Below are 72,089 nucleotides of genomic sequence, written 5' to 3' on the forward strand. Positions count from 1 at the left end.
CACTTCACGCTGTGATTGGCCAGTTGTGCGGAGGTGAGAAAGGAGCCAGGGTTTTAACTTCTCTCTAGCTCTTTTTTTTTTCATTCCTCACACAATTATGTCTGTCTATTTTCACATGAGCATGAAAAATGAAACAGTAGGAATGTCTTCCATGAGAGACTGTCTGAAAACATGTGCCATTATCCCGGTATTTAAACAATATCACGTCTCCCTAAAACCCCACTATGACTGCCAACTTCTCACTCCACCTTCAAGTGTAGCTATTCATTTCTAACACTTCTTAGTAAGTATGACATGTCTTCTTGTTTGTTGTAACTCTGAGGCCAGTCGTAGCGACTAAGTTTTCTTAAGTAATGGTTGAAGAACTACAGGCAGGATTGAGCTAACTTTAAATGTATTTTCTCCAGCTCAGTGTGTGCCGCTGGACATGAGAACCACAGTGTGGATTACGGCTTGCTTCACAAAGTGGCATGGTGAAGTTAATCCGTTGGTCCTCACAAAATAGGTGGAGCTACAAGCTTAGATTCAGTGACTACTCATAGGACTTGCTCCAAAACTATTATTAGCTTGGTTACTGACAGTCAGCAAGCTAACTGGCTCTCTCCTTAATGGGTTCACACACCTTATTCAAGACACATATTTGTATCATTGACTCAGGTCTGCAAGTCACGTCTCTTCTGTACAGCAGTTTATCAGCCAGCAGCTTACTCTGCTCCAGCTCCAACTCCCTCAAAAATCAACACCTTCAAAAATGTTTTCTATTAGTCAACAGCAGAAATTTGCATGTTCAAAGTTCACCAAAGTTGAATTCAATGCAAAATATCTGCATGGATTTACTTGTACTTACTTGTTTAGCTGTTGTATGTTGCAATAATACAGTAATGTCTGGTGTTTGTAGAAGTCAGGGAAGCAAAAACTCTTTCTGTATGTAGGGTGAGATAAGGAGCATATAAGAGTGTGTTGAGTCTTCACAGTGGGCTTGCCTGAGAGATCACTTGTGCTCCACATACTACATGAAGGCAGAAAGGGGCAGGCTCACTGCAACAGAGCAAGTGAGTCTGTCAGTATGAAAATCAATGAAGTGGTTACAGCATTCTGCACTTGACCACCAGCATAAATGTTCATAGAACTAATGACAACATTTTCCTTCAATCCTAAACTGAAGTCTGAATACATAACTAGTAGGAGATGTCTTCCCCTTTGGAGAATTTCGCCACCCACCCACCCATCCATGCTGAAAGGTGCTGTAGCCAGTCAGGCCAGCCGTGTGTGTTGCACCGTCAGAGCGAGGAATACGATCCCCCTCTACCCTCCTGCCCTCACTTCCTCCTCAGTTTCCTACTGGGGCTCATTTATTTACATTAGCGCCAGGCAGAAAGGCATCAGAGGAAGTCTTAAAGTAGAGCCACAATGGCCGATTTAAGCCGCCACCCAAAAGCCAGTTTTTTTTTTCTGTTGGCTAAGAGGATTTGTGTCTGGTCCATGTATCAGACCTCTCTCTCTCTCTCTCTCTCTCTCTCTCTCTCTCTCTCTCTCTCTCTCTCTCTCTCTCTCTCTCTCTCTCTCTCTGGGACAAAGTCACCCCTCACACTCGCGCTGAGTAAAAGTAGCGTCTTGCCACTAGCTGCCTGGCTAATGACATTTATCCGTATGGAAATGGAGGAGGAGGAGAAGGCTTTTGATGCAGATTTGGACACACATATACACCTGAGACGGGCAGACGTAAACCGGCTGGCTACTTTCATGGCATGCATGCTCAATGATTCACACATACCCACACACACACACACAAGTATATGCACACACACACACCCACACACACACACACCTCCCTTGCAGCGTCTTATCCCCTAACTGGCCACCAGTCAAAATAAGCCTTATTCTCGGGGGTTTATATTTTCTCCTGGCCGGGCTTGGCTAGGCACACTTAGTTAAGATGGCAGCCAAACAATCTCTCCTCTCCTCTCATTTCCACCGTTTCTTCCTTTTTAATGCCTGGATGGATATATCCCCTGTTCCACTGGCATGCAAGGAAGCCAAATTTCTGATTAACTCCTGAGACAAAGTTTCATAGCATCTAGGTCAAAAGCTGCTTCAGAGCGAATTGGGGGGAATGTCAGGCTTTGTTTTCAGACAGATAATTTAACATGTGGCTGAGAGTCAGTCACATCGCGTGTCTTTAAGAAATAAAAATATGTCCAGACCACAAGGTTTGGAGGCTGATCTAAAGAGGAGCACCAAGAGATAGCAGGTAGTTGGTCAAAAACCAAAAGTATTGTGAAACATTAGGAATTTGACCTGATAATGGTTTTAGATGAAATCTGTGGAGATCACTGAAGTAATCGGGGGCCATGAATATCAAAACCATAGTTAAGACATATCAGTCTGAACCCAGAAATTACAACGTGATGGTGGTGGGATGTCTCGTGTGTCATGAAATCACCAGAGTTATTAGGATACATAAGTCTGGAACCATAAATGTCTGTAAAAAAAAAAATTGTGTCAATCCAAAAAGATGTTGAGATATTTTGAGATTTTAGCTGTCAATTCAGTCTGGACCGAAGTGATGGACCAAGAGAGGAACTACGTGAAGTATTTTTCCACTATCAGCCTCCAGAAATGCTTTGTCACCAAGTGTGTGGAACTCTACTGGAGGGATGAGCAGCATTCTTCCAGTAGATATTTCCTCATTTGGTGTTTTGATGGTGAATGCTGTCTAACATGACGCGACATATCCCCGTGTGTGTGTGTGTGTGTGTGTTCAGTACGGTTGAGATCTGTTAACTGTGAAGGCCGTATCGTATGATCCACATCATTTTCATTCTCCATCAAACCATTCCGCTACCCTTTGTGCCCTGTATGGACGCATATGCATTTGTTATCTTTCTCTACTCATTTATTCAGCTTCTACCAGTAAGTCACCACATTTCGTAGCATGTTTAGCCTGTATTATTATGAACGGAGTGCTAACGTGGCACGTATTCAAAATGCACGGTTCTAATGGGTGTAATAATGATGTACAGCAAAAATATTTTAGGGTTGTGTGAACCTCAGGCTTTATTTTTCTGCATGAAATGAAAATCATGTGGGGGGAAAAACAAGCATCTGAGACCTGGCTAGCAAAGCTTCGCCTGCAATATTTCCAGGTTTTAGGACAGTTTTACCGCATTTAGACTAATGCACTTCCCATTTCTGAAATTTTTTGAATCCAGCTTGCAACACTTTGAAGCCGGCTGTCATCTTTCCTGCCGTTCTCTTCCACATAGTATTCTTTAAAAATAACATTACAGCTCTTAAAATACTGTCAAAATGTTCAAAAGGCCCTCTCAACTCTGAAATTTACCTTTAGAGGTTGCACATACACACACTCGTGGTGGAGTGGTGATTGAAAGTCTCTCTCGACGCTCTCGAATTTACCTTTACAGGTCACACACACACTCACACTCACACACACTCACACACACGTATGGTTGTGACTGGCTAGAAGTTTAGCTGGAGTTTGAGAGATTTAATGGGAGGTCGCTGGCATTTCAATAAAACACAGAGATGGTTTATGGTTCACCCTGAGCTCAGTCCGGTCACTTAGGTGCCCTATCTTCTCTGGTTATTAATTCTCCATCCCCAGAATGTGTGTGTGTGTGTACGCCTTCTTGTTGTCTCCCCCCTCTTCAGCCATGTTGGTGTCTCCTGTACTTGCTCCTCTTCTTCCTCCCTCCTCATGTCTGTCTGGGATGAAGACATACGAGGACACTCCCCGGAGGGTGCAGTGCGGTTGTGGCAGCGCAATAAAGAATCTGGAGGTCAAACGTACACCCCGATATCCTTCACCCCTCTCCCTAGCACTGCACACACACACACAAACACACACACACATGCAGACAGGTCAAATGTACAACGCTAGAGTTGGTTACATAAACCAGATGGCTGCGGCTGGCATGAAGCAGCTACGACATCTAAGAGCTGTGTGTGTGCGTGTGTGTGCGCGTGTGTGTGTGTGTTGTAGCCTCTCTCATAGCAAAAACCACTAGGGACCTTGTTTGTTGTCTGCACCCCACAAGGGAAACACTGTCAGCTTTACAACCACACCGGATCACACACACACACACACATATATACACACACACACGTTAGAGGATACTGTTATAAAAAAGGTCTGTGTCTCAGTGTGTGATGGTGTGTGGATTGAACTTTTCCACCTTCTCTGTGAGTGTGTGTGTGTGTGTGTGTCTCAGAGAGTAGTATTATAGGACCTGGGGGGCTTTCAAAACCTAGCAGATACAACCCAGAACCTGACACTGACTGGCACCATATCACTGATAGGACTCACACACACACACACACACACACACACACACACACGTACAGTTATACCACTGGTGCAGCCATTCAGAATGAACCCTTCCGTCCTTTTTCTCTGGGTTATTTCTATTATACTGCATCATTCTAAGATCACAGGAATATTTGTATTATCTATGTGATTAATTGTATAATTTCTACAAAAACACAAAAATAAAATTAAAGGGAGACTCCTTTATTTATCAAGCTGTGTCTTATTCTCATATTTTTGTTGGTCGTGGCATTTGGTCATGATAACATTTTACTAACTACATCTGTTAGATTGAAATTTGGGAAACGCAGAGCCGCATTGCCTTCTAGAGCTTTCCAAAAAAAAAAAAAAAAACTAAAATCCAACAGAAATATTCTCAAAGCTCGTCTTTTCAGTCTCAACAAAAATAAACACACAAAGCATTTTGTTGGAAAATCCTTCAAATATGAGTAAATATGATTTTGTGCTTGTGGATTGATGCTCAGAAATACTCTCAAAGCCTGTGTTTTATCACTCTTTGTAAACCTGTAGTAAACACAAGAAATTATACATCTGTAAATGTGTAGAAAAGTTTTGTGGTTGTCGGAAAAAAAAAAACAGAAATATCTCACTTGAATATTAAATATTGCTTGATAAAAAAAGGACACAGATTAGAAGTAGATAACTTTCAAACTGCCAAAAAGTTACCACTGTATGACACATGCATTTAAGTGACAGTTAGGAATTATGAAAAAAAATACACTCTTAACTTAAATGTGTGTGCGTATGTGTGTGTGCATGTGTAACTTTAGTGTCATTCACAGTGTGGGACACAGAAGTTCCAGCATGGGGAGGTTTACACACAGTTCTGCTTTGAATCCACAGTCTGATGCTCACAAAGCACTTCTGTTCCCCCATAGTCTTTGCTGTTCATATCATTTGTGCACATTCTCTATTTTTTTTTTTACTACAATCAAGTTTTATTTCACAGCTTTACAAAGAATGATATACAATCACAAGCTTTGAATAATTTCTCATAATTTCACAGGCTAAAAATCTAATTGACCCCTATTTGATCCCACACAGATCCATTTTCAGGTCAACTTACCTGCTATGTTCATGCAAACACCCAGGTTTCCACATGCTCTAAAGTGTGAGGTTGCTTCTGATTTGGCTTGTGTCCATGACAGAAATTGTAGCAAACATAATCATTTGTGTTTGCAAGTTTCAGAATTTGCCAAAAATAAAATGACAAGGTACACAATGCGCAGTTTTCATTTACTGCCACTGTGTGACTCCAGTTGTGGTTAATTCCTCTACAAATAGATCCAAACTCCTTTACCCGAAGACTGCAGCTGTTCCTGGAGTTGAGAGACACAGTTCAAGAGCTGTGCTGTGCAGTTTGCTACAGATTTCCAGGGACTTTTTAAATGCTTTTTTTTTTAAACTTTTTTTTTTTTTTTTTTAGCTCAAGGCAAATGTCTGAGATTATTTCTGTTTTGGGTTTTTTTTTTTTTTTTGGAAAGCCTTCCCAGATTAGCATCTCTCCTACTGGAGTGTGCATTTCCCTAAAACTCTACAACAAAATGAGTAAAATGTTATCATGACCAAAAATCATACTGGACAAAAAATTGGAAAATAAAATCCGTGTTGACAAATATCTCCTTTAAGACTGAATATGTCATCTAATCATTGTGTGTAACTATAGCATTTTCTTTCTCTTCTTCTTTTTTTCTCTCCCAGTTTATAGAGACATGCAGACAATGAGCTGGGTCCCGGTAGACCTCATTCTTACAGCAGGGGGGACTCCCAAACCTAATATCCACAACACAGAGCCTCCCGCTGTAAAGGTGAGCCTCCATATGAAAACATACACTCTTCAATCATTGCTTTTATAAATATGATACAGGCCAGTCATACGTTAAGCCAGCTGTATATCACATGGAGGGGTCACTGCGTTTTACTGTTGCACTGTAAATCTAGTGCAGCTTTATTTGGGCACTATATTTAGATGAACTGGGGTCAGCTAACATGAGGATGGCATCTGTGATGTCACTGTTTGTGAGGTCAATTTAAACCTACTGTATTTACCGTGTTGTATCTGACCATCATAAAATACTAACTCATTACCATTACAACTGCCTCCTGGCATCATGGTGACCAGTGTGTGTGTGCACGTATGTGTGTGTGTTTGTGTGTACACTAAAGACCTGATGGGTGACGGCATCGTTCAGCATTGCAACATAGCCTCTGGATATGTGTGTGTGCAACCATGAATGTCAAAGATCTTTAAGCCAATCCCCCTCTCCACCCCCCACCCACCATCAGTACACACACACACACACACACACACACACACACACACACACAGACTCATAAACACCAGGAAGGAGGAATGTCAGTGTGTCAAGCTGAGTGACAGCAACAAGCACATCAATCCGTTTTGACAGGTCGAGCTTATATCACTGCACAGGAAGTGGTACGCACACACCCACACACACACACACACACACACACACACACACACACACACACACACATAAACACACAGCAATAAATATATAAAACTTTTCTGTTAATTTTCACTACTACAGTACTGCCCAGTACTATACTATGGTACTACTTGGAATAGTAGTTGTATGGCATCACTATTACTTATAGTGAATTTTGATCATTCTTGTTATCATGAGCATTTGACTACATGTCTGTCATTAAAAATTCATGAATATTACACCATTGATTGCATGCTTGTAATAATATTACATTTGATTCATATTAGTAGACCGCTGGTAGATAAGAGCTGATTACACTGTGGTTAGGTCATTTTTATCTTCCTGCTGAATAGTCTTTTTTTGCAGACTACTCAACATTTTTCCTGACACAAGGTCAGACTGTAGCAGAAGTCTTAATGGGTCCACTCAGTTCCTAGTATTCGAGACCCATGTATCACCATGGGTTTCACATCCATGAGTCTGTTGCAGGTCCTGGGCAACAGAGCAAGCAAGAGATAAAAAGGTGTTGTGAAACTGAAGAAATGATGAGAGAGAAGTGTTCATGTGTTGCTGTGAAAGCATCACTTTCTGAAAGGTTGTTCTAGGAAAAATGTAAGGGTTTTGGTAGGTTTTCCACAAGTCTGTTTCAGTGAAGAGATCTTCTTCTAGTGGCCACTAGAGCAAAAATAAAAAGGGAGCAATTTAAAGGTGCAACACGTTGCATTTCACCATCAATAAATCAGCACTACATTCATTTTGAGTCATTATTACAACTGTTCTAACAAGCAGTTCACGTTGCTTTTGACACCATCTGCCATCGCTTGTGATTTGGAGGGGATTCTGCAGCAATGCTGGAAAACTTAAAGAGGACGCTGTATTCTCGCATGCAAATGGAGCTAAAAATGGCAGATTGTGGAGAAGTGTAAGACTGAAAATAACATAGAGATAAAGAGTGGGAGGAAACAACATGTGGTCTAATCATGACTTAAAGTGACATCTAAGAGTGCATCTTGCTGTTCAAGCCACAGGATTCCATCAATAGCAGTATTTCTAGGAATAGTGCTTCATTCACAACAGTAACTACCGTGTTTCCACCTTTTTTTTCGTCCAATCCAGTTTCACTTTCTGTTGTGGCGCCAATTATACATAAACATCTGTATAAAACCAAACTGCTGCCTTCCCATTCCACATCCCTACAGGATGAAGATGAGGAGCTTTTCATAATTGGAAGGATAGCTCTGAACAAGCGCGGCGTTCAATTTATCTTTTTCCCACTGCTATAGGTTCCTCTGCTCGCTCACCTCGCCTTCTCCTCATCCCTGTCATTTAGGGAACACTAATGTGTTAAATGCGAACAACAAAGACAGGATGTCTTGCCATTTTCTGCTTCCCCACTGTTTCCCACATCGCTGTAGCGGCTAAATTAGACCGAGCCAAACGGAGAAATTAGAGCGCTGAGGCCAGATGTGATATTTGTTTTTCACACTGCGGCGTTAGGTAGATGTTGAAAAGAAAATTAAAAAAAGAAATCTAACGAAAATCAAAACTGCTCCCTCATTGGATTTGGGACTCATTTTGATTCACTGACGGTGGCCAGCTAATCATTTGATCCTGTTAGAAGAAGTGAAGTGTTTGTGTGTTTGTGTGTGATTCTGCCAGGAGAGTTAACAGCCGCTGTAAATAGGCCGGGGCTCAGTGTCTTGATTTGTGCACAGTCGCTGCTGTGTGTGTGTGTGTGTGTGTGTGTGTGTGTGTGTGTGTGTCCTCTCACTAGCCATTTTTTCCCTATAAAAGCAATTTGCCCCATGCTCGGGCTAGGCAATGAGCAGATGCTACCATTGTAAATGATGATGCGAGGGGCCATAATAAAGAGTTGATAAACACAGAATTACTGCTGGGCCGTGAGCACGCAGAGAGGGATGGGGAGGGGGGAGTAAGAAGGAGGAGTGAGTGAGAGGAAAGGAGGGGTGAAAAGAGAAAGATAGATACAAACACACTCACACTGAGAAGGAATAAACATGTGAAAAGTCAGACATAAGCTACAATGGTGGTGACACGGGACCTGGTGATACGTTTAACCAGTTTTATGGTTGACACATACAGTATAAACTGGAACTGAATAGAAATGGGTAAGATCTTTTCAGTGTCTGCCATTCTCATACACTTTACTGGTCATCAGAACATTGTGTCAAGCAGTATAATCAGTCAGCTCAGTGGATGAAGAAACCAAATGTAGCCTTTCAGACATGATGGAAATGTACCATTTTTTTCTGATTTTTGGATGTGCATGGACATGTGCAACGTGTGTGCTAATGTGTAACAATTGCTATTAAAAAAATCACCATGACCAAACCCATGGGGTAAAAATTGGCTGTTGTGTCCCTACCAATCCCCTACCTTATGCACTGATTATGTATGTTCTCTTTCTCCTTCATGTGCCCATTAAAGAACTACTCCACTGATTTTACACATAAGGACCAGCGTACTTGTCATGACGATGCTACTCAGCTAGTGGAAACCAGTGTAATGTCTTCTGTGGCTCTGGAGGAGCCAAAGAAGAATAGATCTCTGATGATCATCAGGGTTATGTTGGGCTTGAGAAACAGAAAGATGTAGGTGTGGGTGTGGGGCAGGGAGAGTCTAAGAAAGACTGGGACATTGGTTGCATTAGTAGGATCCACAATCCGCACTGAAAGTTAGGATATCTTGGCCTTTTAGAATCTGCATCTTGAGAGTCACCTAACTTTATGGGAGTGCAATACTAAATTGATGGTGTACCCCTTGGAGTCCAGTGCACACAGTAGACTTAATGGAAGCTTCATTACAAAATATGCCCAGAGACACAGTGAGCAACCAGTGTTCCTATACTGGAATAATGCTGCCTGGCCCCAAGTTTACCATGAAAGCTTTGGAAACCAATGACAGCCTGTGGCAAAATTCTGACAGTGTCAAAAATTTAGGACCAAATTCTCACAGTGCAACTACTGCAGTGAGCCATGTCGATGAAACAGTCAAGCCATCAGCTGTGACCACTGTGCTGGTAATCCAGCCTTTGCCAGCCTGATATATACAGTAGATTTGCAACATACATATGAGCTCATACTGGCCATTTATTATAAATGTCAGTGGTCTACCTCCAACATGATGGAAGTAAAACCGTTTGTATGATTACATTATAATGCATAATACTTACTTCTACAGTGAATTTCACATAAAGATGGATTATTGAAACGTTTTGTTAGTGTCGTACTTGTACAATTTATACATACCATGAAAAGACACAACAGGAAGAGCATACTCTTGAGTTTTAAAATGGTCGAATACCACATAGTTGCACATATTAGTCACAGTATATTGGCTATCAGCAGCTTTAATTCAAATGTATTGGATCTAATACACATTATTGGCCTTGATAATCCAACTCTTCTTCCTATCACATGTCTGTCCCAGTCTTTCCTGTTTTTTTTCTTTTTTTCCTGTGGCTAGAGGACTGTTTTGATGCCACTGTGCACCAAGTGCCTTATAAATGCTGTGACCCCTGACTCATAGGGGACCTATAAGTGTGTGTGTGAGAGCGAAGCTATGTCCCCGGGATGTTAGTCAAAGGGCTGCGATGTGAGCCCTTTGAAGAGCCTGTTCACCATGTAGTGTATTTTTCTTCTCCCATCGCCAAAACATCTCCCATTCCACCCGCCGTTTGATGTTTGTTGGACATTTTGCTCAACAAAAAAACAACAGCACACACGCACGCTTTCAACAAACACACACACTGAAAGTGCGAGCGCTTTTGCGGACACACACATGCATTCTTGAAAACCTCCTTAGAGAGGAGTAAGAAAAAGACTGAGAGAAGAGAGAAGAGAGGGAAGGCGAGGGGAGGAAGAGAGAATGAAAGATGAGGACAGAGAGCAAATGCGATGAAGATTAGGAGGGAGAGAGAAAGACGGATAGCTAGAGAGAGAAAGAGAGAGAGAGAGAGAGAGAATCTCCTCCCTTCGGCAGCAGTGCTGGTGTCTCTTTCATGTCTTCCATGCTTGGATCTGAGGCTGTGTCTCCCAGCTGGGCCTGGTGTGCATGTGTGCAGCTAAGTGCTGGCTAATTTCCCCTCGGATCTCCCAGCCGTAGCCTCTGATTTCCCCCAACCACCCCACCAACACCACTACCTCCATTCCCTCTGTCTTTGTGAAGGGGGGCTTGGCAGAGGGGAGTTGGGGCAGTGATGGCCAGTGAGGAACAGAGTCTACACAATAGTACTCTACAATGAGATAAAGACTGTGTTATGTTACCAGAAAGCCAAAAAGAGAACCACACCACCAACCCCCTGCTGGACCTGCTGCAGTTACGTTTAATATTTGTGGCAATTACACGATTCTTATGTAAGGAGTTATTGATCAGGAATCAATATGACAGGAACTCAAAAGTGTGTGATAAAAACATCAGATTTAAAAATTCTAAACTAAACCTTAAATGTATTTTTCAAATCACAGCAACTAAATTTGATATTTTTCTCAGAATGCGTGACAAGGCACTGTGTCCTTCACACACAGCAGGTGGCGCCAAAGTGCAACTGCATGTGTGGATTTTTAAGTTGAGGAACTCATTGCGGGTGGAACTTTGTTGTGGCGCTTTTCTATTGCTCAGTTCAAAGATTTGTCAATCCCTTCCAGTCAGCTTCTTCTGAGAGTGCACATAAGAAGAGAGCCACAGTAATTGCTTTTTCATTTGTGACCCTAAATATCTTTTGCATTTTAAATCAACAAACTTTCAACCATAGGAACTCTCTTCCAATATAACTTTCAACAGAATCCCCCATTGTACAGATGGTGAACTGTTTCTGACTAACAACTTGTTGATGGTTTGCACTGAAACTATCGCAAACGCCAGGAAGAACATTAACTGTTTCATGCTACTACTAATAAAGGTAACTGATTCTGGTATTATTACAATTTATTGTATTATTATTATTTATGCCTGAGAGATGCACATGAACTAGCTTAAACATAAATGTGGTGTAAAATAACCTATAGCACTTACAAGTGTTGAAAGATTTAATGAAAAAGGTGTAGTGTGGTGGCGTTAGACGCAACCCCAAATGGTGAAGTCTGCAGTTCTGACTTTGCACACACTTTATATAGATTTGACTACGTGTAACCACTGGTAGGGACAAACCCTCAGAATGACTACTCGACTCTGCAGTTCCCCTCAGCTCTACACAGCTTTTTGACAGTCTTTTAGAGTCAGCTCACTGTTTTGCTTTCATCACCCGCAGCTATCGTTTTGGTTCAGTCAAGTGAACATAATGGAGCAGCTAAAGAGCCAGATATTTCTCTTAGGAATTGGTTTGAACCAAAACAGAGCTAAAGGAAGAGCGAGTATTGGACTCAAATGTATCAGGTGGACACAAACACCACTCCATGAATACTAATGATGCTAATGTTGCTCTGTGTCTACTGGATTTGTAAATAGGCAACTGTTTGCCAAGCCAAGAACTTTATGGTTAGGTTTACATTCCACTGCCCCCAAGTGCCAAAAAACAAGACAAGGTTCAAACCTAGTATATGGCTGGACTGTGTATGGTCAATGTGCGAAATTGTGGCCAATTTGTTACAAGGATATCAGTGATTGTGTCTATAATGAGAATTCTTGGATATTAAATGTTCATCTGCAATTTTCTGCAGTGGTCCCAGTAGAATTTGTTGTTAAAGTGTACTGAAGTAGCATATCACATGGTTAAGCTACAGTTGGGTAAAAAAAAAAAAGGGTGCAAATGCAGCTGCAAGTTGCAATACTTTCCTCTCATATCTTGGGATGTGTAGGAATATTACTACTTTTAATTAAAATAACCTCATCTGGGCACCACCTCCTTAAGGATTATGTCCAGAGTAAACATTAAACCCTGATTTCGGTTCTCAGTTTGATAAATTATAACCATAAGCTCTTTTCAAAGCAGTGACCTCTATTTTTCTTTGTTCAAAGAAATCACAACGACAACTTCTTAGGATAAATGAAGATATTTATTAATAGCTTAACATCTTGAGGATACATGATAAAGCACAAGATCATTTAAAAAAGAATAACAATGCCTTTAAATGTTAATGAAAATAAAATAAAGAAAATTGTTGAGAAATAGTGTCTCGAGGTGTGTGACTCAAGGCTAACATATTTCAACAGGAAATGCTAAAGGGATTGTCTCTAAAGAAATGATTTGACATCAACCCTTAATCAAAAAGCCATGTTAGGCCTTATGGGTGGTGAAGATTCGTCGTAGTTGATGTCATCTCAGCAGGTCCGCCGTTGTTTGGGTTGAGCGGTAGTTAGCAGGGGTGTAGAGTCACCAGTGATGTTTGGTAGTTGCACAGCCCGGATTGAATCTTGGGCTGTGGGCTGTGCCTCTTTGTGGAGGCAGTGGTGTTGCCACTGGTGAAGAGGAGTCAAGCCTTTTTTCAGGCTGCTGTGAAAGAGTCTCTGTTGGCTTAACTCCTGGTTGGCTGACTGCAAGCATGCCGAGATCCAGTTTTAAGTGCTGCTTTCTTCTTCAGAGCGATGTTTCAGTTTGAGATTAGGGTTCAGGCTTTGGCTGGCTTTTTCTAATCTTAATTTTATGCCGAATAAAGTTTCCTGACTATACTCAAATCTTTATTCGGCAGTGATGTAAACTTCAAAAATGAAATACTATACATGGAAACCCAGGACTTAATGTTACAAATAAAATAAAAACAACTGAACTTGTTTCAATAAAAGGTATATAGTCAAAAAACTAAGAAAAGAGGCATCTTAATAGAAGAATTATGTGTTGGCTCATGAGTTTCTGGAGACCAGCTCAACTGAGCTCAGTCAAAACTTCGATGGAGTTTTGGGTGTGTTTTGGATGTTTTTGTGCCAAATTACTGATGAATATTCAATTTCTTTGTTCTGGGGAACTCCTAAGGTGTGGCAGACTTTGACTTGAGATAGTAAATTATGTATGGATTGTCTGGATATTTCATGTCACATTGTAAATGTCTATTGTAAAACCATTCAGAAAAACAGTTCAGCATTGTACATTAATATCACAATAATTCAATCCTCCCTACCAACATACCAAACATTAACATTCATATTAAAGCTTCTCATGATGTTTAGACATTCAACCATCATTCAACCTCTCAAACCATCTACACTGAAATAAAAGTTTAATACTATGGTGAATGAAATAAAGTTGAAGCAACAATTACGTGACTAGATAAACTTTCAGAAACATTATTTCAAATATAAATTCAACATGACTATTACTTAATAATATAAAAACATTCAAATATGACTATTGTTTCCTAAGAAGAGAAAACATTCAACCTGAAATTCTTCACACATTATATTTTACATATAATTTCTATTACTTCAGTAACTTCATTCTTTCAATACAACTGCTTACCTAATTTAACTATTAAAATGTGATTGTCTATAATTATAAGGTTAATAAAAGCCAGCAAGTTAAAAAAAAGTTAAACACTTAGGTGATTTTAAAAATACCATTGCATAGTTACGATATAAACATTCATTAACTTTTAACAGGAGAAAATTCTATTTGAAGTTCTAATCTTATCACTAGAGGGCAGTATTGTCACATGTAGTAAAAATGTAATAAAATCAAAATTAATATTTCCTCAACAGATTGCCACGCAGCTACCAAAGTTCTACCATTCTTCATGTATTTCTATAACAAACAACTTTACATGGTTTACATAATGATTAGATATTTGATTCACACAAATTCAGATTTGGCTCAGATTTGTAATGAGGCTCAATGAACATCCGACAGGAATGTGAGAGTTTTATGACCCCAACGGTCATTTATGCTTTTAGTTCAGGCCATAATTTAGTTATTGGTCAGAAATGGTCTCTCAGGAGGTCTGTTCAATCTCCATTTTGTCACAGTGTTTGAATTTGGTCAGTGTCATGTTGTCAGACCCCCCACTTGACAAAGAGGTTAGTTCAGGGGTACTTAGCCATGTCTCTGTGCACCTCCTCAATTTGAAATTAAAGACAGGTTATTTATCCCATGAAATTAAGGACAATGCCCCAATGTGTCCTACAGATGTTTGATTTGAAAGAGAACTTCTTTTAATTATAATTATAACTATTCTAATTATCTGTTAACTCCCCCTGCTCTTTCGTCTGTTCATCTGTGATGTCTGTAAACACATGGTCTCATCCATACCAGTGGCGGCTGGTGACTCAGAAAATTGGGGAGAATAGGAGGAAAACCAACACATAGCATCATGTTATTTTACACTCGTTGGCTACTTATCACTATTTTCATGTTCAAGTTACGTTTTGTTCTTATGTTCAAATGCAGGGCTGTGCAGAGACCTTTAGAGGGGCAGGTGCTCAAAGTTAAAAAGGGGCACATGGAACAAGATTTAAGAAAACCATACACCAATATAATTTATAGCATAACCTGTTGATTTATAGCAACCCATATTCAAACAGAATGTAACATGAAATCTTACAACAAACTGTGTCAAACTGGGGGGCAATTCTACATGCCATTCACTGAATGGCATATAAAACAATTCGCTTTCAGAAACAAAAATCCCTGAGTGGTGACATTTAGCATTTATTGTTTCTAAACAAAGAACCACTCATTAAAACCCTTGAATAGTTCAGAATGAGTCATTTTACCAACAAAGTTAAACAAAGCTTACTTCAAGATTAATGTTCTCATTAAAAACAGACAACATATCACATGATTTACATGTGTTTCTTATATATTTCCTTAGTATACAGAAATAAAGTACCATGAAGCTTATAATCTGATACAGGTATAGATCAGTGCTGAATACTAATCACGCTAAAAGCATTCACAGATCTAAAAGTGTAGGTTCACATCAAAAAGTATTAATGCATGTATCAAATACATGAGTTACACACTCTTATCTATGTGCATGACATACAAAAAAACCAACATTTTAACACTGTTGTTCTTCTAGTAACTTTTAGTATTTAAAAAGTCTTAAAAAGTTTATTACTCAATACATGGCTCAGCTTAAAAACGAACAAGAATGAAGAAATACTCACAACAAGCAGCCCGACCTCCTGCACACTCATTCACAAATCACACAACATCAACAGGTGACTGAGCATCCACTCAATAAAAAACGGGATAAATTCCAAATGAATCAGATTCTTTCCATGTGAATCCAGACAGCTCACTGTAACTCTTCAACAGCCTCAGAGAGGCTGTCAGTCAGTGAGTCAGTCGGTGAGTCAGTGACAGACAGACATTCAGGGTTATAGGGCTGGTCCGTGGCTGGTCCAGCCAAAAAAAATAAAGGCCGCTTTTTATTATAGGTGGCTAACTTCTGCTGAAATGCTAGCTAGCTGAAATATAGTAACATTACATGGGACCTTTTGGGAATTTTGGGTCTGGAATCCTTTTGGCTTGTCATGTTCTAAGGGCCCCAGCGTTTCAAAAGCTTTTACAGTTCCTAACAAGGAAACTGCACAGAATGACAGAATATGTCATTTTCCAGTCCTGTAAACCAGAGTTGCTCCACCTTTATTTCTAACCCATGGTGCCTCTGGTAGGTTTCCAAATTGTCTTGACCAAAGAAATTTAGAGGATCAAAGAGAGACACATTTAATGTGTTGAAATTGATATTAAGACTATGATAACTATAATATATAAGAGTACATTTTTTGCTACCTCACATAACTCCAGGTTGACAATTTGAGCTGTAACCTGTGTGGACACTCTGGAGTCAGGAGGGCTGAAAAGCCAGTCAGTGCTTATTCTTATGTGTGTGTGTCATTTATAGATACATGTGTTGTTCAAATGTATCATATATATATATTTTCATAATAAAAATTCCCCCTCTCACCCCCCCCCCAAGCTCGGGTCCTCTACCAGAGGCCTGGGAGTTTGAGGGTTCTGCGCAGTATCTTAGCTGTTCCGAGGACTGTTGTACCTGGAATCTGTTTGTATTGTATATATATATATATATATATATACATATATATATGCATATATATACATATGCAGGTCTTGTAGTTTGCAGTGTAATTTATATAGATGCTCATATTTTATATTTTATTCTCCATTATTACACAGCTTTGTTGAATACTCGATTCTCATTGGTCGGGGGTTCATTTCACAATAATGACCCGCTTGCTGTACATTATCCCTTACTTGGCATATTATTATACACATGAGTAGACTCTCAACTAGATGTTACAGATTGCTTTATTCATTCCTTGCACATCAAACAGAAATGACACACAGTCATGTTGTGGGAAGATGACAAGGAGAGAGAGGAAAGACAAAGAGTGGGAGGGTGGAAGAAATAATAAAAGAGAGACAACAAATCTGAATGATGCTTCTAGCTAAGGCTGAGTTTAGAAGCAGAACACATTCCAATGCAAATAACAAAATGGCCGCCTTTCATCAATGCTTTCTTCATTTTGAAAGGAAAAAGGAGAAGAAAGTGATGAGACATACCGTATGTCTAAATCTGCGCTTGCAGCGAGCCTTTTGATATGGCAGGAAATGTCCTGGGGTTGGATGATAGACAATGTGTGCGATACGCTATGCATTCTCAAATCTGACTCTTCTGCCTGTTTGTTTTATTTTTATCTCAGTTTTTAGTCACAATACAACTTAAGGACATTTTTCCACACAAACAAAATGATGTGTAAAATGCATCATTTCTGCACACGTCCTTTTATGCAAAATATGGAAAGCATGTTGAATGGTGAAATTAAGCACAAAAATCAGATTGACTGCAGCTACTGTATACTAAGACACTACTGATGAGCATAGGCAGACAATTAATGCATGTATGCAAAACTGCTGCCACGAGTTCTGAATATAGAAATTGAATAGATTTGATGAATGCATTCATCCAGTGTAAATTTTCTCAGACAGTACATCCTGTGTATACAGTAAATAGCATTCTGTAGAGCTGCTAGTGTGGAAACAATGCACAAGACCTGAACTTTATCTGATCCAAGCCCTTGTGTGTGTGATTGTTTTTAGAATTAGTGTGTATCAATGAACTGCTGAACATTTGAAACTTGGCTGTCAACTGCCAAACAGCCGATCATTCACATACTGTGTAATCAGAAAATCAAACCCAGAAATTAAACATTGACCAAACTCAGTTATTAAAAAGATGATGATCATTGGTGAGTTATGTGCACTTAAAAAGGCAGCAGTTTGTCAGGAAGTGGTTCCAACAGCACATACAGACATCAAATCAAAGCAAATGCTATTATTATTACTATTATCATTATTATCATCACTAGTAGTCTTAACAGAAAGGGCCTACAATACATCAGATTTTGTGAATTCTATTCATTGATATTATTAAAATAAAATCTAAATGTTTCCAAGTCTAAATGAACCTTCCCAACTCCAATTCAATGTGGTCTACAATGGAAAAAGTCAAACATTATCAGGATGTAATATTGATGGGTTTCTGGGTGAAAAAATGTCAGGTATTTCAGCTTTAGTTTTTTGTAAGCTGGTGTTTGTACCTGAGGTTTTGGTAGTGATGCTGGAATGAGTTTTGAAGTGGAGGGACATCCAGCTTTGGACAATCCTGACATAGTCATGATTGGACCAATGCTATTTCAGCCATAAGTGCAATGTAGCCTATCTCACCTTGTAAATGGTCATATAGTTTAGTAATTAATGTTACACAACAGTGTTTGCATTGCAGTGTGTCTCAAGAATAAAACATGAGACGCTACTTGAAAAGAAATTTGGAAAAGAGTCTATGATGAGCCCTGGTAACCCAACATGTCATTCATAAAAAGGTAGAATATTGAGTTATAACTGACCAATTTGATGTGTGTAGAGGTGTGTGTGGTTATTCTGCAAAACCTGGTGTCATTTTCAGCCAATTTAATGAAGCTAAAGACGGTGAACAGCATGTGCGTAATGACACTGCGCTCTGGTCTAGCACTTCTCAGTGGCTATGGATTTATCAACATATCAGTCCTGCTGCCTTCAGATACTGCAGAGATTTAATGAACTAAAGGAGAAGCTTTTCATATAGTATAAAGCAGCTGTTGACAACAGATACTGTAAGAATCACACACTCATTTATAAATCAATACAGATGCTTTAACCACATTAAACGTTATTTTCTGTGCTGATTTTGGTTGGATAGTGTTTAATTAAAATAACATTTATATTTCATGCATTAATCCGTTATTGTTTTGCAGCAAATATTTAGCTTGCTCTTGTTGATAAAATCACCAAGTGGCAGCGGAGTGACTTTGCTCCAGAAACAGACGCAGATCTGAGACGTCTAAGACCCAATTTCCATAAAAACACAACTTGTTTTGTGCTGCCTATTTGCATGTCTCCTCCTGGCAGTTCACCGTGCAAAGGCAAAAGCAAAGGTCAAGCTCAGGAAAATACCAAACTGTCCGTGTGCTGCTTGTGCCGATTGTTGCACTATCACAAAAAATAGGGTCCAGTGTTGTATTTAGTGGTCAAATTATTTAAACTAGTCTGAACTGGCAGCCATAATTGGTTACTCACAGTCCTTTGTGTTCTGATTATGATTGGATTTAAAGGTCCAACATCGCAGAGTAGGCTTAGAGATTATGGCTGTGACCATATTACCTGGCTTAGTTACCACTTTATTATCATAAAACCTGAAAGTGGGGGGACAAAAAGTCTCCTTGTCCTCCCTATTCAAGTGCCAGTGGGTTGGCTAGCTTTGTGGATGGCTCCGTTCATAGCCACAAATAGTGTTTGGGTCTTTTTTTTTTTGTTAAAAGGAGGGGAACACATAGAGGACCTTAAGCTGCCAATATGCTTCATCACAGATGCTCTTCGGATGTCCGACAATCTGACGTTCACACTCACTTCACACAGTGATTGGCTAGCTGTGCAGAGGTGAGCAATTAAGCAGGGTATACTTCACTGACATATTTTGTCAATTTTGATGTGTACGAAAGAATACAACACTATGGAGGCCTTCCAGCAGACGCAGTATGAAAGTGTGCACCTGTATTTACATGATTATCACGTCTTTGTCCCCTCTCTGACAGCCATCTTTTCATCCTTTGAGTGTGGCCTTGAAGAACAGCTATAAACACATTTGCTTTTCGACGTGGTTTGACAAGGCGTTGTACTAACTAGTTCTTCTCTACCATAACTCAACCCTCAGTCCACACGCAGGGTCCATTAGCAGACTGGCCAGCTGTCGGTGAATATGTGTTTTGTCTGCCTCTCCAGTTGCAGCCAATCACCAAGTCCTGTTTAATGCAATTAAGGAAAACGTCAATACTGCGCTGTGATTGGTTGAGAAGAACAGCAAGAGAGCACAGAAAAAGCATTCAACCTATAGAGACAGTAATTTGCACATGCTGGTCATTAGTACATTCACAGACCTATAGACACACACAGTTTCACACACACAACCACTGCGCACACACACAAGGATGGGCGAGCTGCCATCTGAAGGCTGCTTGTATTAGCCATACAGTTCAGCTGATGTCATTTAAAGCAGTGATAACACATTCAAAATAGTCCCACCAGCTACTCTCTGTATTATGGAGTGATGCACAAGTGTGTGTGTGTGTATGTGTGTATTGTAGATTTATTAAAATGACTTCTAAGCACGGCCCATCTCTGTGAGGGTCCCATGAAGAGGTCCTGCAGTGAGCCTTTTAATGAAGGATCAGAGCAGGCCCTTCTAAGATGCCAAACAAACACACAGACATGCGTGTGCATGCACACTTACACACACAGGCATGTGCCATGAACCACCCCCTCCCCAATAATCCCTCTCACTTCTAATGGTAGCCATTTGCCATTCATTAAGATCAAAATGCTGTTTTCTACCAGGACAAATTGCAAAGCTATTCCATTCACAGCTTGAGAAAGGCCTGAGACTCTGCTGGGTTTCTTTGGGCTGTTTGAGCGCCCAAGCAGGGCTAGCTAATGTGGCTAACAGGCTCTGAATTGTGTGGTGTAGTAAAGTGGTGGGGAGAAGGGGAGCCGGAGGGAGGCAAGCAGGAGCATTTTTTAATGTTTCCTGCGTGTTATTTTATTACAGGAATTCAAGTTTTTTCTTTCTTTTTGTGGCTTATGTTTTAAAATTTTTAATACTTTTAAAATATTGTGAAGACAGTTAATAACATGCCATGGAGAAGACTTTAAAAGTGCAATGGAAATTACAAAAAGTGCTTGACTAAAGAAATCAACTCTATTCTCATGTCTTATCCCATTATTTTGTAGAAATTACTGTAATGTAATGTGCACAGAGAGGGACACTTTAGTGGTTAGACAGTAAAGTGTGAGATGATACTCTGGCTCGTGACACTTTTTTAAAAATAACTCACACATTTTAAAGTGCACAGTGGCTCTGAAATGAGGTGCAAACGCCTAGGCATATCTACTCTTGAATGTCTGAACAAGTCTTAGGAAAAGTCTTCTCATACGCAGTTCACCATGTCTGGAGAAGAAAAAAAAATGTATAATGATAACTTTGATGACAAGAAAATCTGTTCTGGTCAGTATACAAATCAGAGGTCAGAAAAAGCTCAGATAGCTTGTCTTAAATCCGTTTACTGCAAAAGTTCCTGTACACAATTTGTTGGCAATATGATATAGTATGATATTATGGCGAACTGCACTACAATATACTTATCTGAGAGTAGTGCAGTGAGCGCTAAAGGGCGGCGCATGATGTGTATCAAAACACCTGTTCCCACTCGTAATTACAATAACTGCAACACACATATGCAACACAGCAACAGTGTAAAAAAACATGAACATTATAAGCTTCATGAAATGGGATATATAATTTATTATTGGCTATGGTATCTGATTGATTGGTATACAAAGTCATTCAGTGAACATAATAAAAGCTAAAATCCTTTTCATCATTTACTCTGATCACATGTATATAGGAATTCAGGAATTTATTAAGAAATATAAATGATAAAATATAATTTATTTTACCAAAATATGGAAAGAAGAGGTTTTCAGTCAGGGGCTTCTTCAGTGTCTGCAGCAGCCTTCATGTTCTCTTGCACTGTCATTTTACCATTGTTCCTGTGTGTGTGTGTGATTGTATCCATTTAAGTGTGATCATACATCTGTAACGGTGTATGTATCCATGTGCACCCTGTGCCAGTGTGTATCCAAGGTTTGTGTGTGTGTGTGTGTGTGTGTGTAATGCAGGTGGGTGAGGGGGTGGTAATTAACAATGACATCTCCCGAGCCAGGTCTAATCAGTGCTCTCTTCTCCTCATATGCTATATTTATCTCTCCTCTCCATCCTTCTATCATAGTTATTATCACTTCATCTCTGTCTTTATTTACCTCCTCTACCCTACTCTCTCCCTTGCCATCCCTTATTTCTTTTTTTTCTCATTTTTTTCTCTGGAAAGATATGATTAGGAAGAGATAATAGATCAACAAAGGCTACAGATGTTTCCACTTACAGTAGCTTGCATAGGAATATACTTATTCTATTATTCCTCAGAGAGGGGATGATATATGAGATTGATGGTTTAATTGAGTTGTGGAAAGCTTTGTTAATTGGAAAAATTATGTTATAACAGTCAGTGACAGGGTATATATTTATATATATCTTATATGTGTGAGTGCTCCAGGTTAATTAGCATTTTGCCCTTATTTTGCAATGGTGTGAATATTGCATCCTGCCTCATGTCACAGATAGACATGTATGTACAGCTAAAGGTGGCTTTTTTTAATTGCAGAGTTCAGTAAGCGGCAGCTTCACACAGTTTTCAGACAAAGAGACTCACTAATCAGGTGCTGAGATACTTCAAGCATTAGTTTGATGTGTATGAAAATATGTGCACAATCCCTGTCAATTGTAATGGGAGTGTCTCACACCATTCAAGGTGTTTATAGGCCATAGACTGTAAAAAAAAAAAAATATGGATGTAGTCACCGTGACGTCACCCATTGGTTTGTGAACTACTGATTTGAAGCCTTGAGTTTAGCAATTTGACCATCGCCATCTTGGATTTGACCATCGCCATCTCTGTTTTTGGGAGGCTAGAAGTAATGATATAACTATATATCATATAACTTGGTTAGCAAGGTGCATTTACAGTCTATGGTTAACTGTGCTAATGCTATTTTTCGCTAGCAAAAAACAGGCTTAAAACCATTCAAACAAAATGTACTTACCAGAAAAACTGAACATCTTACTTTTTAATACAACCAAACACTGGACGAGACTTTTGTAGGCGATCAAAATGTTACAATTAACTTTCATGAACTTGAAACATGCTGTGAAATAGCAGTAGCTACACCTATAGTCTGTGAATCTGGGGTGACACCATGGTTATGTTTCGTAATCAACATTGTTGCCGTGGTAGCAACTTGTCAATCATGACGTAGCCACACCCTAAAGCATACCCTGCTTTATCGTCTATTTCACTCTAAATGGAACCATAATTTACAAAATGACTTCCATACAAACGGACTTGCAACTAGTGGAGTTACCCCCTGCTGGCCCTTAAAAAGAATGGAAGTTTAAGGCACTTCCACATTGGCTTCACTTTTCAGACTGGGAACTACTCGCTTGGTATAGGCACGCAATATTGACAGGGCCAGATTTAAGACTTTTCAAAACCTTACTGATGCAACCTGTACTAAAACTGACATTTTATAGCTGTTGCTTCTTTGCACCTGTTGTTTGGCACTAACTACCTACAACCACCAAACACAAAGTGTTCAACGACAAACTGCTCACTGATTTTGATTTTGCTGTGATATATCTCACCCTTAGTTGATGGATTGGCACAAATTTGGTATAGACATTCATGGTTCCAAGACAATGTATTCTAATGACTTTTCTGCTAGCGCTATCATGATGTTGTCCCCGGAGGATGAATTGTGGTAACTTTGATCTCTGGACTTTTCATCTTTCACCATCATCAGGTCAAAATTTCATTTTGCCCAATACTTTGATTAATGATCAAATACCTGAAAAAATCATGACATTCCCATCATTCTCAGCTATACTTTGTGTTTAGTTCCAACTAGCAAGTCTTTGCATGCTAACACGCTAAACCAACAAGGTAAACATTTTACCTGGTCAACGGTAACAAGCTAGCATTATCATTTTGAGCATATTAGCATGCCAATGATGGTGAGCATTAACTCAAGTACAGCCTCACAGAGCAGCTCACATGGCTGAAGACTCTTAGTCCTGTTTGAAGCTACGTCACCATTTTCTACCATGTATGAGAGGCTTCTGTAGTCATAATTACAGTAGTTTACTTAAGTTTAAGCTGGAGACTTCAGTTTAAACTGGAAAAGCACAGCCAGAGCTTCATCTGGTTCTTAATAAACATCTGTCTAAACACTGATATGCAGACCTAACAATGTAATAAAATATAAGCTACCTTTGGGAAGCTTATAATGATCAGGTGACTATCTCTGAGACTCAGAGAAATGTTGATTCACTCCTTTTCCAGGTGGATGTTTATGGCATGTTTGTGGTTTGCCTTAGGGTGTTTATTTGCACACCATGTGTAGATGATGAGGAGGCAACAGGAAGCCTTACTTGATGCTTTACGAGACGTAATGTTTTTACACTGATGATTGCTGAATTACATCACAGACATGTTGCATGATTTAACAGGATACACTTTAACAATTTTCCTTGACGATTATTCTTATTCTAGAGTAACACTTTGCAAGAACAGATAATCAGGGCTCAAGTCAGACCCATTTTTTCATGTACACATTAAAGATTTTGAAAAAAAAAACATTATGACATTAGAAATCTATGGGGCCTCACAACAGGAAGATCCCAGGCTGAATCTCATACATTCTCCCAGATTCTGCCTGAGTTTCATGCAGGTTTGGTCAAGTGGAAACTCTAAGGTGTGAATGTGTTTGCCTGTGTATGTGTTAACCCTGTGATGAACTGGCGACCCCCCTCACCCAATACATGCTGGGATAGCCTCACGCCTTTCCTCCTCCCTGCACAGGATAAATGGTTTGAACAGATGAATAAACGTAGAATTTAAAATGTATATTGGTTCCCTGAAAAACAAAAACTTTTTCTGTCAATTTTTAAAACCAATCCATCGTTTTCACAGCTATATTTTACAAATCTATTAAGCCCTTAATGTATTTTTTTTTCCAAAATTATCATACTTATATGAATGATATGGAAGGTGAAAACACAAAGAAAAAAATGCATGATACTGCTATTACTCATAAGAAAATTAATATGGCATTCAAACTGCAGGGAACTGGACTTCAGACATTGATAATGGTTGAGTAAATTATTAAATTATAGTTACTGTGTAGTGTTAACTGATAACATGAATAAACAGGAGGTCATGACTTTGTTTTTAATTATATTGGGCATACTTGTGAAACCACAATAAGATGATAATAACAGCATTTGAATTGAACTGAAGCTCTGTATCCCAAAAATGTTTCCCACTGGCAGATGTCTTTCTGATTGTAGATGTGTGTGTGTGACCTCTAGTTCTGCTTATTGGCCAGCAGAAGGCAGGGTTGTAGCATACTTTGTATCTAATACCCCCCACACACACCCCTTTACACACACACACACACACACACAAACACACATACACACAGCCCTCCAACCCGCAATGCTCCAAAGTGTACGTGTGTAAGAGGAAAGGGGTGGGAGGGCAAAATGAAAGAGTGTGTGCATATGCACACGTGTGTGTGCATTTGTGTGCGTGTCTGGCAGTGATGGGGGAACATGATAACCTTGTCTTCGTGCAGGTCTAGGGGGTTGAGCAGAGTGGAGCATGAAGTTTCGGTCCTGCCAAATCCTGCTTTTTAACTGGCCTCTGAAACACACACACACACACACACACACACACACACACACACACACACACACACACACACACACACAAAAGGCCCCAGACACTGAGAAGCATGCAGCCAGGTCCAAATGTGCATATGGGCATTGGGCCAATGTGTGTTTCTGTGTGTGTGCTTTGGTGGAAAGCCAAGAAGGGATAGGTATAGAGGTTACAGAGGTAAACAAAGAGAAAGAAAATCTTTAAGAGAGGAAGAGTGCAGGAGGTTGCTTATAGGGTCAGTTTTTACATTTTCACAAAAATCGCAAAAAGGAGGTCAATCGAGGCTAAGCTAAAACGAAGATAGAGAGAAAAAGAGGTAAAGGTGGAGTGTGTGCAAGACAGAGACAAGAGTGATGAGGAAGGAGAGAAGAAAATATATGAGACTGTAAAAGAAAAATAAGAGAAAGAAATAAGTCAAGAAGATGAGATCGGTGTGTGTGTGTGAACCTAAGAAAGAGAGTGTGTGTGACATTAAGGAGGAGGAGAGGAGAGGGAGACGGTAAGTGAGCAGTGAGAAAGAGAGAGCAAGATCACACAAGATGAAGAGGGGGAGAAGAATGTGAGACAGTGTAAAAAGACAGGGAAGAAGAGAGGTAAAGTGAGAGGAAGAATATGTGTGTGTGAGATTGTGTAAATGAAAGAGAGAGAGAGAGAGAGAGAGGGGAGGTGCAAGTACAGGAAAGCCTTCCCCAGCGCCCACCTGTCTAGCTGTAAAGGGAGCCAAATGTTGAAAGGCCTGGAAGTTTCATCTCTGGCTTCCAGCAGTCAGGAGAGTCCGAGCGATGGGATCCTGAACTCCAAATAACTTCTGCTTACCATAGATTACATTTCCACTTCCTACTCACTCCCACAGGCTCAGGTCAGCTAATATTCAGGACTTCTTGTATTGTCTGTATAGATGAGTTTGCCATTGCCACACAATTGACAATGCATAGGCAGCCACAGAGCAGAAAACACACTGCGCTGGTACTTTGTCATATCTTAACTCTTCAAAAGAGACTCCATCGATTTAACACTGCACTGCTATAACGTTGTTGGACTCATGTTGGATGATTTATTTTTTTTAAAAAAGGATAAAAATTGAGGCAGAGAAACCAACGATATCTTCTTTTTTTATTTGCATGCATTTTTCTTCCTTGTCAAAACCTGGCACCTACATTGCCCATGATGCAACTCGAACACAGACAGTTCGGTCGGAGATGGGGTTGTATGCTAGTAGCGGCTAATGTAGCCCGGAGCTGCTAGCCTCCAGCAGAGATGAGGAGCTGGCTACAGAGGCCTGGTATCTTACTTCTTTCTAACTCCAAACTCCCAGATTTTTGTTTATACTATTTTTTTCACATATGCGGTAGAATTTCCCGAAACCTGGAGTGAAGAGGTCAATGTTTTTTTAGGTTAACACCCAAAAGATACATCCAACAAGTGCTACCCTTGAATGATCATCCAGTGTGTACCTCCCTCCAGACATGTTTAAGACACAAAAATACTAACGCTTTGAATAATAATTTGTGTCCGATACAAATGATTCCCTCTCCCTCATTGGAAAATCCAGAATCTATGCCTTAAACTCAGATTTAAGGTGAACATAGAGGAACTTTCCATTTTCAGCTGATGAACTGGCCATTCAATTTCTCCTTTTGTCCCCAAGACGACCCCTTGAACTTCTTTCCAATCGTTTCCTTTTTGTAATAAGTGAAGTGTTGGGATTCTTCTAAAGCCACCTACATTTTTGTTCCAACACTAGTAAATCAATATGTTGTTTGTCTGTCCAAGATTTTCATATTGTGGAATGCAATTATCTTTTCAGCCTTGTAGAGGAAACAGAAACGTGTTCAAGACATTTAAAAAACGAATTCAGCTGCACCTTTTTGGGTGAAATTGTATCAGAACTGTCTACATTCTCCGACTGCTGAGTGTCAGTCAGCTCCCTTTTGTGGTGATCCACAAGTGGTTGACTAGTGATGACTTGTACTGTATATTAAACTATTTTAAAACTGTGTCTTGTTTCTGTTCTAATAAGCATAATTCATGCAGCACTGATATATTATTGTTTCTTTTCTGAGTTTGCTGATCTTGGATACATTCCACTACTGAACTACTGAACTCAGTCCTGGTCGCTGATTGTGTAATTTACAGCTGTTTGACTAAATCAGACACTACATACAGAACATGCAGATTGTGAAATGCAGTAAAAGAGACAGTGCATATTTGTACATCAGACAACATTGTTCTGATTTCAATTAAGCCTGATAATATGATGCAAAACAATGCACTGTCATCATCTTTTCATTACATTACTGTATCTCCACACCACAGGTTAGAATGATAAATGAAATGAAATTTGCTCTGCACAAAGATGTTCACCCCAAAGTTTTCCCACTAGACTTAATTTCATTTTCTTTTCAAGTCTCATTTTGATTTTGTGCTGATTTAATCTTTAGTCTTTTTTGTATAATAAAGCAATTATTCATTTTCTATTTTTTCATAATTCATACATTTATAGTGACTCTAATACAAAGTATTTCTATTGTGGATCCTCTCAACACTTTACTTATGCCTCATTCCTTCATGCATTTACATCCAGATTCTTACTGTATTTTTTGTTGCTTGACTTGCAGCTGTATTCAAACATGTAGTACATCTATGTACTAACATGCTTCAGAGAGTGGTGTAGATGGGAGATCAGATGTAACTTCTCCAGCAGCTGTGGGCTTCTGCAAATATTTCCTGAGTGCATCTGAACAGTTATAGTTATATATATATCAGCCTATAACAAGCAAACATGTAGCTGCAGAGTATGACAAACAACTGCTGCAGCCTGTTGCACCAGCTGTGTGTAAGTTCAAACTTAGTCATAACATAAATTATTACTAAGTTGTGATTTATGCAATAATAAAAATAAAAGCAGTTGCACCAAGGAGATAAGATACAACATAACTCTAAGTAACAACTAAATAATGACACACATGTCCCTAGCATAGGTGTAAATCATAAAATATCGCAAAATTATACTCACTAATGATGAAACAGCAGTTTTTCTACCACACAGCATCATTTTTTCATTAATTGCTGCCATTTTACAACACAGTAATCCAGAATAGACCTAATTTATTGATATGATATTTCAGTATCCATCCAGCTTACTGCGATGTGCTACGATGCCAAGTGGCTCATGCTAGCCAGAAAGCTAACGTGCACGGTAACCATGACAATGGAACTCTATCTTTGATCGTTGACTGGCCACTTGCCTTAGTTATGACTTTACATCCAAACTCGTAGTTAGGTTATGCCCCAAGTAATCGTGGTTCAACCAATCTTTGTAGCTTATTTAGTTACAAACTAACTGGTAGTTACTAAGCCTCTAGTGTTGACTTTACACCCTAACTTACACATAGCTGGTGCAACCCTGTGCAGAAATCTATGTTTTTATGAATATAGCGTTAGCCATTATCACTGATATTGGTCAGCAAAATTTCAGCACAATGCTTTACGTTGTAGGAAGGAGCAGTTATCCAGATAGCTAGCTATGGTTTGCCATTCAGATTCATATCCTTCAATCTGTATCTGAGTCTAGCAGCTATTGCAGCATCATTATCTAGCATTAGCTTTATTGCTACTTAGCTAGCTAGCTACTACAAATGAAACATCTACACACAAAATGACATTTTAATGTTATCACAAAACAGCATGTCTCCATATTGGTCTTTCTTTTGCTCTTCCTCTATTCTCCATTTTCTTCCTTGCTCACCTAAAGGCTTGGACTTTGTCATTATGAAATAAAATGTGAAAATAGATATCTGCCTCTTGACATCAGTCCATCAGTCAGTTTAGCAACCTATGGCACTTCTTCTTATTCATGTGTTACCTCAACACAGAAAATGAGGATGGGTGCCCATTTGCAAATTTTTATTTTTTTATGTTTTATTTTTAATTTTTCCTTTGAGGGTGACCAGTGCCCACCAGAAAGTGGCACTCTGGGTGACCGCCTATATGGACTATGCCCTTAGCAGGCCCTGCTTTATACCATATCCAGCCAGTGCACTTTCACAAACTCTCTGGAGTACAGTGATGAAATCTAGAAAAAACAGTTGTTGTAGTTTGAAGATAACTTCACTTGACTGAAGGTAATTCTATATTTTTAGCAGGGAGTGCTGTACCTCACCTCATCTTGAACTAAGAAACATCACGCATCATCATCCGTGCTGAACTTTGCAAGACCGCCTTCAAATTATTTTTATTACAAGTGCTGTCCCCCCCCTCCGTAACTTCCCCCCTGCTCTAAACCCACTGCCATTTGATCATGACATGCATAAGAGACTGTCCCACTGCAAATGATCAGACACTCTTATCAGTAATTGAGTATTCAAAGCATAAAAAAACGGAGTCATAAAAACTAGATATGATATTTATTTGATATGGAAATGTTTATACATATGCATCGCAGCCTATTAATTATTCATATTGTCTTGTTTTTTTCTGCTTGTCTGTGATATACATTATGTATTCTCTTCTTCCGACAGACAGATCTTTGAAATGGGAAGAAGAAAGAGGTAAAAAGAAAAAAGGAAGGATCAGTTGGTGTCTCTCACTTTGACTACAAAAGAGTGAAAGAGGAAAAACTTCATTATATGGGCGTGTGACAGAAAATGTGAAACACGATGACAGAGACAGAGAGAGAATGAGGACCTTTCCCCCTCCTACCTCTGTTTCATGTCTGTGTCGCTGCAAAACAAAGAAGCCATCTCTGTGGACCATACTATCCATAACTCACACACACACACATACACACACACACACACTGACCCCATATCTCATAAACAATGCCACCAACCATCAACTGTCATTTTTATTCAGTGTCTTACGTGCTCCATAATCACCAGCACAGACAGTGTGCTGCCATCGTGCTGCTGCACAGCCATAAGCACAGAAACAGCAAGTTAATGCTGGTGTCATTGTTCTCTCTATATTTTACACACATTATTAAAACTGACACTTTATTAATTAAACATTTGTGAATAAATAATCATAAAAATGATCCCCTTCTAAATAAATAAAGGTACATGTTTTCAGATACAGTCACAAGTATTATTTCATGTTCATAAGATAATGTATGACTTTTTAACGACCAATGAATGCACCCATATACTCTTTATCAATGATGATGACAAGGGTGGCAAAACATCAAGAACAAAGTGACAAGTTATATAATCATATTAATACTACTACTACTCATCATTTTAAAAAGCTGTATGTTGTAGAGGTTCTCAAATAAGGTATTTTACTGCATTAATAGTACTTTACTTTTGATACTTAAAGTACAATAACAAAGGTCAGAAAACATTTAAATGCAGGAGCTTAATGGAGTCTTTATATATTATGATATTGCTACTTTCAATATCTGAATACATCTTCCACCGTTGGCATGGTGTGAAACTCATAATTAAAGAAAACTCAGGCAAAAACCCAAGCAAAATCTACAGAGATGAAATATATCAGTGCTTTTTATTAACTATTACTTTTGTTCATTTTTAATATATAATCCTAATTGATGTACAATTAAATGTATCAGTATTCATTTATACATTTATAACAGAACAGGACCAGTGTTCTCTCTTGGATAATTTGGTGACAAATAATTTATAACATTTACTAACACAATAAAAGCAACAACCATCATTGTGGATCCATTTTATCCCACAGTATGAATCTCTGTTCAGAGACAATACAAAGCCAATTTAGATTTTGCTTTATTCTTGCTAGATTTGTCAGTTTTTACCTAGAAATATGTTTATATGTTTGACAACTTACCACAGATCCTTTCCTTTGTTTCCCCCTAAATGTCTCCTCTCTTGCTCCTGTGTCTGTACATTAATGACACAGAGTCAGACAACTTGTGATAACTTTTTAGACAAGGCCTATAAAATCGATGGTCTTGGGTTTTGGGGCTAAGGTTATAGGTATAAATGGTGTTATATAGTGTCATGCTCAACAGACCCTAGCCTTTATAAAAGATTATGTAGTTTTTATTGCTTGAATAGAGAGCAAAGATCAAATAAAGATCGCATATAAACCTGGAAGCATTCAGGATCCTTCGTTTTGGAGACGAGAGCAGCTCACAATTCATTCATTCATTCATCATCATTTTGTGCTCAGAAATCTAATATATAGGGGGTTTGGAAAATTTTGAATTGATGCATATCTGAATACAAATGTAGTCAGTGAAAAGTGAAGCACGCCAGGATCTCAGTGAGGACTAGTTCTGTCAGATGTGAGAGCTGCATCATCACTGCTCGTACTGTAGCTGCTTTGCATATTTTAGCCACTGAATATATCTTTTTATTTTGCATCTGTCAATGAGGATCAATAACACTCAGTCAGTTTTCTCTCATGCCTGTGTTCTCCTTGTTTCTGCTGTAATGTAAATTGTCAGTTAAGGTAGTGTGTTCTCCCAGCTGTTTTCTGCATAAACGCACCGTGCACTATCTCTCGCTGTGGTTTACTAGTTGAGGTCAGTGCGGGGTTATGTGTGTGGGGGTTGTTTTGACTGGCCACTGTCTTTTGTGTTTTTTTTTTTTCCTACAGTTTTGATGGTAGGCTGCCATGCTGGTGTTATCAGGTCCCATTGGGAAATGTTTTCAACATCAGTCACTGTGCATGTTGTGTGTTTCTGGATGTGTATTTGTGTGTTTTTGTTTCTGTATGTGGGAATGCGTGTGTGTGTGTATGTGTGTACCAACAGCACAGTAATCTGTAGGCGGGTCATCATTCTTAATGCAGCCTGTGTCATCAGTTCCCGTGACAACAGGGGGAATGATGCGGCCGATACATATGAAACAGGGTGCCATGCATAAACATGGAGGCTGCAGGAGGAGGAGGAGGGTGAGGGCAGCGTGGGGGCGAGGTTATATGGGGGATGTTTGTGTGTGTGTGTGTGCATGTGTGTGTGTGTATGTGTGTGTGTGTATGTGTGCTACCGTACCTGGACCTCTCTGTATTCCTGTTTATTATTCATGAGCCCCCCCACAGCATGTTGTCACTAGCCCCTCCCCCTGACATGTGAGTGTGTGTGTGTGTGCGTGTGTGATGGATGATGACAACGTCAACGGATGGGAGTTCGGGATTAAGATCAAATACAGCTCAACGTCACACACTGTCAGGTTCACTGGACACATTCGGCCACACGCGGCCTCACGCACACACACACACGCACACGCATGCTCTTACATATATACAAGTTTCTCATATTTTGTAAAGGTACAATATGTGATCTGTCTCCTTACTTCCAAAAATACAAATAAAAGTAATTAAAAAATGTAAATAGTAAATTAAATTTAAAAAAATGTAAAAGTAGTGATACACAATGAAAAAATATTCTATTATGTCTATTACTGTAAAAGTCCATTTAAAATGTCACCTGAGTAAAACTACAGCAAAATGCTGAATAATCAAAAGTAAAGGTTTCATTATGCAAAATGGCTTTTAAAAGTTTTAAGCAGCATTGTAATGTTGCAGCTGGTCTGGTTGGTACTGCTAATTACTACTTTGTATATTCTTTGTCATTTAATTCATAACAATTCATCATATTTTAAGATGGTAATATGTAAAGTTTTAATTTGCACTTGCTGTCAGACAAATGTAGTGAAGAAAAGAGAACAATGTTTCCTCTGAGATGTAGCAGATAAAGTTACACAAAATGTAAATACTCATTTAAAGTACTGTGCAAGCATCTCAAAACTGAACTTAAGTACAGTGCCTGAATAAATGAAGCTACATTCCACAAAAAAATGAAAACTTTTCAATGGTGATGTGACAATCAGCCAGTGATATTTATGGCCATGAATATACAGATTGGACTTTTAGGAGTAGTCTTGAGTTGCATGTATCAATTCACTAGCCCATCCTCCCAAAAAAGACGACAGTATAGGTTGTAAATTCAGTAGCCAAAAACAACATATAGTTATGACTGAGTGACAGATGCCATCTAGTAATTATGACCCAAAGAAGTGACGCAGTTCAGATGACGTCTATATGAGGTGACAAATTTCCATATTCAGAGTTGGACTGGAAAAGTGGACTGCAGAAGACCATTGTTCACTTCCCATTTCCAACCACTAGTTTTAAAAAAAAAAAAAAAAAAACATAATTACGATTATCATGGTGTTTATTGACGACATGACGACAAACGTTGCCTAACTTTAAGGAAGAGCAACGTTAACCCACACAACATCTCAAGTGATCATTTCAACTCGAACTGTAATCTTTCCCTAATCCTAACCAGCCAAGTGGGTTTTGTGCCTAAACCTAACCTAACCACAACTTTACACCATAAAACATCGTTATTTTTTAACAGTGATTTGGGAAAGCTAGCGATAGAGGCGGCATAATAGAAAACACTCTTATGGGTCGTTCTGGTACGATCAACCTATTTGGTGGTTTAATTATGAGGATGTATTGCAATTTACACATCACTTGTCACATAAAGATGACTTTTTGTACAGGAACCAAATCCCTTCATTATATAAAAAATAAGTATCATTTATGAACAAATGTGTAATTTCATAGGAAAGAAAGTCCTCACTGAATTCTATCTAAACTGTGTCCTCTTTACTGCCCACCTATTATCATTTTCATGAGCTTTATGTTAGTGAACTTTTTTGCCCTGCTTTTCTCCTCTCAGGCTATTCAGGCTGCCCTAAACCTCTGAGGGACCATGTGCAGCCTGAAAGAGGATGTGTCACTACTCAGAGCTGAAATGGCCATTGTAACTCCTTCAAAATAAAATAATCTAATCAATACAGATTTACATGTTAAACATTTTACTCAGAAACTTACCACCTCAAAAGGATCCTTTTTTTTCTTTTGTCATGGCTTTGCTTTTCCTGTTAGACTACTGTAAAAGAAAGCATGACAAGAAATTTCACTATAATGCATTAATTACCAGACTGATATAGCTCCAATTTTTCAGGTTTTTGTTTTTTCATTGCATGTTTGGTCAGTATTTACAGGTAGGTTGTAGAAGGGGGAGACTGAGTCTTTATTTGTTCAGAGACCGGACACACACACACACACACACACACACACACACTCACTAAGGAGAGGCAGTGAAGGCAGCTATGGCCTCCTCTCTCCACACACAGCATTCCAAAGGGAGATGTTTTCAATTCACTCATTATAGAGGGGTCGCACAGGGTCAAGTTCAATGCCAGGGAAAAAGAGCGGCTACACTGAGGGGAGCGCCACCCACTCACCCACACACACACACATACATGCACATACACATACACACTCCCATGCAGCGAGCACAGCACGAGTAGAATTACCGCCAGCAGAGCTCGGGATTTTGGGTAAATACACCAAAATTAGCCTCATTGTGTTGTTTGCATTTCAGCAGAAGAGGAAAAAAAAGGACAAGAAAGAGAGATGGTGGAAATAAAAGGATCAAAGCAAATGGATGGATGGAGAGATGGCAGAGGTCGGGTGGGCCGTTGGTTTGGTAAACTAGCTGGGCAGTAAACATTTGGGGGGTGGGGGGTGGGGGTAAAGTGTAATGATGTCATTAGTATGCATCACAGCCTCTGTGTCTTACATTCTCTCTTTCCATTTGTCACTCTATCTCTTCTTGTCTGTTTTTTCTCTGCCTTTTTCTCTCCCTCTGAGAGTTGTAGACTTTATCCAGAGAGAGAGACTCTGCTGGGAGTGGGAAGTGTGTAGGGAGGGGACGTAAATCTGTTTTCACAGTCATGTTATGGGGACTCGCCTCCCCTACGGAGACCAAAAGCAAGTCCCCTTAACTTAAATCATTCATTTTTGGGTGAAGACTTGATTTAAAGTTAAGGTTAGTTTAGGTTTATGCTAAGGTTAGGGTTAGGGTTAGAGGGTTAGGGGAGGGCATGTGGTGGTTATGGGCAAGGTTAGGACAAGTCTCCAGGAAATGAATGTAAGTCAATGTAATGTCCTCTGAAGTGATGGAAACCTGACTGTGTGTGTGTGTGTGTGTGTGTGTGTGTGTGTGTGTGTGTGTGTGTGTGTGTTAGGGGCTCAGCAATAGTGCAGGATCGGGAGAAAATGCACATCAGCAAATGGAACATGACTGTTGTGTCTGATGTCAGTGACATGGGGAAGGTAATCCAACCGGTTGTTTCAAAACTGAGAGAGAGCAAAAAGGAGGAAGAGTAGAAGCACCTCCTCTCTGAGAAGTATTATTGTAAGGACTGAGAGAAAGACAGAAGAGGAAGAACAGAATGATTTCGACAATGATAGATCAATTTTGCTGTTGTGTTGATTTAGTTAAGTTATATAGGTTAAAGGTATGACGGGTCTCTTCTCAGAGACTGTCATGACAAAATATCTCTGCTCTTATTCTTTTTTATTGTCCAATTAATCAAATTGATTCCCTGGCTTTGTCAACTCCATCCAGCAGTAAATCTTGAAGGGCTAAAGTCTCCAGGTAAAACATGTTCTTTTTCCTTCCTCTCACCTGTACTATACACATTCAAACTGGACTTTGAGAGTGGAAATTTCCAATAATAAGTCATATGTCCCTCCTCCTTCAAAGAGAATAAGAAAAAAGGTGGCAAACTGTGTGTAAACGTAAAGACTACTGCAGCTAAATCAGTCTGGTATTTCAAAGTTCTTTGACAGCAGAGAGGCCAAGAGACCACAAGAGGACATTTCAGTCGTGTGGGTACAATATGATCTATGAATCAATAATCCACAGGCGTACAGTATGATACAATATGATTCTCTGCAGATCCTCTCTATGTCCTCTGGTCACAGAAGACCTTTAAGGGTCCATCCATTTTTAATTATCCTCAAGACTGAAAATCAGGTGACACCTCCACAAGAAATATTTGAAACATAGTCACAGTTGCACACATACTGTACTCGTGACAGCTGCACATTGATAGGATTCAATTTGTGTCATAATAATTGAACAAAATCTCCCAACAATTAAACCAAAAAAAACAAAAAAAATGGATAAAAATAAATTGAAACCCCAAAATTGACCTCATACAAATGTGCTACATTTGATTACAATATTCTCATTTTTCTTTCACTTCTCTCTTCAGTTTTGCTGCTGAATTTTTCTGTTCTGGTTCTGACACAAAGCTCTCATGTGGGCAGGTGTTTCAGGACTGCATCCCCATCGGCCTCTTACTTTTGGAGGGACTGGTCAATGGTCCGAAGTGCAACAAGTTTCCCCCCACATACTCAGTTTCTCACAACTGGTAATCCTCTTTTCTTAGGTTATTATAAGTACTTATAAACAACCATATACTGTGGATAAATTGGCCACTGTATATATATATATGCATTTAAAGAATGTGATACTATAATGTCATGTTTGTTGTTAAAGCAAGTTAAAGCTACTGTACTATTAAGCCAGCATTCCTGAAAGACTAATTAACATCTAGTTAACGTTATTGTTAGCTTAGAATGTCAGCGCTGCTGCTGTATCTGTTTCTTTAGCTTCACCAGGACAACGTGACGTCACGTGACCGGACACGGGATGATTAAGGCCAAAACAAACATAACGTTATTATGTCACATTCTTTAAATTCATATATATTCTGCAGCCAATGTAGCAGTATGGTTATTCAAGAAACAGAGCAAGTTGGTGGGGAGAAAAAATTTAAGTCGTACCATTTGTTGCACTTCTGGACCATTGACCTGTCCCTCCAAAAATAAGTGGACGAAAGGGACGTGAACTGAAACAGAAAAATTCACCAGCGAAACTGAAAAAATTGATCACAAAAGAGAAATCCTGATCAGTGAGGAGAGTGAGAACATTGTAATCAAATGTAGAAGTTTGGCCTTTAAGGTAATTTTTTCTGATTTGATTCTTTGGAGATTTTAGTTCAGTTATTAGGACAAAAATTGAATCCCATACACTTTGAGATGATAAAGTTGAATCAAAAAACACTCACCCTGGTTTGAGCTCTTATTCTGCCGTCGGCTGAATTTTACAATTTCATTGTCTTTGGGGCGGCTGGAATGTTGTCTTGTTTCTTCTCTCCGTCCAGTAATAACAGGTTAGCTGCCTCAAATGGTCAGTTTTAGCAGCCAGCTGGTGGTCAGCAGAACGGCCAGCCAGCAGCCCAGCAGCAGCAGTCACTCTGCTGCTCTCTGACAAACCATTGTTGGTTTTGAAACCTCATTATGGTGACAAAGTTAACCGCAGATTTGTGGGAAGTTCTTGGATGACTACTTGCATGTATAGAAAAACGGCTTTCTGTTTTCTTGACAGCTGTGATGAATCTCCTAACCACAGTTGCTTTCAAGTAGCAGCTATTGAGAATCTTTGTTGTGGCATTTTTGTGGAATTCAACATGCAAGCAGGTTTCTATTAAACGAGATTCACAAATAAAGGTGAAACACAGTGCTTAAGCTCTCAAAAGTGCCCTAACAATAAAGATTTATGCACGAGTCCACTGCTGCACAGTGAGTCAAACTGTGCTTTACTCAGCCTCTGTCTGCTTTTCCAGATAGTTAACGGTCCATTTCCCTGCACACTGCTGCACCATCTTCATCAGAGACAGAAAAAGACAGAAAAAAAGGAGTAATTAAAATGTCTTAACTTGTAGCTTAATTACGAGCCAGCCAATGAATCTCTTTGTCAATGCAACTCTCTTTCCCTGTTCCCACTTTTGCATAAAACAAAAAAAAAACCTCTGTTAAAAAATGTAATTTGCTCTTTGTTAAGAATACATTCTGCCTTTTTTTTTTCTTGTCGAAGTTGAAACGTTAACGTGCCCCCCCCCCCTCTTTTTTTTTTACTTTCGACCACCCTCCCTTCCCCTCCCTGAAATTCCCCAACACTGTAGCCATGGAAATGGGACTTTGGGGATGAAAGGAAACCATAATTTTGTGGCGGGATTAATTTGGAGACATGAGCGATGCCAAATGAAATCCCTGTCAAAACCTCTGCTGATTCTTTTCATCGCCTGCAGATCCCTGAGAAATCTGTTCCCCGTGGCGTTTATGATTTGACAGTCCAGTAGTTTTGGACTTAGTTCCCCCCTGATACCTCTGACATGTTGACATTAAGTGGTTTCCAAGACAGGCAGCACCCATATTTCAATCACCATTAAGCAGAGGATATTTGGTGTTAGTTTGGATGAAAAGAAGCGCCAGTGACAAACAACGGCAGGCAAACAACTGTAATTACATTAGAGGGTGAGCCGCAGCCATTTCCTGACAGTGGAGGAAGGTAAATATAGTCCACATCTGACCCTTAGATCTATCAGAAAAAGTGGGACTGATTGTATACTGGTGTCCTTGTCGAGTGTCCTTTTTTTCAAATCAGTCCTGTCAAGTGGAAGAACTTACTTACTTTTTCACTTCTTTTTACCTTGACATGAACTGAAGGCAGAGCACCCCACTACAAGAGAAGAAGGGAATATTGTAATCACACAAAACATCACCTATACACAATGGGTGCATGCAGTATACAGGAACTTCACTCTCAACTTGGAATTTTTTTCAGTTCAATTCATTTTTTAAGTCATTTTTTTAGGGTATCTGCCAATTTTTTGTTTGTTCCTTTGTTCTATGTAAAAATAAATGCATATATACACTACTGTAAGACACACGCAAGTAATTAAAATCATTTTTACAACACAAACTGAGCTGTTTAAATATTTATGCTGCAGTGAGGTCTCATGACAGTAAAACTTATACAGCTGCAACAGAAATTATATTTAAAATGTAAAGATTTGAAGGGGGCACGCTAAAAAAAAGTTTCTGATAAATGTCACATGACTATTTTTAACATGGTTTGATCTCTGGAGGTTACCTCCATGCTGCAGTAGGTTTTTAAAGTCCCAGCCTGTCTTGTTTGAGGATCATGGATAAGACCTGCTGTGACCATCAGTGACTCACTGATGAAGTAACACAGAATGTGAATAGTAAACAATTGTTTACTGTCAATAATGGATAAATTATGATGTTAAAAATTCATTTATTGATTGTATTTGTTTTCAAAAATGTCGACAGTGGTTACCTATTTTTAATGTAAGTGCATGAAATATTGATATAAATATTAAGTAAGCTTTTAGGATCACTGCTTATTGCCACAATTGTGAAAGGTTTTTAGCACAAATGCTTGTTGAATGAGAGGATTTGCTGGTACTACTCTTTATTTCTGTTTTGCAAATTGTGTATCTTTGGGTTTGAAACTCTTAGTTGGACGAGACAAAACAGTTGGAGACATTTCCATGGGTACTGGAAAATTATGATGAGCATTTTCCCCCTTTTATTTTGACATTAACCATGGCATAAACAGGCCTAGTTGAAGAAAAAAAAAAAAAAATCAGAGATTTCAAGAATGATGTCTTAATGTTGCCAGAATAATGAGAAAAAAGTCACAATATTATGAGAATACAGTTATAGCATTTATTGAAATATCACTATTTTTTTCTTTCAACAAATCAAAAAATAATTGAGATATTAAGGAGGATATATTAAAGATATTTATGAAACCAAAAGATACCAGTAACTGATCTTAAAAAACATGATAGCATATTGATATCAACAAAATGTTTTTTTTTTTAATGATTGGTTGACACCATGACAAAGTACCTTATGTTGTTATCTTCATATCCACCCACTTTCTGGCTTCTCTCTCTTCTACCAGAAATGTGCAACTCTGCTAAATATGTTGCAAGAAAATGAAATAAATGCAGTTTTTCCAGCTGAGCAATTTTCACTCCACCTCCCTCCCCAAGCCCTCGACGCCCACAAATCACACATTGCATGTCCACCTTCTTGTTTGTGTATGAGAGGGAATTAGCTTGACTCTCCCCTGCTCGCTCCATTCAAATTCACCCTGCATTTGTGCGCACACACACACACACACCGACACACACATGCACCCACACGGAGGAAACCCAAACACAGCAGCCCACATCAACTGGGACTTTATGAATCTCATATCTTCCGGATATACCTGCGTACTATACATGGCTCACTGCCTATCCACCTGAAATCCAACCAAACAAAGAATTAAATTCCCTCAGTAGAACTCTCTCTTACCGGAGGCTTTGCAACCACCAGCTGAGCTCTATTTAAGCAAACTTCCAATGTAGGAGCCCACATTCAATTTGAGACCTGGAGAAAACGGATCTAACAGCTAGGCGTGGAAGCCATCACTGTTAGAACTTTATGTGGTGGTTTTAGTGGGGCGGCTGTGTGTGGATTCTGTTCTGAATATTTCTTCTTTTTTTTTTATCCCTTGGGTCTCTGCTGTCTTGTCCAGCTGTGTTTTGCTGCCAGAAGAGAGTTCTTCAGTGAGGTGAAAGTTTCTTCTGTGCAGGGGAGAAAGTTGCATGCTGAAAAACTTCCACGCAGAGTCAGAGAGCTTCCACTGTTGGAGAAACTAGGACTCGAGAATGAAGGATGGGTGGTGTGGGAGAAGGAGAGGAGGATAAGGTCAGTCGACTTACTCGCCAACTCCTGCATTGGCTGGAAAGTTGCAGGCTTCCAACAAGATCAGAGCAGCATTTCTCTGAAATGCTGCGGCCTTCACTGTTCCCTAAACTGACATCCAGCCCTCCTTTACACACCCTCCTCCTAAACACAGATTAAAGATTTGCCTGTCAAGGCTGCGCCGCCGCCGCCACCAGACAAGCCAACAACTTTCTTCTGATTTAACTTTCATACCTCTTTACAAAACTGCTGTGATACATTATGGATGATCCTGAAGGTCAGGACAAGATCACAAACAAGAAAGCCATTGCCCACAATCTTGTGTCATTCCCCCCCTGAAAAAAAGAAAAAATAACCTAACACCGCATACTGATGACGGATGGTCCATGTTTTCAATTGCAAGACCCGAGTTTCCAACTGGACTTTTTTTGTTCTGCGAGTGCAACCTGTCCATTGGTATAGAGTTGGTAGGGTGAAGGGGGTTGTCCCTTTGAAATGATAAGCAGAGTCTTCCTACACTGAGGGACTGTCATTGAAGTCTTTGTTTGCCCATCGGTGGCTTGGAGGCGTCTGTGAACTTGAGGGTCGGCACAGAATAGAAATGACCATGTAACCTACTTCGAGGTCACCTAATGAAGGAAAATGTATTCATATATTTTCCTGGTTGTATTAGTTTGCGCAATATGCTTCCTTTTGAAGCCCAAGGTTGCAGGTTCATTTTTGAAGTGGTTTTCAATCATCCCTTGGCATTGAAGTTTCTTTTGTGCTTGGAAACTGGGCTTCACAGGACTACAGGTCCTGTTAATTCTGAGTATCTACATACGGTCTACAGCCCATGAGGTTCTTTTTTTGCTCTGTATATCACAGAAGAGTCAGTTTTGAGGAATTTAAACACCCAGACACACAGAAGACCAGTCAGATAAATACCTCACGAACTCCAACAAGTGAATATGTAGGACAGGATGTATCTGAGCAAGTATCCGTCTCTCTTTCTGTCCGACAGTCCATCCCTCGGGCTGCTGTGGTTCGTCCAGACCTGCTGCGACACAGTTGCCTCAAGCAATTTTTCCCCTCCATCATCACCTGTATTAAACACTCTCACACACCCCATCCCCGCTGACATACCACCCCCCGCTACCTCGCCACATCCCGGACCCATTTCCCCACATTTTTGAGGCTCTTCCTAGCTGGACCCCCCGGTCGGATTCACAGCGGGGACCCCTCCAGCCCATCAGAGAAGTAATTCACACTCTACCTCATTTGAGTTATTTACTCTATTACCACCCTGGCTGGCCCATTCCCCATAGCTACCCACTGAGACCTGGAGCTCAGGATGGGTACCCGGGCTTCCAGCAGGACTGGCAATGCCCTCCAACAGCCTCCCCCATCCCCACCCCTCCCGCATTATAGCGGGCGCTGCCACCTCAATCTGCAGCTGGCACAGTATGGGGGGGTGTGGGGGGGTTAGGGACGAGATGAGTGTGGAGATTGCTCAGCTAGCTTGGAGTAGAGAGGTGTGGATGGTACATGGGTGTGTGTGCACGTGCGTTCACGTATGTGTGTGCGTGTCAGGCACGTCCTCTCCCCATTGGTAGTCTTCCGTCAGTCATTATCACACCTAAAGCCTGTGCTTCTCTCAGATGACTTGATAGATTTACATGACTCTGTCTGGGGACCTGTGAAAAAGACAGGATCCAATGGAGAGATGAGAGAGAAGACCGCACCATCATCCTCTCCAAAATAAGAAGAGGGACGGCACAGTCACACCTTAATAAAAAATGTCCTTTTTTGGGGGGTGGATGGCGCTCCTCATACTTCACACAATAGGCACAAGTCTCCATCTCTCCTATTGTAGAATTGAAATAGCCCTTCTCATCAAAGATCCCCTCGAGCTCATCTGCCAGGGTAAGAAATGAGTGATTTCGCCCATCTTCTTCATCTCATTTCAATCTCAAGTCATGTCACTTTCTCTCACATATTACCATTCAGTATTATTCCGGCTTTTATGAATTTACCTGGCTCTAATACATTGTCTTCAGCGGCTCATTTGTGATGCTATTATAGTTCTGTTGCAGATAGCAGGGGGAGCTTGGAGCTGTTGTTTGCCGGGTTAGTCAGCTTTTCACATATCTGGGACAAGAAGTAATTTGAAGCATATGAGTTTAGACACGTTTCAACCTTTGTCCAACTAAAAGCATGTATGACACCCTCTTTGTATCAAGATAACTTTCAGATATGCAGAGACCCGGTGGTAATATCAAACTCAGCATACTTTCCACAAATTCAATAAAATCAACAGCAGTAGATAGAAACAGACCACATTATATCTATCATGTCACTCAGATTATAATCTTATAGCTCTTAACTGACCGGCTGCAGCTCCGTAACACAGAGACAGAAGAATGTAGTGATGTGTAAAGTCAGATCGCTGGCTTGGCCTTGGTGAAACTGACTGTTTCCCCATTTTTTACATTATTTACACATCTGGAGAACAAGTCTCAATTCTGAAACACTGAAAAAAAAACAGATTGCTGGTGGAATCCTCATCAAAGTTTGAGCAGTCTGACTTCCAGACCAGAGACTTAAGTGAGACAGGATGGGCCTGTTGGAAGAGCAGTGGTGAGGGTCGAAAAGTAACCATGACTAGAGCTATGTAGTATAACTTAGTAACTAGTTACTTATATCACCCAAATAGTAACTATCCTCTGTACTAGCTTACTCATATAGTAGGTAATGCTCTCAGGTTACCTTCCACCAAACAGGATAAACAGAAACATGACACAATTCCTTCATTTTAGTCGACAAAACAATCTTACAACAATCTGACAGCGTGCATTTAGTAGCTGTTCTGGAGATGTCGAATCTATCACACACTCAGCAGATGGAGTTTGTACTGTTGTCATTCAGTTTCCATTTTTCTAAAGACTTTTAAGAAGTTTTCATCCATGTCGGTGTAGAAGTTGGGATTGAACACCCATCCTTGGAAACAGTAGCTGACAAGAACTCACCACGATGTGCAGTCGGTAGCTGTGAACATTATTTAAATTGGTTAAGTAATTCCAGATTTATTTATTTATTTATTCATGTATTTCTGAAGAGATGGTAACAGCTAGCCTGGCTCTGTCTGAAGATATGAAAATCTGCCTACCAGCACCACCTAAAGCTCGAGCACACTGTGTTATGTGCGAGACTGTTTTGTTGTCAATATCAAACTTTTCCTCAACATCTTCAGTTTTCAAAATATGCTGATTTCTCCAGATACTGACCTTCCTGGTCTAAATTAAACATATATATACCTGTACATAAGAAGAATGAAAGATTATATAACTAGTATCAACACCATAAAGTGCTGTCACGTTTCAGAACACTGTACTACGGGTCAGTAGTGATTATAAAAGACCCAGTCTAATGGATCTAATGGTTTGTCAGTCTTTGTCAGTCAGCCATATTCATGTTTCTCCATTTGAGATCAAGTGGGGGAAAAAACAATCTTTTGTTATGGTACATGTGTGTGTGTGTGTGTGTGTGTGTGTGTGTGTGTGTGTGTGTGTGTGTGTACATGTATGTGCTGGGGTGTGTCAGAACAGCTTCAGAGTGTTACAATTGGTGTTTGCCCTCTCGACTCTTCAACTCTCCTTGGTCACAGAAGCAGGTGTTGATGCTGCCTCTATTGAAAGTGTCGCTCACACCATTTAAAAAGTGAGGACACACTCGGCTGTTTTGCATATGTTGGGGTTTCGGGGTCTCAGTGCACTGGAGTCCGTCTGTGTGGGATTCGATCATTGACACATCAAATTGCCTTCCCTGCAGTTTCTCTTGCTCTTTTTTTTTTTCTTTCCTCGTGCCTCTTTTGCATATTTCCATCTTCAAATTGATCATTAACTTCATCTATTTTATATTCATCTATGTTTTGTTTTTACTGTGATTCTGTCTTATGCCACTTCTTTGCTCTCTTCTGTATTTTTCTCCTTTTTTCCTCTGAACAATATTTTCCATGCATCATTTTCTGCCTCCTCTGTGATAGCTGTGACGAGATGAACTTGTGAAAAAAACTGTAAATGCAGCTTCAAGAAGAAACTGAGATGATATGATATATTTCTACAGCTGCTACCTGCATCATTTCAATAAATCAGGGCCTTAATATTTCTTAAGCTTTAGTTCAAAATGAGCTTTTAAAGCTGTTTCAAAGTGATTTATTTATGTTGTAATAATATATTTTAAAAATGAAAAAGCACTTTTCAGGTATTTTGTTAGTCACCTCTGATAAATTCCTGTCTTCTAAATGCTCACTGAGGTTGGAAATGAATATCTTCTGTTTTTTGACCTTTTTAGTGTTTAACTTATAGTCACTGATGGATCACCACATGAGTTGTGTTCATGTTAATCACTCAGACATTCAGATTAAATGAATTTAGAAAAAATATACCAAAAATAACTTCTCAAACCAATTTTTATACCTTTCAATGACAGTTAAAAGTGATGAGTTATTTGTTTAAAAGAACAACAATAAATGGTTATTTTCCTGATTGATCCATTTGTCAATTATTTCTCAACTAACCAATTTATCTTCCAAAACCCAAATTTATTATTATTATTTATCATAGAGCAGAAAGACACAAATATTCATATTTAAACAGCTGGAACCAAAGATTAATCAATTATCAAAATTTTTGCTGATTAAATTTATGTCAATGAACTAATTGATTAATTGATGAATGGTTTCAGCTCTAGAAGATGCTGAACTAACTATATGTGTGTTAGTGTGTCCCCCCCTCACCCCTCACTCCTCCAGAGGTCTAACCCACCCTTTCATACCTGGCGCCCCGCTCCGTCTCCCTCCCCGTCACTATCCCTCCACCAAAACTCATATGGGACCACCTCTCATCCTTCTCTTCATTATCCATTCTTTCCACTCCTCTTTTTTTTTTCTTTCTTGCAGCTCCTCATCTTCTCTCCCTCCCCCTGCACTCGTCTGTCGGTCTGTCTGGCACCTCGAGCGCCGCTAAGCCTTCAACCAGTGTCAAAACGTACGGAGCTGGAACAGTGGCTCTGCTGTGTTTAGGTGGTGGCATTCACACACACTCACACACTCATACAGAAGCAAATACAGCCGTTCGCTCTGAACACACACTTGTTTATACACACATGTACGCTCACACACAAATACACACATGCAAACACAAGTTCAGGCTTGTACAAGGATGATCTGTCACACACACATACACACACACACACACACACACACACTGTACTGTATGTGGATAATAAACAGCAGAGCAGCAGAACATCAGTCACATGTGTTTGCATTATGGCATGGAGACAGATATGACACAAACCAACCCCTTACCAACAACACATTACACACACACACACACACACACACCGTGATACTGTGAGTTATTGAGTCAGACAAGTCAAAGCCTTCCAAAGTTGGTGTGTGTGTGTGTGTGTGAGCATGTGTGTGTGTGTGTGTGTGTAATAATCCATTGGTTCTGTTCTGTGCTGATTCCGGGCGCTAAGCCCTGCCACAATTATTCAAATCCAGGCTTTTAGTTGCAGCACACCTCTCTCCATGGGCCTATGAGCCGGTAATCTTGCCTTTGGCCCTGCATTTCAAATGGCCTTAACTCCCATAAGGAATGCATATGAAGAGGAGCCACTAGTGGCTTAATCCGCCCTGTTTAAGTTGCTGAAACGTACACCTGTCACGCCGTCTCGCACCGGAGCTTGTGGCTACTGATAGCTGGGCTGTAAATCCAAAGGCATGTAGCTTTTTAGCCCTTTTTTAAAAAAAAAAATATTATCGTGCCGTTTGGTGGGGAGGTGTGGGGTGTAGAGGTAGAGAAGACCCCCTCCTGTCCTTACACCATGTCATTTTTTTTCTTCTTTATTTCCTGGCTCTTTTTAATTTTTAAATATTTTTTTTTTTTTATCTCTGAGTCTGACTCATTTTATTTCCATCCCTCTCTTCCATTTATCTGTTTGTACCTTTCTCTCTCTTTGATACTGGTGCTATTCTCTTCCTACTACTCTGTATTTTTATGTTTTTATATATTTTTTAATATGTATTCTGTAAGTTCTTGCAGACTGTTCAGTCAACATATCTGTTACATTAAAATAACACCAATTCCAAAATCTTGCATGTTTTATTTTATTAAATGATCCATAGTTTCATAAATTATACATTACATATTTTAAATAAAAAATTAATAAATAAAAAAGTCAATATATTGAACCAACCAACAGAAAGTATTGTAAATATCCTTAAGATTTCACCTCTGGTTTATTTAGTGACACCTGTGGCACACTAAGACCCACAGAGCTCCAGTCAACATGTTCGGCCATGAGGAAGATTAGATGTCTCCTTTCTATCGCTGTAGCGAGCTGGAACTTGTACCAAGGCAAATATGTTTCCTCTTCAAAATGCCAAGGATCAGCTGTTCCTCTCTACCAAATGATGTAATTACATGACATACTATATGTGCATGCAACCTGTGCACATGCATTGTTTTCTGTGAATCAAACGCCATTCAAATGAAGTGTAGGAATGTTGGACTCCACTAATGACAATGCAAACTTCTTTATAGAGTGGTAAATATCTATTGAGTGTAAATACATTTAATGGCTAAAAGCTGACGAAAATCTTAAGTATCATAACTTTAAAGGTCAATTATTACTTTCATAGTTTTGGTCATATTTCCTATTGGTAAGAGCAAACAGTAAAGTTGTTATCCAAACTGTACAGCCATCACACTTTACAGACAGACTTCCTGGTTCAGTTTTGACCCAGTGTGTTGGTGGTTGTGCACACACAGTTTTCCAGTGCAACGAGGAATTATTACCAACATTTGGGGTGCTTTGGATAATCTGAGTATAGTTAATAGCTTTGCATAGACTTGACCATATCACATACATACTATATATGTTACTGATTCTATTTATGTCGGTGATTGAATTAATGACAGATTGATCTGAAACACTGACTAATGCATATATATATATGACACCTTTGTACTACAATCACTACAAACACATAGCAACAGTGTAGTCAATGTCATCTCTTGCTTCCACAGTCAGCGCCTGACATACACATGTACACAGATCCTAAAACCTTACATAGTGCATTACATTAGCCCTGGACTATTTATTTACTGATTTAACAGAGTGATGACAAAAGGAGTTAAAGAGTCCTCTGTACAGTCTAAATCTTTTATTTGATTGCAAAAGCTGATATTCTCCCAAATGTCAGAAATAACAGAAAACATGATGATATATGAGGAGATATTCTGCTGTAATATTTGTGGGTCATATATGTGTTTTTTATAGGTTGATTAAATAATTCTAACTCTTAAGTCAATTTACTAGTTATTTCCATTGCTTTCCACTGCATCTCATGGTCTTCATCAGAGGATGGAGTTGTTATATAGAGTCAGACATTTTTTTCTTTGATGTGCTAATGTTCATGTAGCCTACAACTGTACAATTGTCTTTGTACTCAAAGTATGTATGCAGGTTGAATCTTGGGGGTTGATGGTTTAAACATACCTGTCACCTCACAGCCTATCAGCTTATTGGTGTACATATATACTGTAGGCATGTGGCATGTTAATCCTTTTTTTTTTTATTACCTCAAGAAGACCCAACATGGGATTGCAACTTGTTCTATTTAAATGCATTTGTGGTTTAGAGTCAGTGTGCAGGCTGTGAGTGTTTCATCAGTGAGTTCAGTGTTATCATAACAGATACAGATGAAGGAAAAAACTATGCAAGTAAGACAAAAGAATTTTCTCTCAATAGAAAGATACCAGACATGGTTTGAGGAAACGAAAAGCATCATCTCCACCAGAAGGCCCCAGCTACCTATTACAGCCAAAAAGGAGCAGAATACTCACTGCTTTGTCTACACACACACACACACACACACACACACCCCAGCTCACACAGTGTCTGTGGTAGGGACAGCGATCAGCTCAGGACAGCTGCACAGCAGCCTCAGGTAAGACAGCCTCTTACACAAGGGACCAGCGTGTACTCGACATCTGTCGACACAAACACACACAGACACAAACACGGACACACATACACAGACTTTGAACTTTTTCTTTTTTTTCTTGGCTAACAACAAGCTTTTGTTTGAGCCGGCCACAATATGCTTCGAGTAGACAACTTTGCAACTTGGTACAAATCTCCCAAACTCTCACAAGCGCTGATCAGAGCATGTTGTACCCCCCCCCACACACACACGCACATGCACACATACGCACACACACACACATAGTCAGCCTCCCAGCGCTCTTCAGCTGGCATGTGTTAGGCCCAGCGGCTGCTCGCTGCCAGGCGGTCTGGGCCTGGACTTTTACCCAGAAGAGGGGCACTGCCAGTAGGCTGATGCTCTACCCGTGGCCCAGGCCTGAAATAAGGCCTTCAGAGGTTTAGTCCCTCCAGTATGTGTGTGTATGTGTGTGTGTGTTTAATATCACTGTATGTATTGGCAGTGATGTGTTGGCCATCTGGTAATCTGGCCCTTCTAGGACCACACATAGCATTAGTAGTCTTACAGCTGCCACAGCTATTTACAGGCCCACACACTTGCAGGGACACAGGCACACACATACAGTACAACCACAGCAGCTACCCATAGAGATATACACCCATACACACACCCAAACACACACACGCAGCGGCTGAGGAACACACCCGTACACTCAGAAAAATGCATACACAGGCAGAGGCAAACTAAACACACAGGCAGAGGTTTGTAAAATGACTTTTACAAGCATAGTGACGGACACACACACCTTAAAATATGCACACAGAGGTACAAACACACACACGCACTTGCACACAGATGCAGGCATGCTGAGACTCTGACACTCTGCTGCCCCACATTCTGTTCGCTTTGTCCATATTCTTATGTAATTTATAAAAATGCGATGTGCTGTTTGTGCTGCTATGTGATCCATGGCCACCTAATGTTCTCCGCCACCTGCTCGGTGTTTGGAGTCGAGGTCTTAATGCGACGGCGTGGGCGACACTGGACAGACCGAGTGCAGAACAGCCAGTGACTCATCGGGCTTCAAAAAAGCCAATCCAGAGAAATAATTGAAAATAAGAGGCCTTTATGTAAGGTGAATGCGGCTAATGAGCAGTCGGCATGTGTATCTGCAAACCATCTTTTGTTCCACTTCATGGCTTTCTGCTACTGTATTTTTCCTCTTCTTTGTTACTTAAAAGTAATGCTTTGTAGTTTGTTTTTGGGGTGTTGGCAGCAAATGCAGCATTTTGTGTTCTGTAAGATTTGGTTTGGCACTAGACAACAGGGTGGAAGGTTGTATAACTACTGCGACTTTTGACTGACTCCTTTCATTTTGAGTTCTTAGCGTTGCATTGTTTTCCCAAGCTGCGCTTGTTCTTTACCAGGCTATTTGCAGTCATGGATACTCACAGATGGTAACTTGTGATCTTTTAGACTTAAACAGTGTGCACTTCCCTGGATGGAGGGCATCTCACCCAAAAGGGGAATACCATTCAATAAGAATTCCTGTTCTATTTCTGTAGTCTTGGACGTCCACTCAGTATTTTTGAACTTAAAAAAAAACAAAAAAAAAACAACTCTCCACCAAAGAACTTTAATAACAAAGACTCAGATTTGTCAAGTCATCGGGGATGCATTCCTGACTCATGTGAAAAAAGTCATTTAACAGAGTCATATTAATTCTTATTTTGTTCTTCTTTTTCCATGTGTTTTAACTTCAGTTTGAGTTGGTTTTAAAAGTCCAAGAAAATAGAAATAGTGAGTCCGCACCACTCCACAATCAACATAACAATTTGTGATTTTAGACTTAAAGCTGCATGAAGTGCTTTTGGCCACTAGGGGGCTAAAAGACTACAATACAAACTTACTGATATACCATCCACTTATAAAGTTATTATGACTAAAAATTGCATTTATGCATCCAGCAGACACAGAACAACAAGGTCATCTCAATGGAGTTGAGTATTTGGCCACAGGAAGATTACTTAATATTTACTTTTAGCCATGTTTTTGTATGGAAGTGAATTGTATTCATCAAAGAAAAAAATGAAATGGAGATGTTATCTCATAATTATTACACAATATTTCATAATGATTTTGAAGATCTGAGAAGATCTCATAATTACAAGAACATTTTATCATAATTATGAGAAAACAAGTCGTAATTTGTCTTGACAGTTCATTCTAGACACTGGAAATACAAGTTGACAAAATAATCTCCACTGAAAGTCAATTTACTTGCTTGTTATGGATTTTTTTTTAACATATCACACAGTCATACAGTCTGGAACTGTAAACTGAGACTTAAAATTATTCTGAGCACTTCTAGGACTTGTTCATGTTGGTTTAAAAGTTGAGCTTTCATTCTTGAACATACGAGTAAATGACCTTGATTGGTGGTTTTTTGTCAACTCCTGTTCCAAAGTCTAAAATAAACCATCAATCCACTGGTAGAGTCTCTTTTGACTGGTGTCTTTTGCCTGAATATCGATGGGTCCACAGATGTTGTCCGCAGACAGGAACGCATTAGTAGATCAATTTCACATGCACTTATTCCAGTACTAGCTTACAAAAACAACTATGGTCAGAGATCATTTTTTTCCACACATACACTAAAATTTGGATTGAGATCCCATATTACATTAGATCAATAACCTCTATTACACACTTCAAACAGGCATATAAACACTATCTGATGGAAAGACACACATACAACCACTGATCCAACTCACATACACCATCTTACTCACTCCACTTAAAGGTGCAGTGTGTAGAATTTAGTGGCATCTAGCAGAACACACTTGGCAGAAATGGAATATAATATTCATAAGTATGTTTTAATCAGTGTATAATAACCTGAAAATAAGAATCGTTGTGTTTTCGTTACCTTAGAATGAGCCCTTTATATCTACATAGAGAGCGGGTCCTCTTCCATGAAGGCTGCCATGTTGCACCGCCGTGTATCTACAGAAGCCTAGAACGGACAAACCAAATGCTGGTTCTAGAGAGGGCCTTTCGCATTTTTCGCAAGTTTCATGGCCACCGTAGGTTCTCTCACACACTTGGAAGGGCAGTGAGGGGTATTCAGTTTGTTGCAATCTGCAACCTGACTGCTAGATGCCACTAAATCCTACACACTGATCCTTTAAGTCCTCACCTCTGTAGTGTCTGTGTAGCTGTTTATGTTTTTTTGTTGTTTTGTTTCTGTTTTTATATTGTAATGTGTTTCTGTCTTTTATGTGCTGCAGAACACAAACCTGCTGTAAACCAGTTTTAACTGAGTCAGGCCAGTTTAAATGTAACATTTTAACACCTTTAATGTTACTTTTAATCTTTCCCTGTATAATAATAATAAATGAAATGAAATGAAAATGTATGGAATCTGGAAGGTAACATTTAGATGTCCTTGGTTATTGTTATCTGCAGAATGTATTGACCATGTGTGGTTTCCCACATCTTTCTGATGCAATCACTTTCTTGACAGCCTCAAACTACCACCTCCTCCCTCCTCTACCTATAGTACAATCCAGCTGTGAAGGTTGGGAGAATGGCCCGAGGACACTGGCCGCTTTCTCCTGGCGTTTCACCTTTGACACTGTCGATCCCTTCATCACTGCACCACCCCAAAGCCTTGAAGTGACAAATCAGTTGATATTTTGAAAAATAGAGGGATCCTGTCTCTGTACTGTCTCTGTCTGTATGCAGTACAGACAGAGACAGTACAGAGACAGTGGTGGTGTAATTTAATTTTCTTGTTTGTATGCGCAACATCTGCATTTTGTGACTGTCCTGCCATTATTAAATCAGGTGAGGATTTACAGAACAGCATTGGAGACACGTTCTTCCTATTTAATCTGTTACATTACATTGAGCAAGGCCACAGATGTCTCTTATTACATACATACAGTGCATTGTGCACACACAATTTCACACAGAAAAAAAATACAGTCAAACCACATGAATGAAGGTGGCATAGCTTCTAGCTGCATGTACAGCTGGAGGTCCTTTTTCTAGTCGTGTTCAGTTACAGTCATCTGCCTGTACAATAATACCCCCATAAAATTAACATTATGATTGAGCTATCACATAATGACTGCACATCCAAGTGACTGGATATTCTCTCTTCCCAGGGAAGAATGTCCATTTGATTAGAGGAGGAATACGGGCTGATCGAGGGGATAATGGCCCGACCAAGGGAATCAGCGCACAAAATGAAACGTCTCACGCTTCTCTGACACACACTGGAAGTAAATGGTGTAAAGCCAAGGGCATATCGATTTTCAGCTATATCATATCCCTACTTTTCTGTATTTTCCTTGCTCCATAGCTGTGAAATGTCTTCCAGTTCCATATACACTGGACACTGGAAACATGCCAGATAGGGAAGTGCTCAGAGAGAGAGAGAAGAAACACTAGTGGCCTTGTCAAAATTCATGAGTCTCAAAAGTTGCTTGGGAAATGGTAGCAGGGTGGCCTTGTGGTTAAAAAGACCATAACTGGAATGTCCCAGTTTCCATCCTACAGTAATCTAATGAAATTAAAGCAGTTTAAGTTAAAGAACAAACACAGCAAGCGAGCCCTAGAGGCTGCTATATTAATAGCAATAATAATTTAATAATTAAAACAAATAAAACACCATACTGCCAGTTTTGGTCACACTAGACAGTGGCACAGAGAAATTCAACTTGGTGACTGATCACATGCAGTGCTGGCTGGCAAACTACTGTGGCTAACATGCTAGCTAGCCAACATGCTAGCACTAGTCAGTCATAATAGCTCACCTAGCTACCTAGCTTACTAGCTGTCAGTAACTGGACAATAATTTGTTTGCTATTGGTAAATGACACATTCACATGTCAAAGTTCATCAAAGTTGAACTTGACACAAAATATTTTTATGGATTTACTTTGTTTGCATCAGTAAATATGCTGATAGCAGCAGTTCAGTTGAAATTAACTGATTTCACTGCAAAATGTAGTCATTCTAAATGTTGGTGTTACCAGGCCTTAAAAGATGCACTGTCAAGCTTTCTTGTAAGCATACAAAATTTATGTTTACATTCAATTTACTCACCAAGTCTGTGTGTATCTTTGACATCTAGCAAAATATCAAATCCATTTCCTTCCTCAAAAACATCTGCAAAGGCTGATTTTTCTTAAATCCTGCATTGTTAACCTCCATGTTTAGTAGCTTGCACTCTTCCCTGCCTTTGTTGGCACATTGATGCATGTCTTGGCGCACATCACCAGCTGTAATTGGGGGAAAAGTGTGAAACCATTGGCAGGAATGTGTATTACGGCACCTGTGTACATGAGTGCAAACCAACAGACAAACAAAATGCGGACCCACTCATAGAAAAAACTGCTCCATAGCACTACTAACACCAGGGTCAGAGACTCCACAGGGTACCTTTTAATGGGGCAACAAAAAGTTTGTCTTGAACATTCTGCTGGAGGAAAGGTTAAAGGATCAAAAGATGAAAAAATGTACTTCGGTCTATGAATGTACTCAACAGATTTCATGCAATCTGCCTCTTTTTTATTTTTATTTTTTGATTTGAGGGACTTGTGACCGTACTATTACTAAAAGCCTGGCTATGGCCCTGGCTAAAGGGGAGTTCATGTGCCCAACATAAAAAAATGTTCATCCTCTTGAGAGTATGATTGTCTTGAGAAATGTCATGGCAATCTTTTTTTTTTTTTTTTTTTGTACCATGGCAAACCTTTTTTCCACCCGTTATGGAAGTTTTTAACTGACTCAGCAAGAGGAAACGAATCTGTCCATCCACATAGCTATTGAAGTTTATCATCTATCACGGTATAGATTTTAGATCATATCATCCAGCTCGATTAGAATACATGTTCTGACCAAACACAACAGATCAGAGTATCCCTTCAAAGTAATGACTATGGTCAAATTCATAAAATTAGCAAAGACTATGGTTACATGTGTGCTTTTGTTTGAAAAATTACCACCACCTCCTGCTTTTCCCAATTCGAGAACCAGTAGGATTTGTGCATTTTACTCCTCCCCCACAGCCATCACTACACACACACACAGTGCCACACTTCTATGTCCATACTATTATCCATTTTTCACGTCCAATTGCTCTGTTATGGTAATCGTCGAAGGCTCGCCATGGGCTGATTACTCACAGCTGACTTCAGAAGCTTCTCCCTCCTCTCTCCTGCCGTTCTCCTGCTGGCTCTTAATGCACTATTAACCCATTCCTGCTTATTAATTCCTTCCTAGTCATTGCGAGGCGTCCACTCCATGATATCTGTCATCATTCCATGCCTATTAGCTCCTCGGCCAACAGTTATTCCTAGCACGCCACCACTCTTCCTCGTCCTCTCCCCCTCCCTCCCTCTCCTAACAGTCTGTTTAAGGAAGTGTAATTGCTGTGAGGGGGGCCTCAGTAAGTAGGAATTTAAGATACTGCCACTTTGAGGCCAAGCTGCAATTGTATTCCCGTCGCTCTCGTGTGATTACAGTGTCCGTGATCCTTCATGCTACTCATGCTTTCTGTATTGTGGTTGGCTACAATAATGGTTGTTACAATTAGGTCACAACTGTGATGATTTCTGCAGGGCTGTTGTCTTCGTTCAGTTATTTAATGGACAGTGCTTTGTGGTGTTTTTTTCTCAGTATGGTGTGCTTGCTGTCTGTGTTGTGGTAAGGCCTGTGTTCAACTGCCTTATCCAAATATGACTAAAACGGTGTGATTATATCAAAAGGATTGTTTTCTGAAGGAGTCCGCAGAACTTGATACACTGACATAATTTTCTAAAATGTTTGACATTTTCATAACTTAGTTTTTGTGCCTGACTGTTTTGATAAAAAACACCGTTGGTAACCAAAGTTTCTGAAAGTTTTGGTCAGGTCAAGTGCTTTTCTTGGTGGACCACTGCTCTCATAAGTCTGTCTGTTTGGGCCTTTTCTGGACAGGGATTCTCTCGGAGTACTTTATGTTCCCCCGCTATAAATCCTAATGGAGCGCTCTTGGATAAAGAACAGGAATATTCCTCACAGTGGATCTTGGCAGTTGGCTCTGGAACTGCCGCTTGTGTCAGGGCCTGTGGTTTTGGACCGTCCCGAAACATATGGAGGAATGCTGGAATCACACAAAGCCCTTTAGCTCGCCGGGCTCAACCGCACATCGTCTCGGGTTTCCTTAAGACCACATTAAAGTGGAGCGGTAGCACAAAGTGTGGTCTTTTTGATGGAACTTTTACTGATTTTTATACAGGCTGGTCACACATGACTCCGCAGCCGTCAATCAATCAAAAGCAGTGTTTATTCTGCTTTTTTTCCACACAAACGTTGGTCCCAAAGCAAACTTGACCACGAGTGGCCCAAAAGTGCCAAAGCAATGAAAAACTAAATTATAAAGACAGCTGTTACTGCAAATGATCTAAGACAATAACGACAGACTGGGTAGAAACCAAGACCTAATGGTTGTGTTGATATTATAGGATCGTGCAGTCTACACAATCCAATTGTGGCTTAAACCAAGAAAACACTATAAGACTAAGATATATCTCAGATAAGTCCAATACAGCTTTATGACTTGGTGAAACATAAAGCTATGGTGTGCATGGTGAAATCTTTTGATGTAAAGTTTTCTCTGAATGTGCTGTAATGTCTGGCAGGCAAAAGAAAACAGTGGCAGAAGGGTTTAGGAGCGGTGCTCACATTGATGAAAAAACCTGTTAGGGGGCCCAGGAGCAAAAATTTTCAGTCAAGCCCCAACTGACCCCTACCTATAACCCCTTATTCGAAACCTGTTTGTTTATGTCTGTTTATGTTTATTATGTTTATTGAGACCTGTAGTCCTTTAGTGGAATAAGACTGACTGGCCCTCAGTTGTCTCCAAGTTGGAGGTAATTTGAATGAACACAACTTTATTTAGAAATATTCACCATTTGAGGACAACGAAAACTAAAATAAGGTTTTTAAAACTAGTTTGGTGTGAAAAAAATACCGTTTACTCAAGGTGTACTTGCTAACTTTCTTTCAATCATTCATCAGCCACTCACATTTGATGCCAAAGATTATCCTTGAACAAATATGACCCCCCTCTCCCCCCCCCACAGACTTACACACAACTCCCTGTTATTATGTACAATGACGACAATCTCTGTGAGAACTTAGCAAACTCCATCCCTTGATGAAGACCATGACATGCTACTCAAAAGCTTTGAAAAGACTGTAGTAGGTGGATTTTTTTTTTTTTTTCAAATTAGTAAAACCAAGTCAAAAACGACTTGGTGCTAAAGTTGGAACCAGCCATGGTTCAGTAAGGAAGCAGATGGAGACTCATATTCAGGGGACTCAACCTGTACTATCCCCTTATATTCAGTTCTTTGACTCAGCCAACGGCAGGCAAACATGTAACTAGAGGCCAAGAGCAACTTTTTATATGGACTAAAGACTACACTAGGTGACAAAACAATCTCACAAGGCCATGTATATGTTCAAATTTACATTTTTTTCTGAGGACTTTAAGGACTTTTGGTCCATGCTGGCTTAAAAGTTAAGACTCAAATTCATTCTTGACCTGGTCACCACGCGAGAAGGTCTGTTTAGTAGTGGTAAGTACAACTATTGCTACTCTGCTTGAAGCTATCCTAAATCTTCTAGGAATAAAAACCTTACCTTCATGGTAAATGACTTTACTTTGCTACTGACTATACAGAGTTTTAAAAGAGTAAAGTAGATCTGTGCTGTAATTGCTGACAGTATTTAAGCCCCATTACAATGAGACCCAGTCAGCTCTGACACAGCTGAACACCATCCATTGTCTCATCCCTTCCCTCCTCCCACTCCCCTTTTTAACTTTCCATCTTATTCAATACTAACCCTGACGATTTGGCATTCACACCAATTTGCCATTCCCAACTCTGCTAATAACTCCGGCCTTTTATTGCATTAGCGATTCACCGCTCCGCTGTGGAAGTCATCGCCTAGCTGTTCTCTCGCTAACGTGCTAGCCCCCTTTGATTTCCAGTTGCATATATCAACCTGCAATTACAGGACCTGGTCTGGAAACTGTCAAGCATGACTGCAGAGGTATTGGAGTTATTGCAATTACACTCAGGTAATTGAGCTGCCATGGGTGAAGATGTTAAACGCTGTGTCTATAGTGGGAGTCGGTGTCGCCACTGTCTCATTCCATTTCACTCCTTTTCTCTGCGTAACACACTGTGTTAAATGCAACTTTTTTTCTCCAATAAACCAGTCAGACGTACTAAACTGCAAAACAGTGTGAGCTGATATTTCTTTCTACAATGAACTGCTGTTAGATACACTGTGGCAATGCAATGCATTCTGAAAAGCTACTTTGTTCTTTAATTAGCTAGAACAATAGACAGTCAGATCAGCTCACCACTGAGAGATTTGTTTGCTTTTACAATAAACTGAATTGAAGACATTGTTATCCATTGTCAGAAATTTCTGAAGATGTTCTATGAAACTCTCATCTATAGTTTTCAGCTAAAACATTAACACTGACATAAAGATAGATTCGATGCACTTAGAACATCTAGAAATACAAATGTAACATTAAAAGAGCTATATCAGGTTTAACCTACTGTCAGTGTTTGGAAATGTGTTTATTGCCACATTACCTTATATGTCTTAATTTAGGTAAATGTCAGAGATTCATATATCCTTGGAGAGTGTATTCTAAAACCTGAATAAAATACCCTATACCCTAGTGCTGCACACTTTTCAGAATAACCAGAGCTATTTGATGAAGAAACATTTGACGTGAATAGTTGCATTTAAAATTTAGGGTGATTTTTTATAAATGTAGAATTTACCTTCATGTAGGAAAATGAAACTGTTCTCCAAAGAAAAATGACTGGATCGGTTGTTTATGCAAGTGCCCCAATACAACATTACATTCAAGTGACAGAAGCCCTCTACTGGCTGTAGTAATTATGATGGCAGCGAAGGAGGAAATTAGATGTTATGATGTTATTTTAGAGCGACAAACACAGCAACTATGGGCTAACAACAGCATCATCACCAACTGCTACTTTTTGTTCGATTTTACTTTTCATTTTACTCTTTTACTCAAGTCAAATAATGACAGTGACCTATCTGACTTTATTGGCGTCAAAGGTCAATACTAACAACAGGAATGACTAAACCATTATGGCCAAATTATTTACAGTACCAATAGTTAACACTTTTCCTTCACTACCAAACTTGATGCATTCATGTAGCTTGAAACACCTTGCAACTATCATGGTTACAGTGCAAATAGGAACTTCCAGCAGTTAATGCAGCGTAGCTTTTAATGGTGTACATTCACCAAATGTTAATATAGACTTTCCACTATCCATTTATGTAAAGATATTTTAATGTCAAGTTGTGTGATACCTTTTTCTTTCATTAAAACTGTCCTAGTGCATGTATAGTACCACTGACATGTCAAATGATGAATTCTGAAAGTATCAATATATGACTGTTGATAGGCAAATAGCAGCTCAGAAAATACATTTGCCTGATAAAAGTTTGTTTTGACTTTCATAAAACTTTTACATAATTTTTCACAAATCTACTGTAGAGAAAAAAATAAATACAAGCCTCCTGTAAATTCCAATGAATACAACCTTGTTACATCTAACACTGTCTCCACATGAAGTGAGGCATTAAATCTACCCTTTTATTTGAATATTGAAATCGAATAAATCTACCAGAAATGACATTTTAATATGTGAATTCTAACACTTTAATTCCCACAACTTAAGCCCATTTCAACATAACAGATTTGTTCTTCATAAACACAAATAGATGGCAGTCTAATAAAAATAGTGTATTGATGCCATTTTATTCAACAGCAACAGTTCTTTCAATCAAGCAGCGATGAAGCAGGCCACTGTTAATTGTGCGTGGATAACCAATAAAGTATGTCTCTAGCCTCAAAGTGCAACACAGAACATATATTTGTGCATGAGTCATTTTTAGGCAAATGACTATTAAAATAATCTGTAACTCTATTTGCCTTCACTTACTGATGCCAGAAATGACATCAGCCCTCAATGTTATAAATCAATTTCACTCTTAAATCAATTAATAGAAATAAACAAAACATACAGGCCTGCCTTTCCACTACGCCAGTCAATGGCCCCCCGATGAAATATCCTGAAAAAACTGGCCCATGGTTGAATCTAACTGCTGACCCTTGATATATTACATACAGTATAAACATAATACAAACAACCAGGGGTTCAAAGAGTTGAACTGTGGGTGGAATGCTAGCATTCTGGTGGACTGATAGAGTTAATATGAGGCAGCCTGTTAAAAGCATTAACACACATTAGATTTTACTGTATTCCACATCTATTTCGGGTGTCCTCACCTGGACCACCAACTTGTACTGTTCCACATCCTCTCACTTGAGCCACAGTGTAGAGAAAAAAGTTGCTTAGCTCAGTACTTTTCCTGTGAAGCTATCACTGCTGTAGAGTCCTCCTACCAGCTGGCTTCTGTCGACTTCTATCTCTCCACTTCTCTCCCTTTCTCACACTCTCTCCGTCTCACTCTCTTTTTCCCTCCCCACATGAACCTGGCTTTACCTCATCTACGCATCTGTTTTGCTATCTCTCTCTCTCTCTCTCCCTCTCTCTCCCCTTTTCTGTCCTCCTGTGTGTGCCTCTGTCTTTCAGTCTGTCTATATACACTGACCCTGTCCTCATTACCGTCACAACACTGCAGCAGCTGGTTGCCTGAGTCACAGCCGCCATTGTCGATTCCTCACTCGTCCCACTCTCACCCACTTAACGAAGTGAGGTGGAGGAAGAGCGAGTGAGAGAGAGAGGAAAACAGGTGGAGAGAAGAGGGCAGGAGCAAAAAAAAAAAAGAGAGTGAAGGTGAGAGAGCTGAAAGGAGGCAAAAGAAGAAAGTGAGTGAAATTCACAGAAATCGGAAGGGCCTTCAAAGGTTTTTACTTATGCTATTGGTTTCATATCGAATCATTTTATGTTTGACATGTGAATAAATTATTTTGATATCCTGTGTACTTACACAACACAACAGTAATTTAACATACAGTATAGTCAGGTTTGCTGTTTGTTGTTGTCTAGTAGGTCTTCTGGGAAAAAATCCTGCTTTAAATTTCTGCTTTGAAACAATCATAACCCTCATGACTGAGCAGACAAAAGAAAAGAACGCCACCTACCGAAACTCAAACTTCATTAACAGAATATTTAAGCAAACAGATGCTACCATAGCACCTACACTCTTTGATTGACAGGTGAGCTTGAGCATGTGCAGGGAAAAAAGAGCACAGCAGTGAATGCTTCTCTGAGCACGATCGAGAAAATCTTGAAAAGTGATGAACATAGGAAATCAGCAATTCAGAATTACATTTCAATCATTTGAATTCTGCTGGTTTGGAACAGTTAAATATTCTTTTATGATTCTTTACAGAAAATGTCCAATGGACGTCACACGCATGTTACTATGGTACTTTAGTGCAGCATTGCAAAGTGTTGTTGGTTAAAAATTGTACAAACATTCCATAATTACCATATTTCAGGGCGAACTGTCGTACATTAAAATCCAGACTTTGGCACAACAGCAACTGAGTTTGCAACGTATATGATTCTGTAACACTGTTCACGATACATTCATGGGTTCACCAAGTTGACTGCAATGGGCTCCGCTTAGCAGGTCAGTTTTCATTATACAGGTCATAGGACACAGGTTACATTATTTTACCATAAACCATTAACCTACCAAACAAATGATTTGACTTACTCTACAGATTTTACACATTAAAATCAGTATACTCTTTCGCGGCAGACATTTTTTTGCAGGAAAAGTACAATTAATATCACTGATGATGGCTTAATCCCTTTTACTTGAAATTCATGAGCCTAGTATAATAGTACATGATGGTTCACCAGTATGGCTTCCTTGGACACTTGAATGGAACTGAACCATGTTAAGGTTACCAGTTCCACCTGTTCGTCTCCTGCTATGACAAGTAAAAATACCTGCTGTGAAAACCTCTATTCCAGGACCCTGAAACTGAAGCAGCTAAATGGAATGGAATGACGTGTCCCAATGTGCCCCACTGTGAGTGATACTCACACTTTGAAATATAACCTGAGAAAATAACCCTGATGATGTCATCAGGGATTGGCGACTACAACTTTATGACAGAATTGTACAGTTTGGAAGATGTACATCACTAGGCAAGTGGGTGTTATAGAGATGGTTTCACATTGTATTATGGGAAGTGTAGGACATTTGCTGCTTTTGCTTTTTGGACCAATACAAGGGACTAAAAGTTGGGACATCTTGGCCTCTGCTGTTTTATTTTTATTATTTACAATTTTTTTTATCTTTCTCTTGTGAACCCCCAACTTGATAGAAGTCCAATACTACAGATAAATCACTGTTGTACCAATACCTATATCTTCCATAACCGAAGGTTCTGAAAAAGAGTCAGACTGTGTGAGGTGACAGTGAGTGGTGACAGTGGCTGATGCATGAGATCTCAGGGATGCAAATGTATCATTTATGGCAGATCTAATATTGATCAAGTATTGTATACCTGGCAACACTGCCGTGGTGCCACACAACCAACCATCTCGGGGTTACTTATGGCACCAAAGCTGGCCACAAAGCTTACAGAGCCAATTTCGGTACTCTGTAGAATCACCTTTATTAAGAGCGTGGGCTTGAGGCGAGCAGGGGAACAATGTAGATAGAGACAGATAGCAAGGGAGCGGAAGAGATATACTAGGTAAGGCTGCGGCGAAGGAGGGCGAGATAGTGACTGTGTGTGTGTCAGAGAGAGAGAATGGGAGGGGTGGGGGGGGGTGGGGGAGGTGGGTGTGGGTCGAGCTTAGCCAATCCTGTGCGTGGCACTCTCATCTGAATTAAGCTGTGCAAAACAGGCCCCAGGGCTTGGTTGCTAAGCAGTGAGATGGGCTTGCCGATTTCCACGGAGACCTCAGTGGCGAGAGCCTCTCTGATGGCCTGAACCAGACACCCCATAATAATGAGCAGCGCCACGGCAACAATAGAGACCCCAAATAACGGGGTGCACACTGCTCGTTTGCTGTAACGAGAGGAATTATGCATGTTATGCAGGATAATTCCATTGTACTGCTTTACCCCATGTTGCGATACTGACAGTGACCTCCCAAATATGCCATATGGAGCGTGTTATCTAAGTCTTTAGGCTCTTTATTTTTTAGCCAAAGAAATATCCAGTGAAATGTTTCTTTATGCCAGTGTTGGGTAATCTACTCAGCAAGGGATACCAAGTTCAGTTCCTCTTCCTCTTTGTTTGCCTCTCTAGCTGAGGGGGGCGCATTTCTAGCTATTTTGTAATTTGTAGCCATAGAGACATGTTGGTAAACTTGGTAACCGTGGCAGCAGGGATTCTATTTGTTTCCCTGAGAGCTCTCGAGGTCCGCTCGTAAGGGCATTTTCCTGAGGTCTTGTTTTTTTTTCTTCTTCTTCTTTTGAGGGGGGTACGGCTGGCGGAGGAATTGCGGGTGACCTTTTGGGTTTTAGAGAGTGGAGAAAGCTAAACAAGCCAAAGTCTGTTAGTCTGTCAACAAACACTTAAAGGTCTCAGGAGAAGTTGGGAGCCTCCGGGGGCCAGGGAATGCTATTCATCTGGAGTGTAGGCAAGCACGGTCAAGGATGCTTCAACAGGGCACGTAAACAAGGACAAATGCCTAGCCATTCTCGTAATAATCTGGTACCAATATGCAGACGCTGGCTGGGGCACTGTATGGGACTGCATGTTAAAGGTTAAGTGAAACATATGAATAATTATGTGCTGTCTCACTGATTCCCTTGTTTGGAGGTCCAGAAACATTCGCAAATGTTAGCGGTGGCATTGTAGATGTAGATGTATTTGTAGATGCAACAGCGAAGTCACATGTTACCTTTTTGTGTGTGTGTGTGTGTGTGTGTGTATGTGTGTGCGTGCATGCGTGAGAGATGGGATGACTGACAGGGTTGCTGTGACATTTTTGGTGTGATTATAATAGTTTTTTTTTCTTCATCTGATTAATATAGATTTAGACATTACTGCCCGGAGGCAAGCTAAAATGTCATAACTGAATCATAACTGGTATTTTTGGATTACTACAATTCATTACGATTCTTGTTTCCTTTTTTCCTGTAAAGATACTACATTTTTATCGGTTCATGTTACATGGAAGATTCCATTTTTTTTCAAGAAACATTGACATTTAATTTCACTCATCTCTCGTCTAATTCTTTATCATTACTCACTTTGTTTTTAGGGTTACTTTCATAGATTCATTCATGTATTCAGTGGCTCACTGATGATGCATTAGGAGACACTTTTGCTGGCCTCTCCTGATGCCTCTTATGTTGTAAGCAGCTGCTTTTATACCTTCAACTGCTTTAAAACATGATCATTAGCATAATACTGCATGTTAAAAACTCTCGAGAGCATAGTTCATGCTTTTAAAGTAAAAGTTTGTTGACCTTCATCTGCACCTCTCGCCACTTCTCCAAACAGGAGCATGATCTAGCAGGCACAGTGCACTGACTCCTTTACTATTTACAGTCTACCTTTACAGACATTTTAATTAACCAAATTATAAAATAAACAGCAAAAAAAGAGAAGAAAAGCACATTTTAAATGACAGTGTTAGTGGTGGCCCGATGTGGCCAGGCAATTAGCTGCTGCCAGGGAAGGCGACTGTGGCGATTTTTCTTGCTTAACTCATTAGAGGGGTCTCCGGCAGTGTGCTCACTCATGTCAGGCCCGCATAATTACTTTAAAACAAGAGGAAAAAAAAAATCAAAGTAGCCACTGTCTGGCATTGTTCGCTGCCCCCTCATCTTGGAATTTAATTAGGCGTTCATTTTAATAAAAGCCCATTTGGGATGAAATGCAGCGTTAATAGTATTCTGGTCCCCTAAAGGCTGTCACGTCTTCATCTGTGGCTTAGATGGACACTGACAGGTGACATCATGGCTTTTTATAACCAGATATCAAAGCGCTTTGATAAGATGGTGGAACAATAATGTACAAACCCAAATGGAGCTAAAACTCACTGGCCATGAAATATTAAAAGCACGTTTAATCATTATGTGACTGAAATGGATTTAATAGGTGAAATCAGTGAGATTGTAGCTTTCATTTCAGTGTATTTCTGGCCCTCGTGGTTCGTACCATATGCACAACATCAGTATGGGTAGTACTTGACAAAATACACAATCATTAAAGAGCTTGATTTGACCATTTCTCACTGTTTGGACAAGGCAGTAATGATGTTTTCTGGTCTGACTAAAGTGTAATTTTTCCAACATTTTGCTGCAGGAAAGTATTTGCTGACTTCAGAATTAGATGCTCAGTGTGTTATTAGTTCCTGATGCTGTGTGTGTGTGTGTGTGTGTGCTTCAGGAGGTTCAGCATCATGACACAACTTCCTCTTAATGCCATCGTTGTGTCCTCACACAGGGTCTCGCAGCAACAAAACCCCTGCCACGCGGGGTCTCCCCAGCCAATCACACTCCTTTATTCACCTTCTTGCCCCGCTTAAATCTCTTATCTAATTGGTCACTGGTGAGTTGCCCTCTTCTCAGGAATGCTGATGACCGTGGGATGGTCCGGTTTTTGTGAACCTCTGCTGATCCGTGAGGAATTCCAAACAACTTCCATTTTAACTCCCCAACCGAATACAGACATAATAAATACACATTATGGAAGAGAAACAGTAGAGTCTGACCTCCATGGTAACCTCTAACCTTTTGTTTTTCTGACTGCTGCAGCCAGGTAAACAGGGGTTGGGGGTTTGATTGCAGAGGTTGGAGAGCTGGGAAGGGGGTTCAGAGACAGCTTTGGCTTCACGTGCAGCGATAGCCTCTGTTAAATCCTCTTTTAGTGTACTATACTGTTATAGTATGTTATTGTTACTATATTGCTGGAGCAAATTCCTGGTGAATGTACATATGAGTTCTGGACAGAGAAAACTCTTGAGAATGGAGCTAAAAATGACTATATAATCAAGCAGGTCCTAGTGTGTGCGTGTTGAAATAAAGGCATTGAACTGCTGATGAAGAAATCTCAAATCATCAAATCTGAATTAGCTATTTCTTTGCCCACTTGGGGGCAGTGCAACAAGCTGTAAACACATCATTGACATACACTATAGTATAGGCTGATACCAAACGGTTGCACATCCAGCAGATACAGACAAACATTCAGAGCATCATTCATTCTGAGTCGTTTTTTCTGTTCACCAATATTCACTCTCCTTTTAGCTCTGTTTTGGTCTCCACCAACTCCTGAGAGTGCTCTGCTACGTTCACCAGCTAATCGCTAAATTCTTATGTCTTTTATTTGCTGCTGGATAAGTAAGGTACAGTGAGTTTTTAGAGGTGTGATCTGTGAGAATAAACTGAAAGAGTTAGCAAGTGCAGGCTGTAAAAACAAAACAATGAATTAAAACACTAAAATGCTACTTAGAGCTGATTAGAAATACAGTGTCGGGTGATAATTGTCTGTGACTATGTCACTGCCAGCGGGGTGGGGGCTTTTAATGATAGAGCGCTCAGTGGTCGATGACTGTCAGCCATTGGCAGTGCAACCCTATTTTGCACTTTAATATAACACCGTTGGTGTGCAAACGAGTACGAACTTCCGCTTACGTAGAGGATGTCAGTTGTGTAGGCGATCCTTCAGTGTGGCCCAGGAAGCATTCACGTACACACTGCTTAAAGAATGTGGCCATATGCGGCCCAGACCACCTCCGAATGTGGTCTGAGCGATAGGATCTCAATGCGTCCTCAATGCGTCTTGGGTGCATTCACACCTGTACCGAGACACATCTTAATGCCATGTGTGAACAGGGCCTAAGTGCCAATATTTAGCATTTAGCTCAACGTACTACCAGCTTTGCCCAAGTACAGCCTCACAGACTCTTTCACTACATAGGGTGAAACACAACTTTCAGCACAATTACTGTGGAGACGCTATGTATACTCTGATACTAAATAATATACTTCATTAATTTCATCTTCATGTGGTCTCACCTGTCTGAGATATTTTCACTGCATATTAGCAACAATGAGGTGAAACATCTTAAAAACACCACACAGATGCTCCTTTGTCTTTGTTTGATTTTGAACATGAAGGATGCTACACTAGAAATGAAATAAACTGGGTAAATAGTTTAACAGTGTTTAAAATCTTTACATGGTTGGATGAGTAGTGAATGATCCTAAATCCTAAAATGCCATTTTAAATGACCATAAGGCTCACTTAGATGTCCTTCTTTGATCTTGACATCATCTTGGCCATAGAAAAACATTATTTTATTTAAAATTCCATCAATTTGAAATGAAGCCTTATTTTACTTTTGTCCTGAGTGTTCATACACCATCATTTTAATCTGTCTCTCTTCTGGTAGAGGTGTGAAAGAACTTGACCTGCCATGGAAAGGAGGTTTCATTGTACCTGTGACCTTTGACCCCAGGGACCTTGTGTCTTGTTGCTCTTGGTCATCACCAGTGCACATGGTTCAGACCAGCACACACCCGTCTTCATTCATTACCTTCAGCGGGAAGTGTGTCTGTTTGTAAGCATAAAGCCACACACACAAAGCCATGCATGCACACATACACAAACACACACACAGAAACACACAAACACACACACACACACACACACACACGGTGAATACAAAGAGGGAGGAGTACAATGAGAGTAGCTTCGATCAATTCTGCATTATAAAAGAAGAGTAAAGGCCAGCATGTATGTATACATGGCCTTGCAACTTTAAAGGCCATGAATGTAAACAATTCCAGAACATATAGAGCCAAGCTCTGCATGGACTGTATTTTTCATATGAATCACAGTATTTGCAAAAAAAAAAAAAAAACACATTTGATTTGTTACAACAGTGTGTAATTTCTGGCAGTGACACATTGTTTATATGTGTAATGGACTTAAAAGAGTGATTGAAAATGCAGAAGGCAGACAGAATAAGTATTCAAATTAAGATGATCCAAAGCAAACAGAAAACAGAGCAGGGAGACATTACAGCTAGGAGCAGACTTACTGATATAACGATTTACTGATGTACTGAGCAGCAGAACAGGAAATCAGCCAGTCGTTGTTGTCTGCCTTTAAAGATCCAATTCAATGGACACTTGAACATCCAAGAAAACATGGAGAAGAGTGCATCTTCATGCAGTCCAAACAACAAAATCTTCACTGACATATGATTTTAAAAAAAAATCCAGACTTTCTATCTGTCTTATCAAATCAAACAGCCTTTCTCTCAATATTTAACAGCCGATTAGTTTACAATTAAAACTGATCTGTCCCTGTGCTGCTTCAATCACATTAAAGTGATGATACCATTTCATAGGACCTTTCATGTTGCAATCCTTAAGACTTCACTCCTGGATGTTTTGGCAATACCTGTGGTTACTGGTAGTAACATTATTTTTTAATAGAACAGGTCCCAGAGCTCCTTTTAAAATGATTTCAAAATTAAATTACCATCTGTGCCAATGTTCAGGTTATGTAGAGAGGTGGACATGTGGAGGTCAGGGTTTTGAACGGGTATGTAGCAGACCAGTAGTGGGAGTCAGCAGCAACAAGAAATAAGTAGAAAACTGGAAAATAAACAAATAAATAAATGAAGATAGCACTTTGTTTATGTCATTAATGGTACTTTTGAAGGTACAAATGATAGATGTACAAAAAAATGCTTGCAGAGGAGCTTGTAGAGAGTACCGACTCGATCTTTTAAACTTGTTGTGTAGAGTCTCTGAATATCTTGAAAGTGCTCTATAAATTAAATGTATTTCTCCACCCTTCCTGGATCAAAAGTGGAAGTTAGCAGCCACAAGAAGTGATGAGTGGACATTGGAAATTGGGAATAAAGGTGAAAAAAGGAAAATAAGCAAATAAATAAATGAAGATTGAGAGCATGAGGCAGCTAATTGTATAGTAGTATGAGTACTGTTTTTGTGATGCAATTTAATTATCTATTAGCTGAAGATATGATATAATGTTTTATAGGAAGCCCTTAACTTGAATATATTGTAATATGTACTTTGATCAGATTCCATATATGTATGATGGCAAGTTTCATTACAATGTAAAGAAGATGGTTGTGCATAAGCAAAAATTTTCATGGAAGTCCGCTCAGAATTAGTGACAGGGGTAGAAAGAGGGAAAGCAGAGAGGAAAGGGAGGGCAGGGAAGCTGAGGAGGAGTGAAAAGCTAATTAAAAAGATAAGTGACCAGCAGTCGCGGCCTGTCAGGGTGCAGAGCCACCGCTGAAGTTAACCCGCTCTGTGCTGGATGGCAGCGGCTGACAGGCTCAACAAAGGCTTTGTATGGCCTCACCTGTGATGGAGGCGCCCTCTGTTCGCAGGTGAAGGGCTACACAGGCTGGGGGTAGCACTTAAACACACTAATAGAAGGACACACACACACTCCTCCTCGCCTTCCTCTTTCACACTACCTCCGTACATCTCTCCCTCCTCTCTCTTTTTCTTCCTCTTTCTCTTCCCAGCCTCTTGTGACAGATCCAGGCGGTGGGTGGTGGCGCTGGCACATTGTTTCCTCCTCTCTCTCTCTCTCTCGCCTCTCTTTCTCCCTCTTCCTAACACACGCAGACGCACACAGATCTACACCCACACATGGGGTTATAATTAATACTTCTCCAGTATCCATATTTCATACTGTTTGCTTAGAAAAAGCCAGAGAGCTGGGGCTGGGGAGGGCTGAGGGAGAGGGAGGGATGCTAAAAAAGATCTCTAAGATTAATTAACGGTGGAAGAGGGGAAGAAAAGGGATGTGTCCCGGGAAAGCAGCAAGCTCTGCACAATGCGGCACACTTCATTTGAATAACGGAGCGGTGTGTTTTTCTTCTGTGCATGCGTGTTTGTGTGTGTCACCGCGACACCACTCTACCTGAAATGAAGGATAACTAGCCCACCGGATTAGAAAACGCACCATCTATCCTCCGTGCCTCCCCTCCCTCCCTGTTTCCCCCTCTTCTCCCCATTATTTGTATTCAAGGTTTTTTGAAATGACATTGCAATCTGATGATGCACCAGCCCATTATATTGTCTAGCAGGACAAATACCCTGGCGTTTTTCTGTGTAGAACTAACAAAATTTTTCCATGTCAGAGCGTATGTGTGTGTGTGAGTGTTGTGGGGGGTGCATGGTGGTAATATTCCAGCGGTCCAGGGTGGAGGCGAGGCCCTGGGAATGCTGTCATTAATCCTGGAGGAGGGCTGTTGCGCACTCGGATTATTAGAGAAATAAATTTGCATGCTGCATATGAGCCAGGTGAAAAGCACTGAAGGCGCAAATTATATTTCCCTGACAGGCTGAGCGGGAGAGAACGGAGGCTGCCACCGTATCGTTCCAACACACACACGCGCATTGACATTCCTGCTGCTACACACAATCGCTCAGGAAAGCTGTACATACTGTATGCACAGATACAGGACACACTCAGGGATTATACATGTACGCACACATTATGGAAAAGAATATGCTAGGATGTACTGTGTAACTATCTCTGTTTTCTATTCAGAGAGAAACACACACACGGCATTTATTTGTGTGTAAGTATAGACAAACCCCTTAGGAAAGAATGCCAAGTGTGGACATACTCTACAGTGTGCATTTTCATTCCCTGCATGTGTGTAAATCTCTTTCTTTTTATATATATGTGTGTGTTTGTGTGTGTGTGTGTGTATTCCGCGGGGTCCTCTGGCTCTGGGCTGTCCTCTCACCCTGCCTGTAATGGTCCATGCAGGCCCAGCCTAATGGGGTGGACACTGGTGTCAACTTCATTACTTTACATCTCCCACCAAGATGAAAAGTCTCTCCCAGCTCGCACTTTGACCATGCTTCGTTAGCATCCTCGCCCCCTTTTTCCTTCCCCTAACCTCAAACAGAAATGTGAAACATTTCCAGAAATATATTGATGGAATAGTTTTGTTTAAAGAGGAGGCGAGGGTCGGGGGTTTAGAGTTGTAATCAGTGCAAATGAGGCTACTCAGAGCGTGGATGGGCCTGGTTGTCGTTGACTGTGTTTATTCATTCACCATTTCAGAATGAGTCACTAGCTGCTTTCTAGCCTGGCAGAGTGCTTTTACAGTCTTGAAAACACTGCTCCCAAAAGTCTACGTGATGCTTTTTCAGAGATTTTGATCAAGGTGCAAGTGTTTGATTTAGAATCAAGACCACACCAACTTTCTAAAAAAAAATTTAAATTAGGTTGATGACTGCATGGATCCAGCTTTGCCAACCAATTTCCATCTGGCGTGTACAAAGCTCAGTACTGCAGCTGACCCATTATCCATAATTGTCTGTAAATCAATTCTGGATCTGGCCCGATCTGTAATCAAATAAATGAATAAAGTAGCCTTAATGGTGCAGTATGTAAGAATTATGTAAGAATTTTAGTTGAAAACATTCAAAAATTAACTAAAACTCTCAACAAAATGTGAAGAAATAATAAAATGAGACCTCCACTGACTGTCTCAGATGCCTGTGGACTGATCTCTATGGGAAGGACTCGGGATGGTTTTGCCGGAAAATCCAAACGATGTGATGTTTATGCATGCTCTTGAGTGCCTTGCCTCTTTCCCATCACCCTACAGTGCCAACAGGGTGCAACACTAGCTAATATTAGCTAAATGGAGTCAGCTAATGTCCATCCCCAAGCTGGCTTTCTTTATTGGACAGGTAAGCTAACATTACTTTAAAGCATGAGAAATATACTGTGGTACTCTGGTTTTGGATGCTGACTGCAGTTCACTTAACAGCCACTGGTGTCACTAATGAGAAGGAATTTCTGATTCTTACATATTGCACCTTTAACTTGGCTGAACTGATGTTTAATGGCAAAAAGCTTGTTAGAAAAAAAAAGGTAGCAGTGTGCTGGGAGTCTCTTAGAGACATTTGAAAATCACAATACGATTTGAGAATCTCT

Source organism: Thunnus thynnus, chromosome 14 (genome assembly GCF_963924715.1).
Source record: "Thunnus thynnus chromosome 14, fThuThy2.1, whole genome shotgun sequence".
NCBI classification, from domain to species: domain Eukaryota; kingdom Metazoa; phylum Chordata; class Actinopteri; order Scombriformes; family Scombridae; genus Thunnus; species Thunnus thynnus.